The sequence below is a fragment of the Pongo abelii genome, chromosome 19, assembly GCF_028885655.2.
Source record: "Pongo abelii isolate AG06213 chromosome 19, NHGRI_mPonAbe1-v2.0_pri, whole genome shotgun sequence".
Lineage (NCBI taxonomy): Eukaryota > Metazoa > Chordata > Mammalia > Primates > Hominidae > Pongo > Pongo abelii.
Window position 1 is genome coordinate 72,012,989 of NC_072004.2, and position 54,555 is coordinate 72,067,543.

The 54,555-nt window shown below is 53.2% G+C and overlaps 1 protein-coding gene across 6 annotated transcripts; it reads right to left on the bottom strand.

The window, feature by feature from the left end:
- Positions 1-10,841: 10,841 nt before the first annotated feature.
- Positions 10,842-42,923, bottom strand: JUP (junction plakoglobin). Of its 6 annotated transcripts, none has more exons than XM_054546395.2 (15): positions 42,751-42,923; positions 28,141-28,356; positions 25,900-26,159; positions 25,451-25,689; positions 23,857-24,058; positions 21,117-21,261; positions 20,885-20,988; positions 19,152-19,490; positions 14,945-15,100; positions 14,630-14,749; positions 13,864-14,014; positions 13,645-13,766; positions 12,408-12,447; positions 11,962-12,127; positions 10,842-11,664 (listed from the first exon to the last, which is right to left on the bottom strand). In XM_054546395.2, the coding sequence occupies exons 2-14, from the start codon at positions 28,346-28,348 to the stop codon at positions 11,976-11,978; spliced, it is 2,238 nt and encodes a 745-aa protein (XP_054402370.1). In that variant the 5' UTR covers positions 28,349-28,356; positions 42,751-42,923; the 3' UTR covers positions 10,842-11,664; positions 11,962-11,975. The 6 variants fall into 6 exon arrangements, with proteins under 6 accessions (XP_054402370.1, XP_054402371.1, XP_054402369.1 ...); XM_054546396.2 differs by having other exon boundaries at positions 28,141-28,353; positions 42,751-42,903; XM_054546394.2 differs by having other exon boundaries at positions 42,731-42,810.
- Positions 42,924-54,555: the final 11,632 nt, after the last annotated feature.

The following is a 54,555-nucleotide window of genomic DNA, read 5'->3' on the forward strand; positions in this document are numbered from 1 at the left end:
AAGAGCTCCCTCAACACTGGCGGCTGTTGGCCAGGTGCGGTGGCTCACACATGTAATCCCAGCACTTTGGGAGGCCGAGGCAGGAGGATCGCTTAAAGCCAGGAGTTCAAGACCAGCCTGGGCAACATAATGAGATCCTGTCTCTACTAAAAAAACCTTTTTTTTTTTTGAGACAGAGTCTCACTCTGTCGCCAGGCTGGAGTGCAGTAGTGTGTTCTCAGCTCACTGCAATGCAACCTCCGCCTCCTGGGTTCAAGCAATTCTCCTGCCTCAGCCTCCCGAGTAGCTGGGACTGCAGGTGCACACCACCATGCCCAGCTAATTTTTGTATTTTGAGTAGAGGCGGGGTTTCACCATGTTGGCTAGGATGGTCTCAATCTCGACCTCGTGATCGGCCTGCCTCGGCCTCCCAAAGTGCTGGGATTACAGGCGTGAACCACCGTGCCCAGCCATTGTTTTTTTTTTTTTTTTTTGAGACAGAGTTTCACTCTGTCACCCAGGCTGGAGTGCAGTGGCACAATCTCAGCTCATGGTAACCTCCACCTCCAGGTTCCGGCAATTCCCTGCCTCAGCCTCCTGAGTAGCTGGAATTACAGGCACGTGCCACCATGCCCGGCTAATTTTTGTATTTTTAGTAGAGATGGAGTTTCACCATGTTGACCAGGCTGGTCTCAAATTCCTGACCTCAGGTGGTCCACCTGCCTCAGCCTCCCAAAGTGCTAGGATTATAGGCATGAGCCACCACGCCCAGCCTAATTTTTTTTTCTTTTTTGAGAGAGTGTCTCGCTCTGTGGCCCAGGCTGGAGTGAAGTGGCGCAATCTCCGCTCACTGCAACCTCCGCCTCCCAGGTTCAAGCAATTCTACCTCAGCCTCCCGAGTAGCTGGGACTACAGGCATGCATCACCACGCCTGGCTAATTTTTGTGTTTTTAGTAGAGACGGGGTTTCGCCATGTTGGCCAGGATGGTCTCCATCTCCTGACGTTGTGATCCGCCCGCTTCAGCCTCCCAAAGTGCTGGGATTACAGGCGTGAGCCACCGCCCCGGCCTAATTTTTGTATTTTTAGTAGAGATGGAATTTTGCCATGTTGGCCAGGCCAGTCTTGAACTTCTGACCTCAGGTGATGCGCCTGCCTCGGCCTCCCAAAGTGTTGGGATTACAGGCGCGAGCTACCATGCCTGGCCCTACTTCTTGCATAATTGACCTTCATATTGCACAGCTGGCAGGGCTGTGGTGCTTGAGATTATGCAGTAAAGCACCCAATGAAGGCTCAACAAATGGTAACAGTTATTGTTAATATGATTATTAAAAACAATAGAATTGGCCAGGTGCAGTGGCTCATGCCTGTAATCCCAGCACTTTGGGACGCCAAAGCAGGTAGATAGCTTGAACCCAGGAGTTCGAGACCAGCCTGGCCAACATAGCAAAATCCCATCTTTACAAACAAAAAACCCCACAAAAATTAGCCAGGTGTGGTGGCGCATGCCTGTAGTCCCAGCTACTCAGGAGGCTGAGGTGGGAGGAACACTTGAGCCCAGGAGGCAGAGGTTGCAGTGAGCCGTGATTTCGGCATGCCAGCCTGGGTGACAGAGTGAGACCCTGTCTCACAAAATAAAAGTTGGGGTTGAGGGCTGGGGGCAGTGGCTTACGTCTAATCCCAGCACCTGGGAGCCAGAGGCAGATGGATTGCCTGAGTCCAGGAGCTTGAAACCAGTCTCAACAACATAGAAAGACCCCCATCTCTATTTAAAAAAAAAAAAAAAAAACAGAAAAAAAGAAGCAGCCAGTAGGGTCACTAGGCATGTCATCAAACTTCTTTGGCCTCCAAAGTGAAATGAAAGGAGAAACATCTCCAACCTCAAGGTTGTTAGAAGGAAGGTACTTAGCACAGGGCCCAGCACAAAGAAAGCTCAGTCTATGATGGGCATGATCAGTAAGTGTCACCAGTCCCTGGCTCTCCAAGAATGACCCAGGACAGAACCTCACCTTCCAGGACAGGTCACAGCTACCTTGCAGTTAAAACGAATCGGGGAATCAGGGGTTCCCACCCCCATCTTCTTTTTTTTGAGACAGAGTCTAGCTCTTGTTGCCCAGGCTGGAGTGCAATGGCGCGATGTTGCTTCACTGCAAACTCCTCCTCCCAGTTTCAAGTGATTCTCCTGCCTCAGCCTTCTGAGTAGCTAGGATTACAGGCATGCGCCACCACGCCTGGCTAATTTTGTATTTTTAGTAGAGACGGGGTTTCACCATGTTGGTCAGGCTGGTCTCAAACCTCTGACCTCAGGTGATCAGCCCACCTCGGTCTCCCAAAGTGCTGGGATTACAGGCGTGAGCCACTGTGCCCGGCCTCCCACCCCCATCGTCTGCAGAACCAAATTCACAGACCTTGGTCTGACAGACAAAGGCCTCCCCATCTGACTTTTGCTTTACTTTCCAGCCTTGTTTCTGGCTGTCTTACCGGTTCCTCTCCCAGGCTGTTCACGTCAACCCACTGTCACTTCTCACATCCTCCCACTAGGTAGGTCAGATCTCCATGTCTTCAGTGCTCCAGCTGCCAGGAATGCCAATGCCTTCCCTGGGGCCCAGCAAACACCTCCTGCTCAAATCTCACTCACTCCTTCTTCCTTGATTGGAATGATCCTCTTGCCTCCAGCTCCCAGACTCTTAAGCGCAATGCTCTCTCCCACACTTTTCTGTGGATTCTCATTGGAAGACAAGAAGGTTGGGCATCTCTATTCCCAGGACCTTGAACCAAGACTGGCAAAGAGCAGCCCTTGGGACACATTCAGTGAAAGAATGAATGAATGACCAATGAACGTAGCCAATGCAGTGCCCATTGCTTTCCTTGGGAGATATTATACTTCTCTCTCTCTTTTTTTTTTTTTTTGAGACAGTTTTGCTCTTGTTGCCCAGGCTGGAGTGCAATGGCGCGATCTCGGCTCACCACAACCTCCGCCTCCCGGGTTCAAGCGATTCTCCTGCCTCAGCCTCCTGAGTAGCTGGGACTACAGGCATGCGCCACCACGCCCAGCTAATTTTATATTTTTAATAGAGATGGGGTTTCTCCATGTTGGTCAGGCTGGTCTTGAACTCCTGATCTCAGGTGATCCGCCTGCTTCGGCCTCCCAAAGTGCTGGAATTACAGGCATGAGCCACCACGCCTGGATGGAGACATTATACGTCTATCAATACGAAGTAAGTGCCATGGTTAATTTCATGTGTCAACTTGACTGGCACGGGGTGCCCAGATTAAACATTATTTCTGGCCAGGGGCAGTGGCTCACGCCTGTAATCCTAAAACTTTGGGAGGCCGAGGAGGGCAGATCACTTGAGGTCAGGAGTTTGAGACCAGCCTGGCCAACATAGTGAAACCCTGTTTCTTTTTTTTTTTTTTTTTTGAGATGGAGTCATGCTCTGTCGCCCAGGCTGGAGTGCAGTGGCGTGATCTCCGCTCACTGCAAGCTCCGCCTCCCGGGTTCACACCATTCTCCTGCCTCAGCCTCCTGAGTAGCTGGGACTACAGGCGCCTGCCACCACGCCCAGCTAATTTTTTGTATTTTTAGTAGAGACGGGGTTTCACCGTGTTAGCCAGGATGATCTTGATCTCCTGATCTCGTGATCCGCCCACCTCAGCCTCCCAAAGTGCTGTAATTACAGGTGTGAGCCACTGCGCCCGGCCAAAACCCTGTTTTTACTAAAAATATAAAAATTAGCCAGGCATGGTGCCATGCACCTGTAATTCCAGCTACTCAGGAGACTGAGGCAGGAGAATCACTTGAAACCAGGAGGCAGAGGTTGCAGTGAGCTGAGATTGTGCCACTGCACTCTAGCCTGGGTGACGGAGTGAGACTGTCTCAAAACAAACAAGCAAACAAACAAAAAAACCCCACATTATTTCGGCTGGGTGCGATGGCTCATGCCTATAATCCCAGCACTTTGGGAGGCCAAGGCAGGCGGCTCACCTGAGGTCAGGAGTTCAAGACCAGCTTGTCCAACATGGCGAAACCCCATCTCTACTAAAAAATACAAAAATTAGCCGGACGTGGTGGTGGGGGCCTGTAATCCCAGCTACTAGGGAGGATGAGGCAGGGAGAACTGCTTGAACCCGGAAGGTAGAGGTTGCAGTGAGCCGAGATCATGCCACTGTACTCCAGCTTGGTCGACAGAGCGAGACTCCCCCTCAAAAAAAAAAAAAAAAGGGGGGGCTGGGCACGGTGGCTCACGCCTATAATCCCAGCACTTTGGGAGGCCGAGATGGGCGGATAACCTGAGGTCAGGAGTTCGAGACCAGCCTGACCAACATGGAGAAACCCCGTCTTTACTAAAAATACAAAAAAATTAGCCAGGTGTGGTGGCGCATGCCTATAATCCCAGCTATTCGGGAGGCTGAGGCAGGAGAATCACTTGAACCAGGGAGGCGGAGGTTGCAGTGAGTCGAGATTGGGCCATTGCTCTCCAGCCTGGGCAACAAGAGCGAAATTCCATCTCAAAAAAAAAAAAAAAATATTTCATGCAGGTGTTTCAGGATGAGATGAAAGCATTTAAATTGGTAGACAGGCTGGGCACAATGGCTCATGCCTGTAATCCCAGCACTTTGGGAGGCCAAGATGGGAGGATCACAAGGTCAGGAGTTCAAGACCAGCCTGGTCAAGATGGTGAAACCCCGTCTCTACTAAAACTACAAAAATTAGCCAGGCGTGGTGGCAGGCACCTGTAATCCCAGCTACTCAGGAGGCTGAGGCAGGAGAATCACTTGGACCCGGGTGGCAGAGGTTGCAGTAAGCTGAGATTGTGCCACTGCACTCCAGCCTGGGCAACAGAGAGACTCTGCCTCAAAAATAAATAAATAAATAAATAAATAAATAAGTCGGTAGACAGCAAAGTAGATTGCTCTGGCCAATGTGGGTGGGTGGGTGTCCTTCAATATGTTGAGGGCCTGAAGAGAACAAAGAAATTGTCCGCTTTCTTCCAGCCTCACCACTTGAGCTGAGACAGTTCGTCTCATCTCCTGGGATTTACATCATCAGCTCCTCCAGTTCCCAGGCCTTTGAACTTAGACTGAATGGCGCCCCCAGCTTGCCCATCTCGCTAGCTTATCATGGGGCTTCTTAGTCTCCATAATCAATTCCTCATAATAAATCAACTGGGCTGGGCATGGTGGCTCACACCTGTAATCCCAGCACTTTGGGAGGCCAAGGCAGATCACTTGAGGTCAGGAGTTCGAGACCAGACTGGACAACATGGCAAAACCCTGTCTCTACTAAAAATACAAAAATTAGCCAGCTGTGGTGGCACATGCCTGTAGTCCCAGCTACTCGGGAGGCTGAGGCGGGAGAATCACTTGAACCCAGGAGGCGGAGATTGCAGTGAGCTATCACACCACTGCACTCCAGCCTGGGTGACACAGCGAGACTCCATCTCAAAAAAAAACAAAGAAAAACCACTGATTCCTCATAATAAATCTCCATATATACATGTGTGTGTGTGTGTATAAGTCTCACTATGTTTCCCAGGCTTGTCTCAAATTCCTGGCTCAAGTGATCCTCCCACCTCAGCCTCCCAATTAGCTGCGACTATAGCCCCATATATATATGCACACACACACATATACACACACACACATATATATACACATGCACACATATACACACACCAACATACACACACAAACATATATATGTCCTATTGGTTCTGTTGTCTGAAAACCCTAATACATTGGACTGCATTTTTAGCTGTTTTCCATTATATATAATCATTGTATTAATAATTTATTGTGAACTTGAGAGTCAACTGAGTTTCTCAAATTTGTCCCTCATGTCCTGGGTATAGCAGAATTTCCCCATACTTTCTATATGGGCATAGATGTTTATTTATTTATTTATTTATTTATTTATTTTTGAGATGGCGTTTCACGCTCGTTGCCCAGGATGGAGGGCAATGGCACGATCTTGGCTCACTGCAACCTCCGCCTCCCAGCTTCAAGCGATCCTCCTGCCTCAGCCTCCTAAGTAGCTGGGATTACAGGCATGCACCACCATGCCTGGCTAATTTTGTATTTTTACTAGAGACGGGGCTTCTCCATGTTGGTCAGGCTGGTCTCGAACCCTCGACCTCAGGTGATCTGCCCGCCTCAGCCTCCCAAAGCGCTGGGATTACAGGCGTGATCCACCACACCTAGCCTAAATAAATAAAATTTATTTTATTTTATTTTATTTATTTATTTTGAGATGGAGTCTCACTCTGTCACCTAGCGGAGTGCAGTGGCACGATCTCGGCTCCCTGCAACCTCCGCCTCCTGGGTTCAAGCGATTCTCCTGCCTCAGCCTCCTGAATAGCTGGGATTACAGGTGTATGCCACCATGCCCAGCCAATTGTTTGTATTTTTAGTAGAGACGGGATTTCACCATGCTGGCCAGGCTGGTCTCGAACTCCTGACCTTGTGATCCACCCGCCTCGGCCTCCCAAAGTGCTGGGAGTACAGGCGTGAGCCACTGTGCCCATACTTGGGCATAGATGTTTTAAGATTTCCTACCTAGTTGTTATTGTTATTATTATTATTATTTTGAGACATGGTCTTGCTCTGTGAGTCACCCAGGCTGAAGAGCAGAGCGATCAAAGCTCACTACATGTCATTCACAGCTTCTCAAAGAATGAAAAAAACCAAAACCAAAACCAAAACAAAACAAAACAAAAAAGCTCACTACATCCTTGACCTCCTGGGCTCCAGCAATCCTCCCACATCAGGCTCTGAGTAGCTGGGACTATAGGTGCCATCCTTGCTGGGCTAATTTTTTTGTTGTTGTTTAATTTTTTGTAGAGACAAGGTCTCACTATATTGCTTAGGCTGGTATTTTTTTCTCTGTCCTGCAGTGGCCTCTGTCCTGTACCTCTGTCCTGCAGTGGCACAATCTCTGCTCACCGCAACCTCCGCCTCCTGGGTTCAAGTGATTCTCCTGTCTCAGCCTCCAGAGTAGCTGGGACTACAGGTGCGTGCCACCATGCTGGCTAATTTTTTTATTTTTAGTAAAGATGGGGTTCTACCATGTTGGGCAGGCTAGTCTCAAACTCCTGACCTCAGGTAATCTGCCCACCTCAGCCTCCCAAAGTGCTTGGATTACAGGTGTAAGCCACTGTACCTGCCGACTGTCCTCTTTTAAGCCCAGCGACAGACTTTCTGGGATGAGGTTGCATACATGTTTTACTTTTGGTATGACTTTAATGACATTCATTTTTGAGCAACTGTTTTAAAATTGACACTTTTTTTTTCTTTTTTCTTTTTGAGACAAGGTCTCACTATGTTTCCCAAGCTGGTCTCAAATTCTTGGGCTCAAGTGATCCTCCCGCCTCAGCCTCCCAAGCAGCTGGGACTATAGGGCCGTGCCACCACACCTGGATTAACACAATTTTTAAGAGCAGTTTTAGTTTCACAGCTGATACATTATTTTTAAGACTTGTTTTAATAACTTGTCATTCAGTGTGTCACCTGCCTTTTTGATAGGTCTATCTCTGTCTCCACTGGTTTTGTAGATTCTGACATAGAAAAATGTTGGCCTTGGCAGATGGCAGATAGAGAGCTTCCTCCAGACCGATAGGACCACGCCTGCTACTCCCTGGGGATGGTTGCTCCACCAAGCCTGCTCACATCACCGAAGCCTGCATTTGCCCTCTGGTCTTGCTGAAACCCGGACACTCAGAGCTCTCCTGCCGCCTCCCTGACCAAGCCTACCCAAGAAGAGGCAAGGTTAGTCTGGGGGAGACTTGTTCCTAGCTGTGGCAGACCCCTGTGGTGATGTACCCAATGCCTTATCCATCTTTTTCTTTCCTACTGTCAGAACCCTGAGTTTTATGCCAGGTGCAGAGGCTCACACCTGTAATCCCAGAACCTTAGGAGGCCAAGGTGGAAGGATTGCTAGAGACCATGAGTTCAAGGCCAGCCTGGCCAACATAGCCAGACTCCATCTTTACAAATCATTTACAAAAAAAAAAAAATTAGCCAGGCATTGCGGTGTGTACCTGTAGTCTATAATCCCAATTATGCATGAGGCTGAGGCAGGAGGATCACTTGAAGCCAGGAGTTCGAGGCTGCAGTAAGCTGTGATCATGCCACTGCACTCCAGCCTGGGCAACAGAGCAAGACCCTGTCTCTTAAAAATAAAACAAACAAACAAAAAACCCTGATTCTTATCAAGGGGGCACTGTGTGCAGCGAAAATAGTCTCCATTTCCCAGCTCTCTTTGCAGCAAACGATGGGAATGCGACATAGCTCAGGCCAAGGTCCAGATAAGTCCCCAGGGTAGATGTCCCTTCTGAAAATCAAAAAGGCAAAACCTTTCCGGGGTATAGCCCATTGCCCTTTCCCCTCTTCTGCCTACGTGGAATCCCTGTGCTTTCTCATTTCATCCTCACATTAGGTACATGGAGAAGGGATCATCCTCATTTTACATGTGAGGATGTACATGTGAGGATACATTTTACATGTACTTTGTACTAAAAATACAAAATTAGCCGGGCATGGTGGCGCATGCCTGTAATCCAGCTACTCAGGAGGCTGAAGCAGGAGGATTTCTTGAACCCGGGAGGTGGAGGTTGCAGTGAGCCGAGACTGCGCTACTGCACTCCAGCCTGGGCAACAAGAGCGAAACTCTGTCTCAAAAAAAAAAAAAGAGAGAGAGAGGAGAGAGAGAGAGAAAAGAAAGAAAAGAAAAGAAAAGGAAGAAGGAAGGAAATAAGGAAGGAAGGAAGGAAAGAAAGAAGGAAGGAAAGAAAGAAATTAACTGGCCTTAAGTTTCCCATTTTGGCCAGGCTGCCAGGAAGCTGAGGGCATACTGTGAAGCTCCAATCTAGCACTGCCCCTTAGCATGGGGACTTAGCTGTCTCCTTTTCCTTGTCCTCAGCACCTGTCATGAGGCTTGAGAGCAGTCCTTTTCTGTGGGGTGCCTCCAGCCCTCTTTTAGAAAGCTGGGGTGGGGAAATGGCGTTAATGTGTCAGTTATCTTATCTTCATTGGCTTCTCCAGACCTTTTCTCCACTCTGCGCTGGGTGGTGGGAGATGACACGAATAGGCTCTCGTTTCTGCCTGGGCTGGGCCATTGGGAGCTCTGGTAGGAGGAAGCACGGTCACAGCCTCCCCTTGTCAGGAAGCCTCATCCACAGGGTCTTGTCCCAGGGAGCACCCCCTCCTCCCAGTATCAGGCCAGAGGTGATGTCACTATAAATAGCCCGGCGCCCTGTCCTATCCCTTGCTCTTTCCTATACATGCCCACACCTTTGTAAACTGTCTCCTTACCACAATCTCCTCAAATCACCCAATTCAACTGTTTCCTGCCAGGGTCCTGAACACAGAGCACATATAAAGGGCATTGTTGGCTGGGGACGGTGGCTCACGCCTGTAATCCCAGCACTTTGAGAGGCCAAGGTGGACAGATCACAAGGTCAGGAGATCGAGACCACCCTGGCTAACACGGTGAAACCCTGTAGTCCCAGCTACTTGGGAGGCTGAGGCAGAATGGCGTGAACCTGGGAGGCGGAGGTTGCAGTGAGCCGAGATCGTGCCACTGCACTCCAGCGTGGGTGACAGAGCGAGACTCTGCCTAAAAAATAAATAAATAAATAAATAATTAGCCAGGTGTGGTGATGCACGCCTGTAGTCCCAGCTATTGGGGAGCCTGAGGCAAGAGAATCACTTGAACCCAAGAGGTGGAGGTTGTAGTGGGCCACGATCGTGCCATTGTACTCCAGCCTGGGAGATGAGTGAAACTCCTCTCAAAAAAAAAAAAAAAAAAAAAAAAAGGTGGGGGGTGGACGTTGTTAAAAGATTTTCAGATCTTCCGGAGCTCTGAAAACTCTGTCCCCTCCCTGCTGCCCTGGCTGTAGTCGGCAGAGCTCAGCTCTGTGTCTAATCCCCTTGTGTCTGGACCTTACAGCCAGCCCCTAACTGGAGGCACCTCCCTGTCTCCAGCCCCAGCCCCACATCCCACCAATCCTCTGTGAATGAGGCCATGGCCTCCCTCCACTGCCCTGAGCTCCAGGTGGAATAGAAAGAAGGCATCGGGCCCTGGGCAGGCACACAGGCACCACAGGTTCTCAGGTTTGCCGGGTGCATTGTAACTAGCACCCCCTCAGAAAGGAGAATTTGGGGTTGTGGGTGGGGGAATTGTCACATGAGCTAAAGGACAGACCAACATGATGGGTGAAATGACAGTTGTGCACAGGGCATCGTGGAGCACAGCAGGAGGGGCACCCGCTCATCCCTGCTGGGGGTGGAGGTCGTGGAGCAGGTGTTCCTGGAGTCAGGTCTGAGCCGATCCCGGCAGGTGAACAGTGGAGGCACCCATAAAGTGGGAACAGCATGGACAAAGAACAGGAGGGGGCTGCTGGCTGTCACAGGCATGGCTGAGGGCAGAGTAGGTGGTGGGGGGAAGGAAGAGGGGAGGTGGGCAGGAGCTGGGGTGGGCCCACAGCTGACCAACAAGGGGCCTGGACTCAAAGCCATAAACCTCGGGGAGCATTAAGCACGGGGACATCTGCCATATTCACTTTAAGGCTGGACGGGAGGAGAGCCAGCCAGGAGCTTGCCTGTTTGAGAGAGAAACAAGGCCTGGCCTCCCGAAGTGAGGGACTCACCCCCATTCACCTCCTCCCCCGTCCTCGCCCTACAAGTGCATATTGGATTAAATCCACTCCGGCTCCCCCAACCCTCCTGGCTCCCCAGCTTGCCTCTTCTAGTCCTTCCCACATGCAAGGCGGCCCTGAGGACCCACAGGACCCAGCCAAAGAGGGCGCCAGGCCACTAGGGAAGCTCCTTAACTTTCCCGTCCCACTCCCCTAAACAGCCTCCAACGCATCTGTGTTATTTTTATTTTCTTTGCTTTGGTCTATACAAAAAAACCAATAACCAAAAACAAAGCAATAATAATAAAACACTCTGCTGGAACCTCCCCCAGTCCCCCACACCATGTGTGGGAGATGGGGGGGGTCTGAAACAGGAAGGGGAAGAGAAAGCCCCTCACCACACACCAGAGGGGTCAGCCAAGAGCACTTCTCGGGGTCAGCTAGGGCAGCTGTGTGGGTGGGACAGGGGTGTGAGGGAGCTGTCCCCAGAGCTCCCTGGGGAGTGAGGGGTGGGCAAAGCCAACTAAGCACCCTGGAGAGAGAAGCCGGCGTCTTCTGGAGCGGGTGACTCACTCCATATCTCCTCCCCATCTCCCCTGGACGGTCCCTGAACTTTTCAAGAGAAGCTTTGGATTTTGGGGATTTGGGTCTTGAACCTGGGCCCTGGAGACCCTGGGGGCTTAGGGCAGTTGGTTGGTGGAGTTCAGTGAGAAAATCAGACCCAGAGAAGGAACCGAAGCCCTTCCGGGCCCAGGCAGCTGGAGACAGGGAGGCTGGAGGTTTTGGGGGGCATTGCTGGGGGAAAACAGAATGGGTGCTTGAGTCTGAAGCTTTAGTGGCCAGGGCCACAGGGGCGGGGAGGGGGTGTCAGGCCCTGCACCCATGCCCAGGACAGAAAAGCAGGAGCAGAACACTATCCCAAGAAAGACCCTACGGAGGACCTCTGGAGGCGCAGGGTGCAGCAGGAAGTCGCGCCCCGGCTTCCCCAGCTCAGGCACTTTTCTGTCTTGCCCCGTCGCCTGCACGGAGAACCTCTCAGATGAGGAACCGCACCTGTTACGGGAGTGGGGACAGACAGGGGTCAGGGGCTCGGTGGACCTGCATCCCCAGAAGCTCAAGCCACTCCGTGTCACCTGCCCACCACCCCCAGAAGGAGCCAGCAGGAATAGGCCTCCCCATCCCCACCAAAGACACAAGAAGAAGGCAGGCCAGGGCACACCATGCTTGGGGAAGCTCAGCAGCAAAGGATCCCCCCCAAAAAGGAGCGCAGGTTTCAGTGGGGAGATGGGAGGGCCTCCAACAAACGGAGGTTCTAGAGAGGAGGAAAAGCCTGCAAAGAGGGGGCCATACTGGGGCCGGGCTGCCTAGGCCAGCATGTGGTCTGCAGTGGGGTACGGGGGCCTGAGGCCGTCGCTGTAGGTGTCGATGGGGTAGTCTCCGTCCATGTCCATGTGCATCTCCAGCGGGTCAAGGGGCACATCGCTGGAGTACATGGGGCGGTAGGTGGCATCCATGTCTGGGGACGAAAAGTGGGGGTCGGTCCTAGGGTCCGCAAGCTACCCTGAAGGGGGCAGTCTGCACAGCCTTCAGCCACCTCCTGTACCCATGCCCACCCCTGGTGGGCCTGACCCCCTCCCCAGACCCCACACCAGGACATCTAGACTGGGGTACATGTGGATGCCACACAGCAGTTGCCACTGGTCCTCTGGCCCCAGAGACATAATATTGCCCCCTCACACACACCCACACAGCCGCCCAGGATCTCCAGGGTCCTGAAGAGCCTGGCACACACTTACCATCTCCGTAGGGCTCATTGATGGGAATCATGCTCTGGGCCTGAAAAAGGAGAGAGAAACATGGAGGGGAGGTTTGAAAATGCAGGCTCCGAGCTGGATCTCAGCTGGGGGGCAGGGAGAGATGCTTCTAAAAGAGGGGGCCGGGCCAGGTACCGTGGCTCACTCCTGTAATCCCAGCACTCTGGGAGGCCGAGACAGGCAGATCACTTGAGGTCAGGAGTTCCAGACCAGCCTGGCCAACATGGTGAAACCCTGTCTCTACTAAAAATACAAAAAAATTAGCTGGGCATAGTGGTGCATGCCTGTAATCCCAGCTACTCGGGAGGCTGAGGCAGGAGAATTGCCTGAACAGGAAGGCAGAGGATGCAGTGAGCCGAGATTGCACCATTGCACTCCAGCCTGGGCGACAGGAGTAAGACTCAGTCTCGAAAAAAATAAAAAATAGGCCAGGCGCAGTGGCTCACGCCTGTAATCCCAGCACTTTGGGAGGCCAAGGCGGGCAGATCACAAGGTCAGGAGATCGAGATCATCCTGGCCAACATGGCGAAACCGCGTCTCTACTAAAAATACAAAAATTAGCTGGGTATGGTAGCGTACACCTGTAGTCCCAGTTATTCAGAAGGCTGAGGCAGGAGAATTGCTTGAAACTGGGAGGTGGAGGTTGCAGTGAGCCAAGATCACGCCACTGCACTCCAGCCTGGCGACAGAGCAAGACTCCATCTCAAAAAAAAAAAAATAAATAAATAAATAAAAGAGAGGGCCAGAGAAAAGCAAAGAGGCCTTGGAGGAATAGAGGATGATGAAATGGGGTCACCCAGTGCCCTGATGTACTCGTGTCCTCGGTACTCCCCAGGGAGGAGGGTTCCCCATTCATGAAGCAGGGACTCCTGCCGGACTACAGCAGCTCAGGGGAGGAGGCAGAGGACTCAAGATGGGGACAGGGCACTGCCCCACCCTGGAAAAGACCGCCCATAGCCTATCCAGCACCTCCACGCAAATTAGGAAAAGGCACTCCCTCCTCAAACACTGTATACTCATTTGGGCAAAATAAAAATTGGCATTTTGTGGATATATGGTTCAACCCACTACTTCCATCTGCTAGGAATTGTTATAAATGATCCAATTACAAAATAAAAATCTGTAAAGTTGACAGTAGTAGGAGACCCCCAGAAGTGTTGCCCATGGGCAGTGCACAACTTGCGCAACTAACTATTGCAGTCCAACTTAGGATACTCACAGCCTCCCAGGCAGCCGGGTCATGCTTGAAGAGGGAATTGGTGAGCTCCACGGACACGCGCTTCCGGTAGTCTGGGTTCTTGTCCTCGGAGATGCGGAACAGGACGGCAGCGGCGTAGGTGGCTGAGCAGAGAGGAGAGGAAAAGCCAGGTTAAATGTTGGCCAGCCTCCATCATGGCTGGGGGAGTGGGACCCAGCCTCCTGCCCTCCCCCAGCTCACCAGTGCCCTCGTTGCGGGAGTGCAGCAACTCCATGAGTGGGGCCGAGGCCCCCTCTGCATCAATGGCGTCGGCCGCCTCCTTGTCCTGGGCCAGCTCACACAGCACCCCGGCAGCCACGCGCTGGATGTTCTCCACCGACGAGTACAGGAGCTGGGGAGAGGGGACGTGGGAAGCAGGGGAGAGGTGGAAAGGGGTGAGGCAGGCCGGACAACACACTCCACAGCCCTGCCCACCTCCACTCTGTAGCAATTCCATAGTGGAAAATAGGCCATCACTGGGGAGTGTTACTGCTTTAACAAACTGAGCTGAGCGTTGTTCATGAGCTACCTTGAAATTACCTGTGACTCTGCCTCATCTAACCGTTGGAATCTAGTGTTAATGAGCTCACTGATGTGAAAGATGTTAGACTCTTGTCTGTTATGGTACTTGCACATATTCTCCCAGTTTGCTGATTTTTTTAAAATGCTTTTTTAAGGTTCTTTCTGAAATACAGATGGTTTTCATGTTTATATGGTTGAATCTCAAGTTTTTTGTTTTTTGTTTTGTTTTTTTTTTCCATTCGTGATCTCTTTCCCTGCTTTGAAGCTTAGAAAGCCATGTCCATGCAGGGGGTTGCTAAGTAGTCAATCTGGAGTGGCAACTTTCCTCCAAACTCCTCCAAAGACCTCTTGATGCCTGGTCCAGTTCTCCCAAATCTGGGACTCCTAACCTTGCCCTCTAAGCAGTGGTGGGGGGACCTCTTCTGCCCACCTGCCCCAGACTCACCTGCACAAACAGAGGAATGGTGTTGAGCCGGAAGATCTCCATGCGGTTCATGGGGTCCCGGGCGAGGATGTGCAGGGCTCCGGTGCAGCCCTCCACAATCTCCTCCATCCTCACACCATCCTATGTGAGAGGAGGCAGGGGGCATGGGATAGGTGCCTTGGACATGGCCACAACTCTTCCCCATGACAGCCAAATGAACTTCACAGGCTCTTGAAATTAGCATCAGTTGCAACTGACCTCCCATTCACACACACACCCACAGAGGACACCCTGACCCCCCAGGAAGGCTGTCACAGGCACCACCAGCTCACATACCGTGTAGGGCTGCTGTGTGCCTGCAGCTACGTGGCGCTGGGCATCCTGGTGGGCCTTGACCAGCAGTTGGACAAGGCGGGGGATGACCGCTGCCTCCTGCAGTGGGGCATGGTTGGCTGGGCACAGGGCCAGATTCCTTATCAAGCCAATGGTTGCCTGGCAAAAAAAGGGGCAGTGATCAGGGGCACTTCTTGGACATCTGAAGGATCCCAGCTTCCCAGCTTCAGGTATCCCCTCCCTCCTTCACCTCTTCTGTCCCCAACGCTAGACACAGACATACTGGAAAATATCCTGGGAAGGAGACCATCCCAGCCATGTCACTTAATCCACAGGATCTGGGGGTGCTCATGGCTAATTCTTTTTTTTTTGAGACAGAGTTTTGCTCTTGTCACCCAGGCTGGAGTGCAGTGGTGCAATCTCACCTTACTGCAACCTCCACCTCCTGGGTTCAAGCGATTCTCCTGCCTCAGCCTCCTGAGTAGCTGCGATTACAGGCGCCCGCCACCATGCCCAGCTAATTTTTTGTATTTTTAGTAGAGACGGGGTTTCGCCATGTTGGGCAGGCTGGCCTCGAACTCCTGACCTCAGGTGATCCGCCTGCCTCGGCCTTCTTAAGTGCTGGGATTACAGGTGTGGGCTACCGTGCCCAGCTGCTCATGGCTAATTCTAATAGCCCTTGCTAAAATGACACCCCATTCCAGAACATCCTGCCAGCCCCATGCCTGGACCCTCACCCTGTCCCCTCTTTCTTAACCACCCCCCCACAGACACCATGACCTTGCTTGCTTTTCTGATAGTTCCCCAAGCCTGATTCTCAGGAAGTCTGTGCTCTAGGTGCCCCCGAAGCCTCCTGCTTGGGTGGTGCTCACATTGTCATTAATCCCCAGCAGGGCAGCTCTGGAAAGAGGTGTCCTGAGATCTCCTCCCCAGGGTCCTTCACTCACAGGAGCCACTCTGGCCTCCCAGAGCCTCTCAAGGTGTCATCTATTTCATCCTCAAAACAAGACACCAGGAGGGCAGGGATGAAAATCACGTGAGATGGGGATGTGAGCACAGGGCAAATGACTTGCCAAAGTCACTTGCCACTTAGCTGCTGGGTTAGGATGCAAAGTCCCACCTCAGGTTTGCAGCAGGGACCAAGCATCAAGGAGGGGTCACAATGACATTTTTTTTTCTAAACATGGATTTTCTTTTTTAATTCAATGTATAGGCTGGGCGCAGTGGCTCACGCCTGTAATCCTAACACTTTGGGAGGCCAAGACAGGCAGATCACTTTAGGTCAGGAGTTCGAGACCAGCCTGGCCAACATGGTGAAACCACGTCTGTACTAAAAATACAGAAATTAGCCAGAAATTGCTTGAACCTGGGAGGCGGAGGTTGCAGTGAGCTGAGATCATGCCACTGCACTCCAGCCTGGGCAACAGAGCAAGAATCCGTCTCAAAAATAATAATAATAAATAATAATTCAATGTATAGTATCACTTAGAGTCATTCTTATCTGCACTGCTTTTTTTTTTTTTTTTTTTTTTTTTTTTGTGACGGAGTCTCGCTCTGTCGCCCAGGCTGGAGTACAGTGGCGTGATCTTGGCTCACTGCAAGCTCCGCCTCCCGGGTTCACACCATTCTCCTGCCTCGGCCTCCCGAGTAGCTGGGACCACAGGCGCCCGCCACCACGCCTGGGTAATTTCTTTGTATTTTTTTAGTAGAGATGGGGTTTCATCGTGTGAGCCAGGATGGTCTCGATCTCCTGACTTCGTGATCCACCCGCCTCGGCCTCCCAAAGTGCTGGGATTATAGGCGTGAGCCACCGCGCCTGGCCATGTTTTTTGTTTTTGTTTTCCAAGACGGAGTCTCTCTCTGTCACCCAGGCTGGAGTGCAATGAGTGATCTCAGCTCACTGCAACCTCTGCCTTCCGGGTTCAAGTAATTCTTCTGCCTCAGCCTTCTGAGTAGCTGAGATTACAGACACATGCCACCATGGCCAGCTAATTTTTGTTATTTTTTGTGGAGGCGGGGACCTACCATGTTGGCCAGGCTGGTCTCAAACTCCTGACTTCAGGTAATCCTCCTGCCCCGGCCTCCCAAAGTGCTGGGATTACAGGCATGAGCCACTGCGCCTGGCTTGTCTGTACTATTAAATTGTGTTAAATGTAGCTAGCAGATGCCCCTACCAGCTGGCTCCTGTGCCCGTTGACAAGACCCTCATCTATGGTAGCTTCCTCACTCTCTGGCACCAGATGCCACCTTGCCTTTGGCTGCCTTCCTTGTCTCTACATATAGATATACACACACACAAACGCCTTCCCCATAACTCTGTCCCTTGGGTCTGCCCACCCCCTGACCCACTCTCACTTCCCCCACCCGACAGAGAAGTGACACACAACTCTCTTCCACCCGGGTAGCCGCAAGAAGAAGACCCCACTCCTTCACACACACCCAGCTCCCTATGGGAGAGGCTAAGCATCCCCCAGAATCCTCTCTGCCCTGTGTGTCTGTAGTAGCTCTCCTGATTTTCAGCAGGACACACGGCCATCCAGCTGGTGATCACATTTCCTAACCTCCTTGCACCTCGATGTGGCCGAATGACCAAGTTCTGGGGTGTGAGCAGGAGTGATGTGTGCCACTTTCTGGTGGCCACTAGCCATCCTCAGTTCTCAGGGCTAGAACACATCCGTGGGGATGATACAGTCCACTAATTCGTGTGAGGACAACCCTCTCGTCTACACCCAGTGGCATAAGAAATATGCTCCATGGACCAGTAGCAGCACCTGCGAGCTTGTTAAAAATACAGAATTGGGCTGGGCACAGTGGCTCACACCTGTAATCCTAGCACTTTGGGAGGCCAAGGTGGGTGGATCACCTGAAGTCAGGAGTTCGAGACCAGCCCAACCAACATAGAGAAATCCTGTCTCTACTAAAAAATGCAGGAGAATCGCTTGAACCCGGGAGGCGGAGGTTGCGGTGAGCCGAGATCGCGCCATTGCACTCCAGCCTGGGCAATAACAGCAAAACTCCGTCTCAAAAAAAAAAAAAAGAAATACAGAATTGGCCGGGCCCATTGTCTCACACCTATAATCCCCGTACTTTGGGAGGCCGAGGCTGGTGGATCGCTTGAGTTCAGGAGTTCGAGACCAGTCTGAGCAACATGGCAAAATTCCATCTCTACTAAAAATACAAAAATTATCTAGACGTGGTGGCGTGCACCTGTAATCCCAACTACTCAGGAGGCCAAGGCAGGAGAATCACTTGAACCCAGGAAGCAGAGGTTGCAGTGAGCCAAGATTGTACCACTGCACTCCAGCCTGGGCAATAGACATTGTCTCAAAACAACAAAAAAAAGACATACAGAATCGCAGGCCCTCCGCAGCAGGCCTACTGAATTGGGAGCTGCAGAGAGAGAGAGAGAGAGAGAGAGAGAGAGAGAGAGAGAATGTTTTAGATTGTTTATTTGTTTGGTTTTTTTTTTTTTCCTTCAAATTTTTTGTAAGAGATGGGTGTCTCACTATGTTACCTACGCTGGTCTCAAACTCCTGGCCTCAAGTGATCCTTCCGCCTCCGCCTCTGCCTGCACCTCCCAAAGTGCTAGAACTACAGATGTGAGCCACTGCACCCAGCCTCCTGTTTTTCTTTTCTTTTAAGACACAGGTTCTTGCTCTGTCACCCAGGCTGGAGTGCACTGATGCAATCATAGCTCACTGTAACCTCCAACTCCTGTGTTCAAGCGATCCTCCCACCTGAGCCTCCCCTCCCCAGTAGCTGGGACTACAGGCGTGCACCACCACACTTGGCTAATTTTTGTTGTTGTTGTTGTCGAGACAGGTCTTGCTATGTTGTCCAGGCTGGTCTCAAATTCCTGGCCTCAAGCAATCCTCCTACCTTGGCCTCCCAAAGTGTTGGGATTACAGGCATAAGCCACCGTGCCTGGCCCTGGAACCTGCAGTTTAATGAAACCACCCAGGGTATTCATGTGCATTTTGAACTCTGAGCTCTGCCCTAGGGGCTGGTAGAGCTACAAGATAGAAATCCCAATTCTGGAATTTTAGAGCAGAGCCATTGTTGAGGTCTAAACTATTACACGAGAGAGAAATAAACTTGTCTTATTCGAGCCACTGTATTTAGGACTTCTTTGCTACAGCAGCTTTGCCTATACCAATACAGTACCTAAGCTTGGTGCAGGGAGCTCCTTCCCCTCGCCTAACAGCAGTACCTTGACCAGTGGCCACTGGTTGGGCTGGTTGAGCAGCTTCACGATGGCCGGGATGCCATAGTTGAGACGCACAGAGTTCTGGGCCATCTCGGCCTCAGGGTGGCGGCTAGTGAGGTGGCGCAGGGCGCAGACGGCAGGCTCCGTGATGTCGTCCTTGTCACCAGCACGCAGGATGGCATGGATGAGAGCCTCCACACCACTGTTCTGTGTCACCAGCGTCTTGTTCTTGCTGTTGTTGCATGTCAGGTTGGAGAGTGTGCCCGTGGCACAGGTGAGGACGTTGACGTCATCCACACTCAGCTGGTTCACCAGAATCTTCAGTACGCTCTCCAGGCCCTCCTGGAGGGCAAGGAAGGGACGGGGGAGTCAGGGAGCAGCCAACTCCAGGGAGCCTTCTCGAATATGTCCAAGGGGAGTGGGATGACCTAAAGGGGTCAGCCCTGCCTGTGTGTGCCCAGGAACTTTCATCCTCCTGACCCGCCACACCGTGTGAGACAGCGTTACTATCCTGTGGTGTAAGTGAGGCAATGAGGCTCAGAGAGGTTGGGGAACTTACCCACAGACACACAGCTAGTGGCTGGATCCGAACCCAGGCTTGGCTCTAAGCCCCACGTCTCTTCCCTCCAACCCATCAGCCTCTCCCTGGGGCCCTCAGACCCAGGCAGAACCCTCTTCAGGCCAAAGTACGGTGGCCAAGGGAGGCCTCGAGACCAGGAGGCAATTGTTGAGGGGGCCGCAAGCTTCAGTGGCCCAGCTGAGCCACATCTACTCGCTTGTCACCTTTCTGGGCCTTCACTGCTGCTCCACCACCCTGGGGCCCTGAGCCAAATCCACTTCCAGTAAAATCACTACCTCAGACGTCTATCTCACTTCTCCCAGGGAGACACGTGGGCCTTGTGGTGGGACAGAAAAACGCCAGCTTTGGGGACGGACAGTCCTGGGTTCAAATCCCAGTTCTGCCATTTACTACCTGTGACCATGGCCGTTAGCTCCCCACGCCTCAGAGTCTTCATCTAACCCACAGGGTCCCACACTCTAACCCCAGGTTGAACGAGCTACCATCCACAAATGCTACGCAGAGGGCCAGCACAGGGTGGGCATTTGATAAACAGCATATTGCTAGGGGAGGCCTGGAGAATGGTTGTTGGAAGGAGGCACAGGGCACTTGCCCTGGAGCTGCATTTTTCCTTAAATTGTATTTTTAGTCATGGGGGCCTGTCTCTTGGTACACTATTGCTCCAGCCAAGGGCCCAGGTCAAAACTGTTCTTTTGCTGGATGTGACTCATGCCTGTAATCCCAGCACTTTGGGAGGCCAAGGCGGGTAGATCACCTGAGGTCAGGAGTTCAAGACCAGCCTGCCCAACATGGTGAAATAGAGATACCCTGTCTCTAATAAAAATACAAAAATTAGCTAGACATGATGGCAGGTGCCTGCAGTCCCAACTACTCGGGAGGCTGAGGCAGGAGAATCGCTTGAGCCCAGGAGGCGGAGCTTGCAGTGAGCCGAGATTGCACCACTGCACTCCAGCCTAGCTGACAGAGCAAGACTCCATAAAAAAAAAAAAAAAAAAAAGAGAGAGATGAGGGTCTTTAAGGCATTTCCAGCCTCAGCCACCAGGAAAAGAGATTTAGAGCCCCCAGTTCTCCCACAGTACCTAAGGTCAGATGCCCAGACAGGAGGCTGGATGGGGCAGCTGAAGAGGTCAACCCCAGGCCCAGACACCTCCCTCACCTGCTTGGTGGCCACGTCAGAGAGGTTGCGCAGGGTCCACAGGCAGTTCTGCACCAGGCGGGGGCTGTTGCTGGTCAGGTGCTTGCCCAGGGCCTGCATCCCACCTGGGGCAGGGATAGGGGTGCCATCAGCCACGGGGAGCATGGCTGACTGAGCCGGGGAGCATGGCTGACTGAGCCTGGCAGCTGGGCAGAGCTCCCACCCCAGCCGCCCTCAAGGCCATCATACTCACCAGCCTCCACGATGGCAGGCTTATTGCTGGGACACACGGACAGCACCTTGAGCACACGACTGGTGGTCCAGAGCAGCTTCTCATAACTGTAGTTACGCATGATCTGCACGAGGGCCTGGGGCCCACCATTGGCCAGGATGATCAGCTATGGGGAAAGAGGGAATGAGTGTCAGATGGACGGGGAATATGACAGGAACAAGGAAGCGCGGGGCAGGAGACAGAACTGTCATTACTGAGCTTCAGCTAAAGCACGAATAGTTCGTTTGTTTCTTTTAATGTATTTTTTTCTTTTTATAAAGATGGGGGTCTCGCTATGCTGCCCAGGCTGGTCTTGAACTCCTGGCCTCGAGTGATCCTCACACCTCAGCCTCCCAAAGTGCTAGGATTACAGATGTGAGCCACCACACCCAGCCAAGCACCCCAATAGGTTTTTTTGTTTTTTTGAGATAGAGTCTCGCTCTGTCACCCAGGCTGGAGTGCAGTGGCACGATCTCAGGTCACTACAACCTCCGCCTCCCGGATTCAAGCAATTCTCATGCCTCAGCCTCCCAAATAGCTGGGATTACAGGCGTGTGCCACCACGCCTGTATTTTTGGTAGAGACAGGGTTTCACTATGTTGGGGTTTCACCATGCTGGTTTCAAGCTCCTGACCTCAGGCAATTCACCTGCCTCTGCCTCCCAAAGTGCTGGGATTACAGGTGTGAGCCACCACACGCAGCCCACCCCAATAGTTTCATGACTGTTATGTAAGCCAAAATTTTAAAAAAAGGATAATACCCAGTGCTGACAAGGATGTGACAAAACTGTATGCACACCCATTACCAGTTATGGCACTGGAAATTAGTCCAATCCTTCTGGAAATCAATCTGGCCATTTGGGTAAAAGCCTAGAAGTGTTAAAAATTGATGAGAATTTTTTCCACTCTTTGACAAAGGCTAGACATTCGTTACAGCATTGTTTATAAAGGTGGAATAGGAGCAATCTAAATACCCTCCCTCAGAATAAAGCCTGAGGTCTCCACTTAATGAAATGCTATCTGTAGGCTGGGTATGGTGGCTCATGACTTTAATCCCAGCATTTCAGAGGCTGAGGCAGGAGGATTCCTTGAGGGTAGCCTGGGCAACAGAGCAAGACCCCATTCCCACAAAAAATTTAAAACTTAGTCCGGGTGGGCCGGGCACAGCGGCTCACGCCTATAATCCCAGCACTTTGGGAGGCTGAGGCGGGCGGATCACGAGGTCAGGAGATCGAGATCATCCTGGCGAACACAGTGAAACCCTATCTCTACTAAAAATACAAAAAATTAGCCAGGCATGGTGGCGGGCACCTGTAGTCCCAGCTACTCGGGAGGCTGAGGCAGGAGAATGGCATGAACCCAGGAGGCGGAGCTTGCAGTGAGCCGAGATCGCGCCACTGCACTCCAGCCTGGGTGACAGAGCGAGACTCCGTCTCAAAAAAAAACAAAAACAAAAACTTAGCCCGGGTGCTAATTAGCTCAGTGGTACGTTCCTGTAGTCCTAGCTATCAGGAAGGCTAAGGTGGGAGGAATGCTTGAGCTCAGGAGTTTGAGTTTGCAGTGAGCTAGGATCATGCCACTGCACTCTAGCCTGGGGAACACAGTGAGACCCTGTCTCAAAAAAGAAAGAAAAGGAAGGAATGGGAAGTAAGCAAGAAAGAGGAAGAGACGGAAAGGAAAAGGAAAAGGGAAAGGGGAAAGGAAAGGCAATCTGTCCTTATTAGAGGGTGGTTTTGAGGACAATATAGCAAAAAAAAATTTTTTTAAACATCATACAGGCCAGGCACAGTGGCTCACACCTGTAATCCTGACACTTTGGGAGGCCAAGGCAGGCAGATCACTTGAGCCCAGGAATTTGAGACCAACCTGGGCAACACGGAGAAATCCCATCTCTATAAAAAATTAGTTGGGGGTGGGGAGCGGTGTCTCATGCCTGTAATCCCAGCACTTTGTGAGGCCGAGGCAGATGGATCACCTAAGGTCAGGAGTTCGAGACCAGCCTGGCCAACCTGGTGAAACCTTGTCTCTACCAAAAATATAAAAATTAGCTGGGACTGGTGGCGGGCACCTGTAATTCCAGCTACTTGGGAGGCTGAGGCAGGAGAAATCACTTGAACCCGGGAGGTGGAGGATGCAGTGAGCCGAGATCGTGCCATTGCGCTCCAGGCTGGGTGACAAACTGAGACTCCATCTCAAAAAAAAAAAAAAAAGAAAGAAAAGAAAAGAAAAAAAAAACTTAGTCGGGCATGGTGGCACACGCCTGAAGTCCCAGCTACTCTGGAGGCTGAGGTGGGAGGATCATCTGAGCCCAGGAAGTCAAGGCTGCAGTGAGCCCTGATTATACCACTGCACTCCAGCCTGGGAAACAGAGTGAGACCCTGTCTCAAAAAAAAAAAAAAAAAAAAAAAAAATGCAGGCAGAAAACAGACGCAATGTTGCAGATTGTTATGATGACAAAGATGTGTACACATCTGTAATCTGCCCACAGAACAGCTCTTAAGCAAGCACATCGAAATGACAATAGTGGTTATATGAGGATGAGTGATTTTTTTCCCTTATCCTCAAAATAATAATTCTGGGCAATTCAGTCGCATGATGAAGCATGTATATCTGCACCTATATCTCATCTAAAAGGAGTAAGGGGGCAGTGGCCTGAAGCTGTGCAGGATAGAAGGTGGCGCAAGGGTGGGCTTCAGGCCTTGGGAGGGTTGGGGAGGGCCCACCTTGCTCTCCTGGTTGCCGTAGGCCAGGAGCTGCAGGCAATCGGTGGTGATGGCCAGGAACTTGGGGTTGTTCTTGTTGAGCAGGGGCACCATCTTTTGCAGCCCGTCGGCCAGGCGCACGGCCATCTTGGCGCCCTCCTGGTACAGGAGCAGGTTGTGCAGCGTGGTGATGGCATAGAACAGGACCGACTCCACAGGGGAACTGGGGGGGTGGGCTGGGGTTAGTACGCCGAGGTCCCAGAGGCCTGGCATACATGTGAGCCTGGCATGGGTTCCCACCTCCCCCAGGAAGCCTCCCCCCTACTGACGCCCCTCTGGAAATATCCCTTTGCTAAAATCTCATCACTCCTTGAGCCTGCCCTGCTCTTAAGCATGAAGCAAACAGCACCTCTCTTCTCCCAACTGGGACAATGACTCCTCCTGCTTCTGAGCCCCCAGCCCTGTGCTGAGCGCACAGTAGGTCCCCTAGACACTAATCCCTACTAAGTAACTACCATGTGGAAGGCCACATATTAGAGAGGCCTTGCAAGGAGTTCAGAGGGGAGTGAAATCAGTGTCTCCCCTTCAGGGAGCTTCCAGCCTGGTATGGGGATGAGAAATGAGGCCAGGAGCAGTGGCTCACGTCTGTAATCTCAGCACTTGGGGAGGCCAAGGCAGGGGGATCACCCTGAGGTTAGGAGTTCGAGACCAGCCTGGCCAACGTGGTGAAACCCCGTCTCTACTAAAAATACAAAATTGAGCTGGGCATGGTGGCAGACGCTTATAATCCCAGCACTTTGGGAGGCCAAGGGGGGCAGATCACCTGAGGTCAGGAGTTCAAGACTAGCTTGGCCAATATGGTGAAACCCCATTTTTACTAAAAATACAAAAATTAGCCAGGCATGGTGGCGGGTGCCTGTAATCCCTGCTACTTGGGAGGCTGAGGCAGGAGAATCGCTTGAACCCAGGAGGCAGAGACTGCAGTAAGCCGAGACTGTGCCATTGCACTCCAGCCTGGGCAACAGGAGGAAAACTCCATCTCAAAAAAAAAAAAAAAAAAGCTAGGCATGGTGGCAGATGCTTGTAATCCCAGCTACTCAGGAGACTGAGGCAGGAGAATCATTCGAACCCAGGAGGTGGAGGCTGCAGTGAGCTGAGATCACGCCACTGCACTCCAGCTTGGGCGACAGAGCAAGGCCTCATCTCAAAAAAAAAAATAAAGAAATGAGGCCAGTCAACATTTTGTAGGGGGCCAGGAAACAGAAAGTTTGCAAGGGACTTTGCATTTGCTGTTCCCTCTGCCTGGGACACTCTTCCCTTCCTCTACACTAGCCAAATTCCACTCATCTGTCAATCCCCTGCCATTAAGCGATTCCACCTTTGAGCAATCTCAATGCTCTTCTGCCACAGCCTGTGTCGTATCCTGATCATTAACCTGCTGTTTACATGCCTGTGTTCCCTGCTGGGCTGTGAGCCACCGAGCACCCGGATGGGGTGTGCTTCTGCCTGGCACATAGTAGGTGCTCACTGGGTATTTATGGAAGCCCAGGAAAGGGAGGGGAGAGGCCCAAGTGAGAGGGGGTCCTGGGCTCATGCAGTGAGCAGGGTTGGGTACCTGAGCATGCGGACCAGAGCAGGGATGCCGCCCGACTTGAAGATGGCGAGCAGCCCCTCCCGGTGGTGGGAGAGGTTGTGCAGGATGCTGGTGGTGCAGCGGGCCGTGTCCAGGTCGCTGGTATTCTGCATGGTGCGCACGACAGCGGCCACCAGCTGGGGCGAGCCCATCAGGGCCCGCCGCGATGCCTCCTTCTTTGACAGCTGGTTCACAATCATGGCCGCCTTGGTCACCACCACCTGGAGGGCAAAGGCAGGTGCAGGGACGTGAGCACTAAGGAGGGGCCGGGATACCCTTCCACACAGCTGAAGAGGACCCCAGTCAGACTCGTCACACACAGGGGAGTCCGGGTCATAACTTCCCTCCACCCCTACAGTGTCCCTCCCCTGAGGACATCTGCTCTCTCCCCTCCCTGCCCGACCCCCACCCTGGCAGGGACCCTCACAGACCGGGTCCTCATCGTTGAGCAGTTTGGTGAGCTCGGGCAAGGCGCGAGTGGCCAGCTCGGCATCATCCTGGTAGTTGATGAGATGCACGATGGCCGACTTGAGCAGCTGGGACGGCTCGGCCAGTCGCTGCAGGTTGGTGGCCTGCCCCTCCACCTGGGTGGCCAGCAGGAGCGAGCTGTCCTCGCCTGACACACCAGGGCACATGGCCTCCCGCACCCGTTTGGCCCTGGCTGTTGTGGACATCTGGTACTCCAGGTCACCTGGGGGCCATGGGGACAGGGACTGAGTGCAGGCAGTGGGCTGGGCAGACACCGGGGAGCAGGGCAGGCCGCAGACAGCCCCACCTGGGTCCTCTGGGCTACCTCTTGCCCTGCCCAAAGCCCGAGCACACGACTGGCCATTCTACCTCTCACCAGGGACCTTGGGGAAGTCACTGTCACCTCAGTAATCTCATCTGTAAAATGGGCCCCACATGTTCTGTCCATCACGGGAATTTTTTTTTTTTTTTTTTTTTTGCACACTCATTATGTGCCTGGCAGTGAATTCAGTGCCCTGCTTATATTTTCTCACATAATCTGACAATGACCCTACAAGGTAAGTACTATCACTGGCTCCACTTTACAGATGGGAAAACTGGGCACAGAGGGGTTATAAGGCAGCCTGACTCAGGGGCCCAAACCCCTACTCTATTCTCCTCCCTTACCCATCAGGTTTGTTTTCAACCCTGAAATCTCAGGAGTCTAATTACACCCTCATCATCCCCAACGGTAGCAATCCTCCCACTATACAGGCAGGCAAACAGAGGCCCAGAGAACCACCACCATCACATCTCACAGCAGATCAGAGGGAAAGTCAGGGCTGTGGGTTCAGAGAGCAGGAGCTGGGTCCTCAGCTGAGACGTCAGGTTCCTCTCTAGCTTCCATCTCCTGGGTGGGTCTGGGAGTCCCACAGGTAGGTGCCCAAGCAGCCACACCCTGGCAACTGTCCTGATGCCCCCAGGGAGAGGGAGGCAGAGGTTCCACCCTCTAATTAGTCGGGAAGGAGGAGACAGCTGCACGGCTTTCCCACCTGGATGCTGTACTTTTTGCTACCAACACAGTGCCTGGCCCTGCCCAGCCAAAAGGCCCCCTGCTACCCCTACCAGCTGTCAGGGAGGAGACTGGCGTGCGAGGGCTGAGCTCCGTAGAGCCCCACCAGCCATAGTCCACCCACACTACTCCCAGCGCCCACAGCCCACCCCCTGGCATGTTCAGGGCCCTGGAGGCACCTGTGGCCAACAGTTCTAGGGCCTGGCTACTCCTCTTTCCCAGAGGGGCAAGGGAGGCTTGGGCTGGCGGGGCATCCCTATCCCGGGCTAAGCCCCAGAGCTGAGTCAGTCACTCGTCCCACAGCCTCGGCCTATCTGCATGTCAGCAGCAGAGGCCTGGTCTCCCTCCAACCCCAACGAGGGGCCCTCAGGCTTGACACCTACACCCCTCTACCCAAAGGGGAATCCCTGGGGGGTTCCTGGGGGCTACGACCCTGGCTCTCCCATCAAACATGAGGCTCCTGCAGCCAAAGGGCTGTGTCCTCCCTGCCATCCATGGGCTCCCTGAGAGCCATAGTGATACCTCCTCATCAGATTCTTTTTTTACTATTTTTTGAGACAGAGTCTTACTCTGTTGCCTAGGCTGGAGTGCAGTGGCGCAATCTCAGCTCACTCCAACCTCTGCCTCCTGGGTTCAAGCAATTCTACTGCCTCAGCCTCCCGAGTAGCTGGGACTACATGTGCATGCACCACCACACCCAGCTAATTTTTGTATTTTTAGTAGAGACGGGGTTTCACCATGTTGGCCAGGCTGGTCTCGAACTCCTGACCTCAGGTGATCTGCCCACCTCAGCCTCCTAAAGTGCTGGGATTACAGGCATGAGCCACCACGGCCAGCGTCTTCATCAGATTCTTATGTTCACAGAAGGCAAGGACTATGGCTCTTCCTTCAGACTGGAGGCACCCTAAGGGCAGGGACTATGCCTTCCCTCCCTACTGATGGTTCACAGAAGAGGATTCTGTGACCCTCCCAGATGCAGCACCCTGAAGTAGCTGCACCTCCTCCTTCAGACTGGGTGGGCCCCTAGTTAGCATGAGCTGTGCCTCCTCCTTCAGACCAGAGACCCCCTACAATCTGCCTCCTTTCACTCTGACCTCTCTCCAGGACCCAGGCAGGTTTTCTGCCCCATGCAATAGTCCCCAGGGGTCCTGACCTTGGCTGGGGGGCACCCCCTGGGTGTAGGTGGTGGTTTTCTTGAGCGTGTATTGGCGGCCACAGGCCTCATCCTCCTCCATGATGCCCTTGCTGCTGACGGAGGGCACGCAGGTGTTGGCGCCCGAGTGGATACCGGAGTCGTAGGTGTATGTCTGCTGCCACTCAGTCACCTTGATAGGCTGCTCCATCAGGTTCATCACCTCCATCGTGGCTACTGGGGGCACAAAGGAGGAAGTCAGGAAGCAGGAAGTCACCTGGCCCAGCCCCCAGCTTCAGCCCATCACCAAGTCCTGCCTGTCTTCCCACATCATCACCATGGCCCCAGGGATTTCAATGAGGATGCAGGCTGGGGATGGGGGGAGTGCCCAGAAGGGCACCAGGCCCAGGGAGGGGCTGCCCATGATGAGATACCCTGGGAGCAGTGAGCCCCAGGGGTGCAGCTGTGTGTGTGTCCTGGGCTTGCATCTCTGATCTCTCAGGGGGATGAGCCCCAGGGGGCAGGGCAGTAAAGGGCCAGCTCCCGCCAGAAGCCCCTGCTCACTCACCTTGCTGCCCTGACCCAACTCTCCCAGGGGCAAGAGAAGGCACTCAGGGCCTCTAGCAGCTTCTGAGGTCCCCTGGGCCCACCCTCAACCACTGGGGCTCCCTGGGAAAGGCTGCAGGGAGGAGGCATCCCAGCCATTGGGCAGGAAACTGGGTGGGGCAGGGAAGCAGTCTGACAGGTTTCTCTGGAGCGCCCCAGGCTCCCTCAGAAACTCCAGGATCTGGCTTTCCTACAGGTTGGGCAGGATCACACACGGCCCTGAGGTCCAAGCCCTAAAGCCCCCTCTCTCCCAGCCCTCCCAGTCCCTAGAAGCCTCTTTGAGTCCCACAGAGCAATTCAAATCTCAGCTACTCACTACTGGAGCAGTTCCCCTCCCCACAGAACCTCAGTGTCCTCATCTGTAAAGCGGGGTCACGCCACCTCCCTCAGAGGTGGTTGCAAGGAGCTGGTGCATAGCAGGTGCTCAGAGGCCACGGCCATTATCATCAGCACCGCCTCTCCTCCAGAAGTGCTTCCTCACCTCCTGGTCTCCTCGAGCCCAGGCTAGGGATCTGGGGTGGGGCAGGCCTGTGGGTGGTCACTGCCGTCAGGAACCCCTCTCTCTCTCTGCAGAGGTTTAGGCGCACCTGAAGGTTAATGAGTAGCAGGGCTGTACTTTGTACCAGGGAGGTGAACTTCCCGCTTGGTCTGTGTTTGGCTCCACTGTCCTGGGAACTGACCTGCAGGGGTCAGAGGCTGCGGGGAGAATGGACGCCATGATCTCATGAGGGCCTACTACAAGCCAGACCTCTCACAGACACCGTCATGCTCATGGGCGGGTTTCAAAGCGCATGCACTGTTCCCCCGCATACAGATACAGAAACTGAGGTTAGAAATGGCAGAGCTGGGACTGGAACCAAGTACAGGTGTGAGGGCACTGAGGTCTGTGGTCTTTGCACATCCCGGCGCAGCCTCAGTGAGTAAGCAGAACTCAGGCTGGTCCACCCATGAAGCCAGGCAGCACCCGGGTTGTCTCACTGTGATGGGGACCAGGTGAGGGTGGGGTGGCTAGGGCAACCTGGCCCCACCCCAGGAACAAAGATCACCAAGGATAAGTCTTCCCTATGACTGCCCCAGTGCCACCCTCCAGGCGGATGACGAATGGTCCTGCAGGTCTCCCAGCCTTTTATGGCAGGCAGCCGTGAGCGTACCTGGAACAGGCAGAGGCAGGGGCCAGGCCAGCTCCCAGCTGCCTCCTTCCTCTCCTCCCACAATCCCTAGTGACTCAGAGTTTCAGGCTGATTAAACAGAAGCAGTCCCACAACCTCAGACGGCAGACCCCAGACGACAGGCTCAGGCCGCCAGATGTGCACAGCTGCTTCCCAGGCATTCGAAAGTGTAACTATTTCAAGAGGAGCACCCCCCCACCAGCCCCCTTTCCACACGTACCCCTTCCTCAGCAACAGAGGGGAATGGCCACTGGCAGGAAACAGGGGCGATGGTGGGTGGCAGGGGGCGGGGTGCTCGGAAAAGGCAGACATGGGAAAATCCTACTAAAATCCTGAGCTCCTCGTGTTATGCCACCTTCCTCAACCACTTCCCTGCCCCAAGGGCAAGTCCCAAGAGAGAGCAGAGGAGAGTTTGGAAGAGAAGCTGCCCCCAGGAGAGAAGGAAGGTGTAAGTGTATCAGTAAACACGGTGGCAATAACCCACTGAATGCCACTCTGCTGGGCTCAAGGCTGAATGACATCTGGACACTGCTGGACATCTGCAGCTCTGGTCAACAAACACACTGCATCCCAGCCAGAGGGCCCTCCTCCATAGACAGTGCCTAACCCTGGGGCTTCTCAGCTAAGGGAGAGGGAAGCGGGCCTCACTCCAAACAAGGGTCACCCCTTGCTGGCCTCACGTCTAAAGGGACCACCACAGTCAAGCCGAGGAACTTCCTCAGCAGGCCCCTCACCACCCCCACCAGCCCAGGTCAACCGCCAGGAGACTGCTGACGGCTGGACAGCTACCCGGGGAGAAACAGAAGCTACAGGATGCCATGGGGGGTGGGGGTGGTAGACGCCCAGTGGCCTTTATTATTATGTGAATCTCATTCTTCCCTCAAAGCAACCCTGGCAGATGTTTTATTATTTCCAATTTTCTTTCTTTCCTTCCTTCCTTCCTTTCTTTCTTTCTTTCCCTTCCTTCCTTCCTTCCTTCCTTCCAGACAGAATCTCTCTCTGTCGCCAAGTTGGAGTGCAGTGGCACGATCTTGGCTCACTGCAACCTCCACCTCCTGGGTTCCAGCGATTCTCCTGCCTCAACCTCTCAAGTAGCTGGGACTACAGGTGTGCGCCACCACGCCTGGCTAATTTTTGTATTTTTAGTAAAGACCAGGTTTCCCCACGTTGGCCAGGCTGGTCTTGAACTCCTGACCTCAGGTGATCTGCCCACCTCAGCCTCCCAAAGTGCTGGGATTATAGGCTTGGGCCACTGTGCCTGGCTTTATTCCCAATTTCTAGGTGAAGAAGCTGTGCCTGCACACTGAGAAAATGGCAGCACTTGTGGTAGGAACAGCATCCAGTCCACTAGACAAGCCTGAGTGGAGCTGAGCCCTCTTGCCAAGGGGAGGAGGGGACCAAGGTGCTTGCAGATGGAAGCAGAGCACCCGGCTGCAAATCAAGTGTCCCAGGTTCAGGCCGGGCATGGTGGCTCACACCTGTAATCCCAGCACTTTGGGAGGCCAAGGCAGGCAGATCATGAGGTCAGGAGTTCAAGACCATCCTGGTCAACATGGTGAAATCCTGTCTCTACTAAAAAAGTACAAAAATTAGCCAGGCATGGTGGTGCGCACCTGTAATCCCAGCTACTCGGAAGGCTGGGGCGGGAGAATTGCTTGAACCAGGGAGGTGGAGGTTGCAGTGAGCCAAGACCGCGCCACTGCACTCCAGCCTGGCTGACAACAGAGCAAGACCCTGTCTCAAAAAAAAAAAAAAGAGTCCCAGGTTCTAGTCCCAGCTCTGCCACAAACTTGCTGGGTGTCCTTGTGTCCCTGGATCTCAAAGGAATGTTGACGTCTAAGATTCTAGGAATAAAAAAACAGGATTCCCACGACAGTCAGAAGAAGGCTGGGGGTGGGCAACGTCAGAGTTGGGAACCAGTTCAGAGACAGGACACACTCCAGAACTCCTCCTGAGGAAGGGGTCACGGGAGCTATTCCTGCAACAGGAAGGCTGGAAGTCAGACCTCAGGCAGGACTGTCAACCAGCCCCAACCTTCTCCTTACCTACTGCCCAGGAGAACAAGGGAACTTCTCTCACAAGAAACAAAAGTGCTGGTTTTACAGTTCCCAGGATGGAGGGGGCCACACCCAGTTCAGTCTTGTCCCTCTCCACCCTGGACCTGGAGTCAGACCTCCTGCAACGCCCCTGGACAGAGTCAGATGGAAGCGAGAGAGACAGACGCAGGCCCTGCCCACTCAGCCCAGCCAGAGACGGGCAGGGACAGAGACAGGGCGGGTTTCTGAGTTGAATGGGCGGCCTTTGTTTAGAGCGTGCTCTGTTGTTAGCAGCACGCACGGGAGGAAGAAGCCAGATCAGAGACTGTAGGGACAGCCCAAGGACAGGAAGAAGGAAGACGGGCCCTGGAGAGGGGTTGCAGAGGACCCTTCCCCACGGGGCCCACACCAGGTAAGTGTGAGCAAGTAATAAGGCTAGACTGGGTGCACCTCCTCCTCTGCGCAGCCAACCCAGAGGGCTGGCACCGGGCACCCTAAATCCGAGACTGACCTGGCAGAGTGTGGCCCAGCCCTGACATTAAAAATAGCCCCACCAGAGCTACACCAGGCTCCTTCCCCAGCCGGCACCTGCCGAGGACAGTCAGCAATGGGCACATCTAGGCTGGGTTGCAGGGCACCAACTGCCAAGACACCTGGAAATAAGGACAAGAATGGGTTACCCCAGAGGCCATGCTGGAAGCAGGCTCAGAAGCATTGCATTTGGGGACAGAGGAGCAGGGCGGAGCAGGGCAGGGCTGGGTGCCCCAGAGGTTCCTTAGGCTAGAGGCCAGCACCCTGTGCAGACACAGGTCCCCAGGCTCAGACAGCGACAGGGTGAGTACAGGATTCTGAGTGAGGAGAGGGGCTCAATTTCCTTAAGCCTCATTTTCTCATCTGTAAAATGGAGATGATCAAGTGACTTCTTTTGTCACTGTGACTCCGGAAGCCCTCTGTCCACAGAAAAGGCATGCATTCCTATATTAGAAGAACAGAGATGGCAGAGGAGGTGGAAGCCAGCTGGCGCAGTGGCTCATGCCTATAATCCCAGCATTTTGGAAGGTGGAGGTGGGAGGGTCGTTTGAGCCCAGGAGTTCGAGACCAGCCTGGGCAACATAGTAAGACCCTGTCTCTACAAAAAACAAAAATAAATTAGCCAGGCATGGTGGCATGCACCTGCAGTCCCAGCTACTCTGGAAGCTGAAGCATCACTTGAGCCCAGGTGATTGAGGCTGCAGTGAGCCAGGATCACGCCACTCCAGCCTAGGCAACAGAGCAAGACCGTGTCTCAAAAAAAAAGGTGAGTGAGGAGGCCAGGCGCGGTGGCTCACGCCTGTAATCCCAGCATATTGGGAGGCCAAGGTGGGTGGATCACAAGGTCAGGAGTTTGAGACCAGCCTGGCAAACATAGTGAAACCCCATCTCCACTAAAAATACAAAAAATTAGCCAGGCGTGGGGGTGGGCACCTGTAATCCCAGCTACTCGGGAGGCTGAGGCAGGCAAATCACTTGAACTCGGGAGGCGGAGGTTGCAGTGAGCTGAGATCTCGCCAATTGCACTCCAGCCAGGGCTACAGTGCGAGACTCCGTCTCAAAAAAAAAGAAAAATAATAAAAATAAAAAAAGGTGAAGACCAGCACAGAGACCTGTCGGGCAAGGTGGCTGACAGTCTGTCTGGGGGAACCCTGGCTGCTTTCTCTGACCCCTGAGATGGGGACTAGGTAGGGAGCTGCCTCCCAGGCCCTGGGGAGGCGAAGGGAACATGGCTGAGGAGAAGGGGAGTGCAACTTCACTCACGCCAGGTGGAGACACTGGCTGTCCCATGCCCAGTCCATGCTGCTTCCTGCAGCCAGGGGCAGCTGCACAGCCAGGCGTGAACATTCCCCACATAGCAGTCCCAGGGGGAAGCTGGGCTCAGGAGGGTCTCCAGCCCCCACCTTCCCCACTCTGTCCCTGGCTCCTGCTGAGGTCTGGCCAGCAGTTCCAAGCACAGACACAGACTCTAGAAAGTGCAGAGAGACGGACATACTGGCTTCCCTTGAGGGCCTGTTTCCCTCTCAGGCTGGGGCTGCCCAAGGAGGCCTCTCCCCTCTGGCTGGCAGCTCCAGGACGGAACCTCCTGCAGACTAGAGGTTCTCTGGCAGACACTGTGGTCTCCATCAGCAAGCTGGTCCATTCCAAGAGGGCAGAACTGAAGCAGGAGCTGTCAGAGAAGCTGGTCTTAGGCTTCCGGAGGAAAACCCTCACTTCCAGTCTGGAGGGCAGCCCGGGCTGTGGCCTGAGGATGAGCTGGGGCCTGGGGGAGGCGCAGGCCTGACGACCCAGCTGTTGTTTATTTTCCTCCTTCTGGGCTCCTTCCCAAAGCAAACAAACCCGGGTGGGAAAATGAAGGGGATTTGTAGCAGAGGGAAATGCCACGGCCAAGTGGCTCGACCCACGGACCTCTATGCTCCCCTGGAGAGGGCTCCAGCTGGAGCTCCGTTCCCTGCTGGTGACCCCCGTGGGCAGATTCCCAAACTGGCAGATGACCCCAAACCGGGACTCCTGGGAATGGAAAAACACTTCACCCCACACCAGGAAACAACAACAAAAGGTTGACGTGTGTTGGTGACGCAAAATACACAAGTACTCTCATTCCACTGCCTCCAACCACCACCAGTGGGGCTTGGGCAGCCCGGGGTCCAGGGGCGGCCCACTTCTCAATAACAGCAGCTCCGACCCCAGCTGACTGAGGCCCACTCCCTGGGGTGTGATTCTGCAAGGATCCCTACATATAACCCTCTCCTGGGAAGATCCATCTGTTTATTGTACAACACATGCTGGAAAACCAGGATTGGAATAAAGGTTTGGCTAAAATCTGTTACTGTAGGCAGGGTGCAGTGGCTCACCCCTGTAATCCCAGCACTTTAGGAGGCCAAGGCAGGTGAATCCCCTTGAGCTCAGGAGTTCCAGACCAGTCTGGGCAACATGGCGAAACCTTGTCTCTACAAAAAAATGCAAAAATTAGCCGGGCATGGTGGCATGTGCCTATAGTCCCAGCTACTTGGGAGGCTGAAGTAGGAGGATCGCTTAAGCCCAGGAAGAGGAGGTTGCAGTGAGCTGAGATCTGCACTCCAGCCTGGGCAACAGAGTGAGACCTCATCTCAAAAAAAAAAAAAAATGTTACTATATACAGGGGATGAGCTCATCAAGATCAAGGCTAAAGAACAAAAGGATGTTGCCGAGTGCGGTGGCTCATGCCTGTAATCCCAGCACACTTTGGGAGGCCAAGGTGGGTGGATCACAAGGTCTGGAGTTTGAAACCAGCCTGGCCAACATGGTGAAACGCCGTCTCTACTGAAAATACAAAAAACTAGCCAGGCATGGTGGCAGGTGCCTGTAATCCCAGCTACTCAGGAGGCTGAGGCAGGAGAATCGCTTGAAACCAGAAGGCAGAGGTTGCAGTGAGCTGAGATTGTGCCACTGTACTCCAGCCTGGGCAACAAGAGCAAAACTCCATCTCAAAAAAAAAAAAAAAAAGACCTTAATGAAAGTTGCCTTTTAGGATTATGGGCGATTTTTTTTCTTTTCTCTTAAACTTTTCTAAACTTCCCAATTTTTTTTCTTTTTTTGAGACAGATGTCGCCCAGGCTGGAGTGCAGTGGTACAATCTTGGCTCACTGCAAGCTCCGCCTCCCGGGTTCACGCCATTCTCCTGCCTCAGCCTCCAGAGTAGCTGGAACTACAGGCGCCTGCCACAACGCCCAGCTAATTTTTTGTATTTTTTAGTAGAGAGGGGGTTTCACCATGTTAGCCAGGATGGTCTCGATCTCCTGACCTCATGATCCGCCCGCCTCGGCCTCCCCAAGTGCTGGGATTACAGGCGTGAGCCACCGCGGCTGGCCTCCAATTTTTTTTTTTTTTTTACAATGATCAGATATTACTTTTTTTATTTTCTTTCTCTTTTTTGAGACAAGGTCTCACTCTGTTGCCCAAGCTGGAGTATAGTGGCACAATCATGGCTCACTGCAGCCTTGAACTCCTGGGCTCAAGCAATCCTTCCGCCTCAGCCTCCCGAGTAGCTAGGACCACGTGCACGTGCCACCATGCTTGGCTAAATTTTTTTTTTTTTTTTAGAGATGGGGTCTTGCTATATTGCACAGGCTGGCAGGCTGGTCTCAAAGTCCCGGCCTCAAGCAATCCTCCTGCCTCAACCTTCAGAGTGGTTGGGATTACAAGTGTAAGCCACTGCCCCAGCCAGATAATACCTTCTCAATCATGGAAGAGGAGGAGTCTCCCCTAAATAAGCAGCTTATTGATTGCCAAGCCCCGTCCCAACTCTGCTCTGGACCCTGCTACTGTCTCCATAGTAGGGAAAGACACAGAAAGCTGAGCTTCAGCTGGGCATGGTGGCTCGTGCCCATAATCCCAGCACTTTGGGAGGCTGAGATGGGACAAATGCTTGAGCTCAGGAGTCCAAGACCAGCCTGAGCAACATAGCAAGACCCTGTCTCTACACAAAACTTTAAAAATTAGCTGGGCATGGTGGTGCACACCTGTGGACCCAGCTACTTGGGAGGCTGGGCAGGAGGATTGCTTGAGCCCAGGAGTTCAAGGATGCAGTGAGCTGTGATCACGCTCACTGCACTCTAGCCTAAGGGACAGAGCGAGTCCCTACCTCAAAAAAAGGAAAGAAGGCCGGGCGCAGTGGCTCACACCTGTAATCCCAGCACTTTGGGAGGCTGAGGTGGATGGATCACTTGAGGTCAGGAATTCAAGACCAGCCTGGCCAACATGGTGAAACCCCCATCTCTACTAAAAATACAAAAATTAGCTGGGCATGGTGGCGCATGCCTGTAGTCCCAGCTACTTAGGAGGATGAGGCAGGAGAATTGCTTGAACCCAGGAGGCAGAGGTTGCAGTGAGCCGAGACTGACCACTGCACTCCACCCTGGGTGACAGAGCAAGACTCCATCTCAAAAAACAAACCAAAAAAAAAAAAAAAAAAAAAAGAAAGAAAGAAAAGAGAAGAGGAGAAGGGAGGAGGAAAGAAAGCTGAATGCCAAAAGTGGTGGCTCACGCTTGTAATCCCAGCATTTCGGGAGGCCAAGGTAAGTGGATCACCTGAGGTCAGGAGTTCAAGACCAGCCTGACCAATATGGTGAAACCCCGTCTCTACTAAAAATAAAAAAATTAGGCCGGGCACAGTGGCTTACGCCTGTAATCCCAGCACTTTGGGAGGCCGAGGCGGGTGGATCACGAGGTCAGGAGATTGAGACCATCCTGGCAAACATGGTGAAACCCCGTCTTTACTAAAAACACAAAAAAATTAGCCGGGCGTGGTGGCGGGCGCCTGTAGTCCCAGCTACTCGGGAGGCTAAGGCAGGAGAATGGTGTGAACCCAGGGGGCGGAGCTTGCAGTGAGCGGAGATCGTGCCACTGCACTCCAGCCTGGGTGACAGAGTGAGACTCTGTCTCAAAAAAAAAAAAAAAAAAATTAGCCGGGCAAACTGGCAGGCGCTTGTAGTCCCAGCTACGCAGGAGGCTGAGACAGGAGAATCACCTGAACCCGGGAGGTGGAGGTTGCAGTGAGCCAAGATTGTGCCACTACACTCCACTCTGGGTGACAGAGTGAGAGACTCTGTCTCAAAAAAAAAAAAGAAAGCTGAGCTTCCTGCTCTGCTGGCCCCAAAGGCCAAGATGCCAGGAGGCTGAGCAAAGGGGAGTGGTCCACGAGCTTTCCCTTCCGGCCTGGCAGAGGAAGTCGCTTCACAATGAGGTATTCCATGTCCCCAGACTCAACCATGTCCCAGTGTCCCAGGAGAGGCCGCTCAGTGTCACTTGCAGGAACACAAGCCCTGGTGACCTGCCCAGCCACACTGCTTACTTTTCCTCTTCACAGGGGTCACAGGGCCAGCTCACAGATGCCTTTCCCTCTCACTGCCAGGTCGCTCTTCTCCCAAAAGATACAAATGAGGAGTCTCCCCAAAGGGCAGCAATTCCTGCCTGGCCTCCCTGCCGGACAGGATGGCCCTCATCAGAGAAGAGTCAATGCTGAGTCTCCACCTCTCCCTCTTACTTCTCAACTCAAGATTTCATCTTTAGCAGGCAGAAAGCCCTTCCTCCTGTCTAGACCGCGTCCCTTCAGTAAGTGCATCGGGCCTGTAGCTCTCATGTCCTCGGGGGAGATGGAAAACTGCAACCTCATGCCCTCTTTGTAGTAGTCAGTGGGACGGGGTTCATTCTGTTTTCTTCTCTGTCTCAAGTCCCATTAGCCTTCTCCACGATCAATAATCCCCTTGCCTGGGGTCCCTGCCTGCCCTCAGGGAATCCAGAAGCGCAGTAGTGACAGGTTCAGTACTCCAGCTGCACCATCACATAAAGAGAACCCATTTCCCAGACCCCAAATCCAGGCCCATTCTGGTGTCAGATGTCCAGTTGGCAGAGACACCAGAACCAGGCAGGTCTGGAGAACAATCTGACACCAGCTCCTCCCTAGAGGGCCAAGGCTCTGGCTGATAGGCAGCACACATGACCCCCACCTCCATCACCAGAAAGGCCCTCCCAGCAGCTGCCTATCTCAGGTCTCTTGGGCTTCAGAGCGGAGGACAGCCAGTTCCCCATCAAAAGCAGCCTGGCAGCACTGCCTGGTCCACTCCAGCAGGACATTAGCCCAGGCCTAAATCGGACTCTTGTTTCTCGCCACTCCCCACAGGGCAGCACCCCTTTATCTTTGCATAGCCCCAGCCCCCAGCAAAGCAGGCAACTCCCACTTCCTACACATGAACAAGCCCAGAACAGCCATGGTTCTACCTAACCCAAGCTAGGAGGGCAGCACAGCTTTGACCCCTGCCTCTTCTTTCCCTCTCAACCTCCCCCCAACACTCACCACAGCCCTGGCCTTGGGGAGAAGCCGCTTCCACCGGAAACTAAAAATCAAGCCACTGGGGAGATTTAAGTGGGCTGGTGGCCAGGATAGGTATCACCCCCACCTACCAAACCTGCCCTACATTCACCACTCACACATGCCTTCATGGGCCCTTCTGAATTCTCTTCTCCCCAGTCAGGCAGAGGCTCTCAAAAGGGGGTGCAGAAAAATCCTTTCCACTCACACCTGTAATCCCAGCACTTTGGGAGGCTGAGGCGGGCGGATCTCCTGAAGGTCAGGAGTTCGAGACCATCCTGGCCAACATGGTGAAACCCCATCTCTACTAAAAATACCAAAATTAGCCTAGTGTGGTGGTGCATGCCTGTAATTCCAGCTACTCGGGAGGCTGAGACAGCAGAATCGCTTGAACCCAGGAGGTAGAGGTTACAGTGAGCCGAGATCGCGCTACCGCACTCCAGCCTGGGTGGCAGAGCGTGACTCCGTCTCAAAAAAAAAAAAAAAATCCTTTCCAGAACTGCATGGGGCAATACAGCAGGATGGGTTCTAGGCTTGGAATCAGAGGACCAAAACATCAGTCTTGGTGTTGCTTGGGTCTCGCTGTACAACCTTGGGGAAATTACTTAAGTTCCTTGAGTTTCAATTTCCTCATCTGTAGAATGGGGATAATGATACGTGCTTTTTTTTGAGTCAGGGACTCACTCTGTTGCCCAGGCTGGAATACAGTGACACAGCTCACTGCAGCCTTGACTTCCCTGGGCTCAGGTAATCCTCCCACCTCAACATTCCCAGTAGCTGGGACCAAAGGCATGCACCACCACGCCCGGCTAATTTTTCTATTTTTTTATAGAGATGGGGTTTCTCCATGTTGCCCAGGTTGGTCTGGAACTCCTGGGCTCAATCAAGCAGTCCACCCTTCTGGGCCTCCTAACATGCTGGGATTACGGGTTTCAGCCATCTAGCCTGGCCAGCCATAAGGATTAAGTAAAAATAGTTAATGGAAGTGCTTGGTTTGGGCCAGGTGAGGTGGCTCACGCCTGTAATCCCAGCACTTTGGGAGGCCGGGGCGGGCGAATCACGAGGTCAGGAGATCAAGACCAGCCTGCGCAACATGGTGAAACCCCATCTCTACTAAAAATAAAAATACAAAAAATCAGCCAGGCGTGGTGGCACGCGCCTGTAATCCAGGCTACTCAGAAGGCTGAGGCAGGAGAATCGCTTGAACCCAGGAGGCGGAGATTGCAGGGAGCCTGGGTGATAGAGCGAGACTCCATCTCAAAAAAAAAAAAAGTGCTTGGTTTCTGTAAAGTCTTACCTTGATCTGGAGTTACCGTTTGTCAAGTACTTACTGGGTAGATAGGTATTAGTATTCCCATTTTGTCAAAGAGGTCACTGAGGCTCAGGTAATGAGAGACAGAGCTGGGTCTCAAACCCAGCTCAGTTCAAGCCCAAAGCCCTGTGCTCAGAACTGCCCCACTGTCCCATCTCTCCAAATAAACAGTCCTTCTGTAGACTAGTCAATTGACTCATCTCATTCTAAGGTGGCTCCAGGATGGGAAAAAGGTTGGCAGCCCTAGCCTGACCTTTTTCGTTCCTATGTGCTGCATTCTCAAAGCCTCGGCCCTGGCAGCCCAAACAGAGGCTCCAGAGGGAATGGGGTGGAGCCAGGGTGCAAGGGAGGGGTGGAGTGGGGGTGGGAGGGCTCAAGTCACCCAAGCTGGGGCTTGATCTAGCAAGAAATGACTAACTGGGTCCTACCTTCTCCTCGTCCCCCGCGTCCCTCAGTCCAGTCAGTGGCCAGTTTTCACCAGGCACCTCCTAGCAGTACTTCCTCAGTATTATCTTTTCATCACAGCCAGAAACCAGATTAGCTAAACTAATCATTTAGCCAACATAATCACAATGCCCTCCCCTCCTCCACATTGGCACAGAGAAGAGGGAAAGCAGGTTATTTTTGCCCAAACTCCCTGCTCCTGTTGCTCCCCAGAGGTGCAGAATCCCATCCCCCAGCAGAAAAGGATCTGAGTTCCCACACTGACTTCCCCCTAGCACAGGGCTGAGCGTGATCCCCACCCAGGATAAAGGGGCTGAGTCTGGGCCCCCAGCCTCACTCCCCCATCTACAACAAAGAAAGAGGTGGTAGACTCTTCCCCTCCAAGCACTCTCGATCCCCGCCCCCCGCAATCTTTCTCCCACCCCCAGGACTGAGAGAGAACCCAACTGTTGTATTCTCTCTCTGTTCCCCAAGGAAGCTGGGCTCCAAATCCTGCAAAAAGACCACACTTCAGATTTTTTTTTAAACCGGGGTAGAAAGCCTGATCAAGATCCCCAATTCTGGAGCAGGGGGGTCTCAGGAAATTGGGAGCAGGGAAGGCGGGGGGCCCGATGCAGCTCTGCCTGAGAGAGTCTAGCATTGAAGAAACCTTCCCCCAAAAAGCCTTCCTGCGGTCTCACTTTCCCTGTCAAATTCTTTCAGGAAAGCGGGTGGGAAAGGTCTGTCCAGGCCTCCAGAAAGCATGCACCTTCATAATTCAGAAATCAAATGGAAGGCAAGTGCCACATCCTCATGTTCTTCTGCCTCAATAACCAGCCTGCTAAGTAATGTGGGGGATGGGGTAGAGGGGAAAAAAAAAAAAAGACAAGAACAACCACTCCCCCCACCTTCCTCAGTTTGGCCCAGCCCCGCCCCACCCCCATTCCTGGGGAGGGGGCAGAGCTTGAGAGAGAACCACTTACGCAGGCCTTTCTGAGGGGGTGTGGTGGTCCCCGGAGGCAGGAAGAGAAGGAAGAAGCTGCTTCCCCTCTCAGCACTTTCCACCCCCCACCCCGGCCCCTACCTCAGGCCCCTGGGGCCCAGGGAACAGGATGAATGTGGGGGCAGGGAAGACAGGGTCGGAGCGCAGGCACCGGCCCAGGTTCAGCCAGGGGCCGGCTGGGGGAAGGGGCTTTGCACCAGGAAGGACCCCGTAAGCCTAAAGGAAGTTTTGGGCAAGGAGACGGGAAAACCCCCAGATAAAGCTGCTGTGAATACTTCCTCCTGCAAAGTTTGTTTTGGGTGATTTTTTCCAACAATAAGAGGTTAGAGAAGACGGGTCCTGTTCCCCTACCAACACTCTGGCAGCCACAGCTGCTGGAAACTGGGCCAGGTGACCCTGAATTCTTCATCCGTGCACAGACCCCACCCCCACCCCCAGACCCCAGGGCGAGCCACGGGTGCCAGACACCAGCTGGACACTGAGCCGAGCCCTGCACCCCCCACTGTCACTCCATCCCACCTCCGCTGAAGAAGCCAGAGCCAGGCTCCCATCGGCGTGGAGGGAGGCGCCGCAGGTAGTATCGACGAGGCTCTGGGAGCTGGAGGGCAGGGCCTCTGGACTCCGTGCGCTCACCTGCTCGGCAGGTGGGGCCAGAGTCGCTGGGAAAATGTGCGCTCGGCCCCCACAGTTGGGCAAGCTGGGCGCAAACAATAGGGCCCCACCCAGGCCTGGGGGAGTAGGGAGGGAGGGAAAGCGAGGATGACGCGTGGGGTGGGGTGAGGGTGGCCCCAAAGAGACCAGCGGCAGCAAGTTTCCCAAACGGTAAATTCCTGACTGCAGCGTGAGCCCTGGGACGCAGTCAAAGCAGAGCAAAGTCTCCCCCGCCAGCTCAGGGCGAGAGTCAGGGACGCGGCGTCGGGCGAGCTGCGCGGGCCCCGGGGGAGGCGCGACCCCGGAGGCACCTGTCCGGATCCCTCCCGCCTTGCTCAGATCTCTGGTTCGCGGAGCTCCGAGGCGCGCTCGGCCCGAACCGCGCGACCCCCAAGTCGCCGCGCCCAGGACCCCAGCGCGCCCCCTGCCGCCGGTGCAGGGTGGCGCTCGATGGCACCCGCCCTCACCTGCCCAGGGACGGCTGGGACCGGCCCCGCGGCCGCTCGCCACCCCTTCTCTCCCCAACGATACCTGCCCCCGTTCGCCCGCACCTGAGTATGGGGCCTGGCCGGGTCGGGTCGGGGTCGGGCCGGGGTGGGAGCCGGCGCGGACAGCGAACTGAGCTCGGCGCGGTCGGGCGGCGGCTGCTCCGGACTCTGGCCAAGGCAGCAACTCAGTAACCGAACAAAAGGCGAAGAGACCTGACAGCCAAGCCACGCCCCTCGCCACCTCGAAGCTCCGCCCCTGGAGGGAGACGCCCACTCTCTGGTGCGAACTCACTGGCTGTCTCGCCTGACTGTCCGTGGAGGGGCGGAGCCTCGCCTCCAGTCCTCTTCCACGGCCGCCTTTGTTTATCCGCTTGCCATTGGCCCCAGGGACTGCCAGTCGGCTCTAGGGATGGACTCTAACTTGAGGTCTCATCCTGACACTGCATCTATTGGCAGATAGAAAGTTACTTCCTCCTGATTGGACAAGGCGCTGTCAGTAAGACTAAGGAAAAAACCAATGGAAGGGATGGGGTGTGTCTTGCCCCACCCTTGCTCTGAGCAGGTGAGACTCATTACTCTCCCCTTCCCCCTACCTGTCCAACAGGTAAGTCAGGGGGATACCAAGGGAAGGGACAGACGCCTTCACCGGCCAGCCAACTCAGCGTCAGGCATGATGCTTCTTTGGGCTTATTCATCCTTGCACCAAAGTAGTAATCACATATTTGTATAGCATTTCATAGGCTTTGTGCTGGGTTGGGATTTTTTTCCCGAAAGATGAAGTACTCCTGGGATTTAGAATTAGAAGGCCAGGGTTTGTGTTCTCCCACTTAGTATGATCTTAGGCAAGTTACTTCACCCTGTTTCTCCTCTTCTGTAAACTGGATACATTAGCCATATCTACCTCACTGGAGTATGTGGGGATTAAATGACGTCAGGTTTGTGAAAGCACGCAGAAACTGCTAAAGGTTAGAATTTAAATTAATGGTATGGGTTTTTTTTTTAATTATTGTGACAGCTCTGAAAAATAGTTAGGATGAGAAAACGACCCTCATTGTAAAGATGAAGAAACCGAAGTTCAGAGAAGTCACAAAACTACAAAGTGGCACACCCCAAGCTAGAACCTCCTTCCTCCCATTTGAAGGACCACCAAACCAGCTGTTCCCCTCATGGAAGAGGAGTATAGACATAAAATGTCAAGGCAATGGGGAAGGGGCAGAGAAAAGGCACAAACACTTGGAGGAGAGACAGAACAATTAATTGGCACAAAAATACAGTATTGGTGTCAGGAGGCTTTGGTGGGCTTGGAAACATCAAGCAGCAGATCTGAAGGAAATCCAGCCCTGGCATGAAAGAAATGGGGCAGGCCAGGCGCAGTGGCTCACTCCTGTAATCTCAGCATTTTGGGAGGCCAAGGCGGGTGGATCACCTGAGGTCGAGAGTTCAACACCAGCCTGGCCAATATGGTGAAGCCCCATCTCTACAAAAAATACAAAAAGTTAGCCGAGCGTGGTGGCGGGCAACTATAATCCCAGCTGCTTGGGAGACTGAGGCAGGAGAATTGCTTGAACCCGGGAGGCGGAGGTTGCAGTGAGCTGAGATCATGTCACTGCACTCCAGCCTGGGCGTGACAGAGCGAGACTCCATCTCAAACAAAAAAAAAAAGAAAAGAAAAGAAAAAAACAAACCGGGCAGCACACCTCTCTGCGATAGGAGAGCCTGGGGTAGAGATCAGAAAGAACTTCTTGGCCGGGCGTGGTAGCTCATGCCTGTAATCCCAGCAATTTGGGAGGCCAAGGTGGGCAGATCACTTGAGGTCAGGAGTTCGAGACCAGCCTGGCCAACACGGTGAAACCCCATCTCTACTAAAACTACAGAAATTAGCCGGGCATGGCAGCGGGCACCTGTAATATGCCAGCTACTTGGGAGGCTGAGGCAGGAGAATGGCGTGAACCCGGGAGGCGGAGGTTGCAGTGAGCTGAGATCATGCCATTGCACTCCAGCCTGGGTGACAGAGTGAGACTCTGTCTCAAAAAAATAAAAAGAACTTCTCACAGACAGCTTAAGAAGACAAGGGCACTTCCTTTCTGTGGTTGATGACATGAATGCTGCTCGTGGCTGTATGGTGTGCCAAGGGCCCTACAAACATTCCTTCATTCAACACTTGAGTATTCATTGTCAACTGTATGTTAGGCACTGGTAAACACAGAAAATAAAACCTGGTGACACAGAAAATAAAAATGATCCCAACCTTCAAAGAGCTCATAGAAGGATAAGCAGAAGCAGCCTGTGTGGGTGGGTTTTGGAGGAGTGGTGGTTTAGAAAAGGGTCCCCCATCAACAAAGCTCTACAGCCCCAAAGCTAGCACACAGGATGGGCTAGATGAAGGTACCTTGGCAGCAACCTTGACCACTTTCCCCACCAGAGAAAAGAATGGTGGCTGAACATTCTCCCTTCTGAAGTTGCGCCATCCAAAAGCAGGGCCAGGGAAATATGGACATCCCTGAACTAGTGGCCATCCCATAACCAGGGCCACCACCCTTTGCCTGTTTTCTCAACTCCCCATCCTCCAGCTTACCTCCCCATCTTTATCCCTGCCTTATCCCTGCCCCATCCACCTGCTTGTCACCCTGTCACATAGAGCTGTAGCCAGGCCACAGCTGGGGAAGGAATGGGCTCACAATCCTGGACTGCTGCAGCTGCCAGGGTTTCATTTCTTCCCCCTTCTGCCCACCTCTCACCTCCACACATGCACACACACATACGTCCCAGCCCCAAGCCTGGCCTAACTCCTTCCTATTTCTCCTGACCTCAGCAAACAGGCAGGGTAGGGCTGGTTGACTGCAGAGAAGGGTGGAGGAGCCCATGTGGGTGGAGGAGCAGAAATAAGGTTTCAGAATAAACCGTGTGTGTGTGTCTCCCCAGAATGCCCCCTGCGTGTCTTAGCATGGAACATGTTGCATCACACCAGCCTCAGAGCTAAACACACAGGCTGGGACTGGTGGAAGCACGACCGCAGCAGCGGCAAAGACTGGGATTAGAGCTGAGTCTCTCCTCCCAGATCAAGGGATTCTCTTTAAGCACCTACTATGTGCCTGGCAGGCACTGAAGATTCATCTGTATCTGAGAATACAGAAAAGAATCAGAAATGATGCTTCCTAGACTCAGCTGTCTGCACAGGCAATTTGGTCTCTTGTGAAAGGAGGTATGTAGGGATAGGATGGGGGTTTGCTGTGACCACAGTCTCCCCTGCAGCTTGAACTTGAAGAAAAGGCCGAAAGTTCATCTTATCCAGTCCCCTGCCTGCAAACCTTTAAAGGCAAGAATTCTCTGACAAATGTCCAGGAAAGAAGATCCTGCAGCCTCCCTTATGGTGAATGCCCCTGTCTCCTTGTTCTAATGTCCAGCCTCGATTCCTATTCCTGCAGTTTCAATTCCTTCCTCTTGCCCAGGGCTCAGTGGAAGCAGAGTCCGTGGGCTGCCAAAAACACATATGGGTAACTCAACCTTGCAGCTTGCTAGTGCTTCAGAGTAGAGAATATAAGGGTACCACATGGCCCATCTCAAGCTGCTGCAGAGACAGAAGTAACTGGCGCAGAGAGGTTCAGTGAGGGGCTGGTGGGAGGGAGGCTTTTTTCTAGGGGAGGGTGCACACCATCAGCCAGTGTCCAGGACCACCAGGCCACCGTCCTCTAATTATCTCACAACCCCCCTCATCTTCCACAAGGCCTCTGGGCCATACAAGGAGATGGAAGAGTCTCTGTTCTCCATTCAAACATAGTCCTTAGGGCCGGGCACAGTGGCTCATGCCTGTAATCCCAGCGCTTTGGGAGGCCGAGGCAGGTGGATCACCTGAGGTTGGAAGTTCGAGACCAGCCTGACCAACACGGAGAAACCCCATCTCTACTAAAAATACAAAATTAGCCAGATGTGGTGGCACATGCCTGTAATCCCAGCTACTCAGGAGGCTAAGGCAGGAGAATCACTTGAACCCGGGAGGCAGAGGTTGCGGTGAGCAGAGATCGTGCCATTGCACTCCAGCCTGGGCAACAAGTGCGAAACTCCAGCTCAAAAAAAAAAAAAAAAAAGAAAGAAAACCCATAGTCCCATAGTCCTTATTCTATGGGGGCCCTTTTCCCAGAGACAGGTAGAAATTTAGATCTACACAAGCCACACACACACACACATACACACACACACAACCTTCTATGCTCACACCTCAGGGATATACACTTGCGGGTACAGATTCAGATACACAAACACCAGCTTTCTCTCTCTAATACACACACACACACACACACACACACACACACCCTTCTTCCTGCCTCTTCAGCCTCAGGTAGCCTAAGACATAACCACTTCTATAAAGGGGAGCCCAGGGTGAAGAGCTGGGTTGCCAAACTTCAGGCTGATGATGGTACCTTTTCATCACCCAGTAGCCTCTTCTCCGCGCTTTGCAGCAGCAGAAAAGGAAATCACACAACGGGAGGTTCTTCCCGGATGGCAGACCTGAAAGAAAGGCAATGCGGAAAGCTAGAGGCACCTTGGGTATGAGCCATCTCTCAGCCCAGGGAGAAAGCCAGCCTTTTTTTTTTTTTTTCCTTAGAGACAGGGTCTCACTCTGCTGCCAAAACTGGAGTGCAGTGGCGAAATCACAGCTCACTGCAGCCTCAACCTCCTGGGCTCAAGGGATCCCCCAGCCTCAGCCTCCTGAGTAGCTGACCACAGGCGCTACCACACCCAGCTAATTTTTTTTTTTTTTTTTTTTTTTTGTAGAGATGAGGTCTCACCATGTTGCCCAGGTTGGTCTAGAGCTCCTGGCTTCAAGTGATCCTCCCACCTCAGCCTCCCCAAAGTGTGGGGATTACAGGTGTGAGCCACCACACCTGGCCAGAGCCAGAGCCATCTTTACACCCAGTTTCTCTCCAGGTCCTGGCTTTTTTTTTTTGTTTGGAGTCTCGCTCTGTCACCCAGGCTGGAGTGCAGTGGTGCGATCTTGGCTCACTGCAACTTCCGCCTCCCGGGTTCAAGTGATTCTTCTGCCTCAGCCTCCTGAGTAGCCAGGACTACAGGCACGTGCCACCATGCCTGACTAATTTTTTGTATTTTTTTTTTTTCAGTAGAGACAGGGTTTCACCGTGTTAGCCAGGATGGTCTCGATCTCCTGACCTCGTCATCCGCCCGTCTCGGCCTCCCAAAGTGCTGGGATTATAGGCCTGAACCACCATGCCTGGCCAATCCTGACCTTTAAAAAGCCTCCACTCTGGCCCTCCTGGGGTTGCCCCCTCCACACAGGGGCAAAGGGACAGAGGAGCCTGCATGGACTTCACACTCCTTCTAGACCACACTCCAGGGACCAGCACCAGAAACACTGGAATTCCTGCCCAGCACTGACCCTGCTTTCTAGGCCTGCAGGTCGCTAACTCTGGTCCTTCTCCCCAGGAGCAGCGGCACCAGTGCTACGGTGCATGGACACACTTGGGCCAAACTAGGGACATGACAAGGGGCAGTTATTGCTGGGGTGGGGAGATAGAGGCAGCATGGACACGCGTGCTAGGGAATCTCCGTGCACGGGCTGGAGGACCTCGTGGTGCAGGCAGAGCCAGAGGTGCTAAGGAAAGGGAAATGGTCCAGGCCCTGGCTGGGGGCCAGGGAGGAGCCGTTCTCCATGGGGCTGCCATGCCCTGACACAGTGAGAACTTGGGACTCCATCATAGACTTTCAGGTCATCACGGGGGTGCACCTGTCAAGGTATATCTGACCTAGCAGTTTGGGAGCATGCTCCATTTTTTGTTTTTTTGGGTTTTTGTTGAGACAGGTCTTACTGTGTTGCCCAGGCTGGAGTGCAGTGGTGCAATCTTGGCTCACTGCAACCTCTGCCTCCCAGGTTCAAGTGATTATCATGCCTCAGCCTCCCAAGTAGCTGGAATTACAGGCACGCGCCACCATGCCCGGCCAATTTTTGTACTTTTAGTAGAGATGGGGTTTCACCATGTTGTCCAGGCTGGTCTTGAACTCCTGACCCCAAGTGATCCACCCGCCTCGGCCTCCCAAAGTGCTGGGATTACAGGCGTGAGTCACCATAACCAGCCTGGGAGTGTGCTCTGTAACTTACCTAGATCTATGGCATGTGGGCCTCATTTGTGCTCCTGCCCCTGCCCACTGGCTTTGGGGGTGGGGGCTTACTCAGAAGGCCCCCTTCAGGGCTGGGGGAGGACACAGCTGCAGAAGAGCCTTCAGGCTCCCAAACTCTGCTGGCTGGGGTGGGCCCAAGCATGGCCAGAAGCTGGGAAGGGAGCAGGAGGGTGCAGGGCCCTGGAGGGAGGCTGTGGGAAGATGGACTCCTGCCTTTTTTCCTGCCTTGTGTCCAGGGGAGGGGCCTTGAGGCCAGAGGCTGCCCACAGCCTGGTCCTGTGGGCGTGTGTCTTTTAATTACAGATGTAGCTCCAGCGACACTTCACTGCAAGGCGTGTGGGTGGGGATGGAATGTCAGAAGGAAAACAGGAGACAAGAAAACAGAGATAGGACGGGCCAGAAATAGTACAGGCCAGGGTGAGATAGCAGCGGCCAGTGGTGGTGGAGGGAGAGGCCAGAGGAGGGTCTGTCGAAACCTCTCCAGAGAATGCCTGTCCCAGGCTGCCCCTCTTTATTCACCCCAAGCCCCCCAAGTTGAAACTCCAGGACTACTGGCATCTAGATCGGGCTCCGGAGCTGGTTCACCAACTCTCTAAGCAACACCCTCCTCCTGAGTGGGGGGTGGTAGCCGAGCCTTTGCCACCTGAGTCACCCGCTTCCTGCTCCTGGTCTGGGCGACTCGACGCACAGGCTGACACAGCTGGGGCCCCACCTGCCCTGCCAGCCTGCCCCGCTCCTCCCTCTTTCCACAAGCCAGGAGAGATGCCTGCCCTGACAAGGCATGCTTCCCACGGAGAGGCCATTCCTCTCACGCGCACACATGGCTGGAGGCAGCCATTTCTCCCCGACCTGTGGAAAGCCTTGGGAAGAGGAAGAAGGCATAGTCTAAGCGGAGCCCCCTTTTCCCTGCATCTATGAAGAAACTGAGGCTGGAGCCAGGAGAGGGACTTCCCCAAGATCACACAAGAAAATTCCTGGCAGGGCTGGGACTTGAACCTTGGTCTTCTGCCAGCCAGTTCACCTCCCCCACCAATGTAGGTCTCTTTCCACCCCAAGGAAGGCAAAGACGGGCTGCAGGCAGGGAGGAGACGAGAACCGATTTTGCCAGCTTGATTTTGTCAGCCCGAGGTGTGACTCCAGGAAAACCTTGGAGTTAAGAGAGCCAGGGCTGGGGGAGGGGTGGGTGGCTCTGGGTGGTCCGCGACCCAGGCCTTACTTCCCCTAAGCAGACCAGCAGATGGCACCACCCAGAGCCTCTAGCCATCGATTATGCAAAGAGATCCTTCCCCACCCCTGCTTCTCGCCCTCCTGCCCTCTCTGCTTCCCAGGTCTCTGAGAGCTGGACTCCACCTGGCTGAGAACTGGGACAGGACTCAGCGGCCCCTGGCCTTGTACTTTCATCCCGTCTTTCCCAGTCCCTTCCCACGGCCCCCAAGGAATTTGAGAGTTGAGAACCTTGAATATTTCATCAGCACTTCAGCCTCCAGTGGAAGCAGCAGCCAACTTACATCTCCTGGAGCATTTATGGCCCCAGTAGAGAACCTGGAAGTAGCCAGGGGTAGGGGTGGGTGAATGGGGGAGGGTGAAGCTTGGGCCAGGCTGCCAATAAGGGTTGATGGAGAAGAAGGCTGCCAGGTCCAAAGTGTGTGTGAGCTGGGGGAAAGGGGCTCCAAAGCCGGGGACATTTCCGTGTTTGAGGATACAGATGTATTTTAAAATAACTAAACAAAATGGCGTTATCAAACAATTATGCTCAAGGTTAAAGTCATATGACAGGGTTTTCTGACTTCAGTCCTGCCCCTGTCTCTGTGACTGGGTTTATAACCTCATCTGGAGATAATGTAAAAAACTTTAATGGGAGCTGTATTTTTTTTAGGGCTGTGAGGCCCTCAAATGACCCCCTACTGCCTGGGGCCAGGGAGGAAAGGCCAAATTCTCCAGCTACATTGGCTGAACCTTGCCCCTTCCCAGCCTCCTCCTCCAGGAAGGTCAGGAGGATTTAGCCCAGTAGTCAAGGAAAAATAAAGTAATTTGGCTTAGCTACCCCTTATTTCACCCCAGAAACACAATATCACACTTTTCTTCTGAAAAGAAAGGTGAAAACGGTGACCCCAAATGGAAAATGTCAAGTTCTCTTGGCCTCTTCTTTGCACATGACCTCACTTAGTAAATTCTTCTGGAGAGTGAAAGGATCAAGGCTGAGCGAGGTGGCTCATGCCTGTAATCCCAGCACTTTGGGAGGCTGAGGTGGGCAGATCACCTGAGGTCGAGAGTTCGAGACTAGCCTGACCAACATGGAGAAACCCTGTCTATACCAAAAATACAAAATTAGCTGGGCATGGTGGTGGGCGCCTGTAATCCCAGCTACTCAGGAGGCTGAGGCAGGAGAATCGCTTGAATCCGGGAGGTGGAGGTTGTGGTGAGCCGAGATCGCGCCATTGCACTCCAGCCTGGGCAACAAGAGCGAAATTCTGTCACGAAAAAAGAAAGGATCAAGTGCAGATGCTCCTCAACTTCAGAGGGGGGTATTGTCCTCATAGACATTGTAAGTTGAAATGCAATATAGGGAGACCCCATCTGTACAAAACGTTAAAAAATGAGCTGAGCATGGTGGCACATGCCTGTAGTCTCAGCTGCTCAGAAGGTTCATTTGAGCCTGGAAGGTGGGGGTTGCAGTAATCCCAGATCGTGCCACTGTACTCTAGCCTGGGCAACAGTTCGAGACCCTATCTCCAAAAAAAAAAAAAAAAAAAGAAGATTGTAAGAGGAGACAAGGGGAAAAAATTAAAATTTAAAATTAAAAAAAAGAAGAAAATGTACTTAATACACCTAACCTACATCATGGCTTAGTTTAGCCTACCTCAGATGGGCTCAGAACACTTCAGCCTACAGTGGGGCAAAATCGCCTAACACGAAGCCTATTTTATGAGAACTTGTTGAATATTTTGGCCAGGCACGGTGGCTCATGCCTGTAATCCCAGCACTTTGGGAGGCCAAGGCAGGCGGATCACTTGAGGTCAGGAATTCAAGACCAGCCTGGGCAACATGGTGAAACCCCGTCTCTACTAAAAATACAAAAAATTAGCCTGGCATGGTGGTGCGCGCCTGTAATCCCAGCTACTCGGGAGGCTGAGGCAGGAGAATTGCTTGAACCCAGAAGGCAGAGGTTGCAGTGAGCGGAGACTGCGCCACTGCACTCCAGCCTGGGCAACAATAGTGAGACTCTGTCTCAAAAAATAAAAAGAAGAACTTGGTGACTATCTCATGTAATACACTGAATACTATACTGAAAGTGAAAAAATAGCATGGTTGTTTGGGTGCTTGAAGTACAGTTGCTACTGAATGCTTATCACTTTTATACCATCCTAAAGTCGAAAAATCCTAAGTTGAATCATTGTGAGCTGGGGACTGTCTGTACAGTATATGCATGTGGAGGGAAGGGTAAACAACCTTATCCTCCAAGTGATCTGTTTCCCCACCTGAGTCACAGGCATGAGGTATTCCCATCCCAAGGGCTGTTTGCGGGACAGAAGAGATGCTATCCAGGAACCCTGGCGCCAGCTGGGACCCAGGCAGGCAGTGATTATGCAGTGATGTGTCCATAGGTCAGACCTGGGATTTGGGATGGGGCTGGTACCAGGGGGCTGTCCCCAGCCCTCAGCACACTCCCATCTAATTCCCAAGTCATCTTGGAACTTGTGAAGGGAGCTGGGCAGGGCTGCGCCAGCCTAGCTTAGAGTGAGCCTCAGCCCTGGAGGCCCAACCCAGACTCTCTGGGCCTCAGTTTCCCCATCCACAAAATGGAAGCCATCTATCTGCCCGGGTTGTCCTTAGAGAAAAGATACAAGAGAAGGCCTGGAGCAAGGCCCCAGAATGGGGAAACTGTCTAAGAGTTGAGTCCTGTGGCTGCCAGGATCTCCCCAGTCATGTTGAGCTATTAGCTCTAGCAACAACTGGCCACAGCCTTCTGACAAGGGGAAGGGCCACTCTTTGTTCCCAAGGGAGTTTCTATTCTCCTAGAGACAGAGAACCAGGTTGAGACTTCAAGAACTACTTTTCTTTTTTCTTTTTCTTTGTTTCTTTTTGTGTTTTTTTTTTTTTTTTTTTTTTTTTGAGACGGAGTCTTGCTCTGTCACCCAGGCTAGAGTGCAGTGGCGCAATCTCTGCTCACAGCAAACTCCGCCTCCCAGGTTTGTGTCAATCTCCTGCCTCAGCCTCTGGAGTAGCTGGGACTACAGGCGCCCACCACTACACCCGGCTAATTTTTTGTATTTTTAGTAGAGATGGGGTTTCACTGTGTTAGCCAGGATGGTCTCGATCTCCTGACCTTGTGATCTGCCCGCCTCGGCCTCCCAAAGTGCTGGGACTACAGGCGAGAGCCATAGTGCCCGGCCTTTTTTTTTTTTTTTTTTATTGTGACAGAGTCTCACAGTGGCACGATCCTGGCTCACTGCAACCTCCACTTCCCGGGTTCAAGCGATTCTCCTGCCTCAGCCTCCCAAGTAGCTGGGATTACAGGAGCCTACCACCACACCTAGCTAATTTTTTATATTTTTAGTAGAGACAGGGTTTCACCATGCTGACCAGGCTGGTCTCAAGCTCCTGACTACAGGTGATCCACCTGCCTCAGCCTCCCAAAGTGCTGGAATTACAGACACGAGCTACACCTGGCAAGAACTACTTTTCAAATCTAAGAGTGGAATTTCTTCTGCTGGAATTTACTGAATTTGTGGGGAGCCCAAGGGACTCCCTCCCACCTCCCCAATCATGACTCTCAGGATTCAGGAAGTTGTTAGTCTAAGTGATCCCAGCAACTCTGTCCCCAGGCCCCCTGCCTCCCTTCATTCATTTCTTCCTTCTGTCCTCCCTCCCTTCATTTCTTCCTTCTTTGCTCCGTTCCTCCTCCTTTCTTCCTTTCATTTTTTTCTTTCCCCCTCCCTTCCCACTCCTGGCCTCCTTCAGTGAGAGCTGAGCTATGGCATTACAGGGGATTTTTTTTTTTGGGACTCACTCTGTCACCCAGGCTCCAGGCTGAAGTCCAGTGGCCTGATCTTGGCTCACTGCAACCTCCGCCTCCCAGGCTCAAGTGATCCTCCTACCTCAGCCTCCTGAGTAGCTGGGATTACAGGCATGTTCCACCACACCCAGCTAATTTTCTTTTTTTTTTCTCTTGAGACAGAGTTTTGCTCTCGTTGCCCAGGCTGGAGTGCAATGGTGCGATCTTGGCTCACTGCAACCTCCACCTCCCAGGTTCAAGAGATTTTCCTGCCTCAGCCTCCCAAGTAGCTGGGATTACAGGCATGTGCCACCACGCCTGGCTAATTTTGTATTTTTAGTAGAGATGGGGTTTCACCATGTTGGCCAGGCTGGTCTCGAACTCCTAATCTCAGGTGATCTGCCCGCTTCGGCCTCCCAAAGTACTGGGATTACAGGCGTGAACCACCATGCCTGGCCTAATTTTCGTATTTTTTGGTAGAGACAGGGTTTCACCATGTTGACCAGGCTGGTGTCGAAATCCTGGGCTCTACTGATCCACCCGCCTTGCTTGGCCTCCTAAAGTGCTGGGATTACAGGTGTCAGCCACAGCGCATGGCCCTGTAGGGGACTTATCTCCACATCCTGCAGCCCACCCTCTCCTCTCCCTCGCCCCAGCTGACAGCCTATAACAAAACCAGGCTGGCCAGGCGGGGTGGCTCACGCCTGTAATCCCAGCACTTTGGGAAGCTGAGGCAGGCG

What these genes read in the sequence shown, in the direction of transcription:
- JUP (XM_054546395.2), bottom strand. Translation starts at nt 28,348, where the DNA reads ATGGAGGTGATGAACCTGATGGAGCAGCCTATCAAGGTGACTGAGTGG. An exon ending in GCCTGCCATCGTGGAGGCTG is followed by an intron (nt 20,989 to 21,116) that starts GTGAGTATGATG and finishes TCCCTGCCCCAG; the next exon opens with GTGGGATGCAGGCCCTGGGC. An exon ending in CTCCCGCAACGAGGGCACTG is followed by an intron (nt 13,767 to 13,863) that starts GTGAGCTGGGGG and finishes CTCTCTGCTCAG; the next exon opens with CCACCTACGCCGCTGCCGTC.